At 48.9% G+C, this 72,089-nt stretch overlaps 2 protein-coding genes across 2 annotated transcripts; one reads left to right on the top strand and one right to left on the bottom strand.

Annotated features, from left to right (window-relative positions):
• Positions 1–39,547: 39,547 nt before the first annotated feature.
• Positions 39,548–42,041, bottom strand: LOC127348177 (flavin-containing monooxygenase FMO GS-OX-like 2). The gene is made up of 5 exons (XM_051374265.1): positions 41,907–42,041; positions 40,205–40,266; positions 39,985–40,120; positions 39,706–39,879; positions 39,548–39,628 (listed from the first exon to the last, which is right to left on the bottom strand). Exons 1-5 carry the CDS (start codon positions 42,039–42,041, stop codon positions 39,548–39,550), a joined length of 588 nt encoding a protein of 195 aa, XP_051230225.1.
• A 2,887-nt stretch (positions 42,042–44,928) lies between these two features.
• On the top strand, positions 44,929–46,563 carry LOC127348176 (uncharacterized). Its single transcript, XM_051374264.1, has 2 exons — positions 44,929–45,783; positions 45,841–46,563. Exons 1-2 carry the CDS (start codon positions 44,929–44,931, stop codon positions 46,561–46,563), a joined length of 1,578 nt encoding a protein of 525 aa, XP_051230224.1.
• Positions 46,564–72,089: the final 25,526 nt, after the last annotated feature.

The raw sequence follows: 72,089 nt of genomic DNA, 5'->3' as shown, positions 1-72,089 counted from the left end.
ATATGGAAGTGATCCAACCATTCACAACAAGTCTTAGGGTCAATCTTCTTAAATTCACAAATTTGTATTTTACTCTCATTTGCCTCTATGGCATATTTAGTTTCTTTTTATTTTCTTTGGAAACCACTTGGGTTTGGTTTGATAAGCCTTAGGTTAGGTGTATGAAGGTTTTCCAAACCTCTAAGCAAAGTAGAAAGGCTCAGGGTAAGGTTTTATAAATATAGCCATAGGCACATATGCCTCTTTCTTATTTATTTTCCTTTTATTATAATTTCACTAGGGTGGTGAGAAGAGGGGTGAGGTTTAGGTTTTTGTGGGGTTCACAATGGTTCACCACCCTTTAGCATAAATAAAGAAGGTAGGGTTTAAGATTTAACTATTAGGGCTATATGCCCCCATATGTCTTTTATTTTATTTTGGGTTTCTCAAAATAGATCCAAAATAATTTATGGAGAAGATTAGGGTTTAAGGTTTTTCTTATTTGATTTCTTTCTCTTTTATTTTATTTGGTTGGTGATCTTCACTTGATCACTTTAGGGTTTTAGGGTTTAGCACATAAGCATAATAACACTCATCATGGCAAAACACAAGATTTACACAAGATCTATATGTATCAATCTTATTTTAATAAAAGTTTTTGTTGGTTCCAAAATTTGGAACTAGGGAAATTCATTTTGTTTGTTTTGAAATTTTTGGGTTGTTACAATACGAGACCACTAATACATATTTATCCGCGTAACCCTTACGGTCGGGAAGTGACGCCGAGGTAACGCGACATACTTGGTGATCTAGACACAAAAAAGACCTAGGTACAAGAGAGGCGAGCGGATTCTCACCCTCGAAGCGTGATCGATGGCCGGCGAAGAAGACCAATGTCCCTCCAGAAAAACGGTCCCTCTAAGCAACGCTCCTCAAACAGCCCGATGCCGGCCCCCCGTGTCCACCCCGAAACATCGCCTGCAAATGCGGAAAAATGAATTAGTCATTCGAGTCAACACTAAATTCTGCCCAAATTTCATATTTGCTAAATCTCCCTATTTTTAATCCTAAATTCTACCCTAAATTCTGCCCCAAATCCTAAATTTACACTAACTAATTACCATGAAAATTACAAGAAAAAAGAGAGAAGAACTTACCTAGCTCCGTGAGCACGGGTGGCCGGAAGGGGGCGGCGAGGTGGCCGGCAGGGGGCAGGTGGTGGCGGCGCGGGCCGGGGTTAGGGCGAGGTCGCGCGGGCAGGGGTAGGGCGGAGGCGGCGGGTGGTGCGGCTGCGCGAGGAGAGACAGCCGGAGGCAGCTCGGACGGGGGCAGGGACGGAGGCGGCGCGGGCCGGGTTAGGGCGAGGCGGCGTGGGCCGAGGTGGCGAAGCGGAGGCGGAGGCGGCGCGGGCTGGGTGGCAGGGGCGGAGGCGGCGTGGGAGGGGGGCGGGGCGAGGCGGCGGCGCGACGGGAGCAGGGCGAGGAGGACGCGCGGGGGGCGAACGAGGTGCACGCGTTTGGATAGGCGCGTGTGGATGAGTGGCAAGGGGTTACCTGGTCGGGAGCTGGTAGATAGGGTTTTGGTGTCGTTGCCGTGAAGACAAGCTTTGTCGTGCGCCCTGTGGTGTTTGCCGTGCGAACAAAGCTTTGTCGTGTGCCTCCGCAAGGCAAAGATGGCTTTGCCGTCCACCAGCACCTTTGCCGTGCGCCACTGCACGGCAAAGAAGACTTTGCCGTGCAGCATGACCTTTGCCGTGCGCTTTGGCACGGTACAATTTTTTTCACCATTTTAATTGTCGTTAAGATTCAAATCTATTTCAAAATTATATTAAACCTATTTTTTAACATGTGTATTATTTAATAATGTAATTATCATGATATTTTAAAACTACAGGATGGAGCCTCGATCGAAGAAATCTAGGGGGTAGAGACCCACCGGGGCACGCAGACCGTCGTTTTGGGGGGGAGGGGATGACCGCCGGAGCACCGGAATGCCACCAAAACTTGCATGTGGACCTATGATATGTGTGGACGTGTCTTGGAAGGTGTGACTCACCAAATGGTTCAAGGCATAGCTCCCCTGTGTGACCTTCCTCCTTTTCGAGCGATAACAATTGGAAGATTCCAGGACTTGTAAGCTGAAGTGTCCCGCTGCGGGTATACCGGAGGCTATAATGTGCCAAAGGGTGCCAAACCTAGTTTTCTATATGGTCTAAACAAAACTAAACCTATTAAAAAGTATATTGGTGGAACCTCGCGCAGTGAAATCTAGTAGGGTCACTGTTCAAAAAATCGGCCGAGATACCGATTTATCGGCTGGTTTATCGTGAATCGGTTGGTAACCGATAAGATTTCAGCATATCGGCCAGTTTATCGCGCCGCCGATATTTCGGCCGATTTTCTACATGAGAGCCGATATTTCGCCCAATTTTCACTCTCATGGCCGATATTTTGGCTGATTGTTAGTGAAATTTCAATGAATTTTGGTATGGCAGTCGATATTTTCGTCCTATGGTTTTGTATAATTGTGCATTAGCTCAAATTTTCCATAATTATTTATTAACATGCAAGGAATCAAGGTAATACTTTTGTGCAATGCACCAATATTATTTTTTTGCATAGAATAATATAGAAAATTTAGTGTCGAAAATTAGGATTTACAAAATAATAAGCCGATAAATGGCTGACCGATAAAATCGATTAATTGGCTGATAAGAGATTAATCTTCATTTTAAGGCCAACCGATAAGTTAAGATTAATGATTTCTTGAACATTGAGTAGGGTAGAGCCCCCGGGGCACGCATACCGCCGTTTTCGGGGGGAATGACCGCCGAAGCACCGGAATGCCACCAAAACTTGCATGTGGACCTAGGATATGTGTGGAAGTGTCTTGGAAGGTGTGATTCACCAATTGATGCAAGGCAAAGCTCCCCTGTGTGACCTTCCTCTCTTTCGGGCGATAACACTTGGAACATTCCTGGACTTGTAGGTTGAAGTGTCCCGCTACGGGTATACCGGAGGCTATAATGTGCCAAAGGGTGCCAAACCGGGTTTTCCATGTGTATATGGCCTAACCAAAATTAAGCCTATGAAAAAGTATATTGGTGGAACCTCGCGCGGTGAAATCTTGGAGGGTAGACCCCCCGGGGCACGCATGCCGCCGTTTTCAGGGGGGAATGACCACCGGAGCACCGGTATGCCACCAAAACTTTCATGTGGACCTATGATATGTGTGGAAGTGTCTTGGAAGGTGTTATTCACCAAATGGTTCAAGGCATAGGTCCCCTGTGTGACCTTCCTCTCTTTCGGGCGATAACACTTGGAAGATTCCTGGACTTGTAGGTTGAAGTGTCCTGCTGCGGGTATACCGGAGGCTATAATGTGCCAAAGGGTGCCAAACCTGGTTTTCCAATTGTATATGGCCTAAACAAAACTAAACCTGTGAAAAAGTATATTGGTGGAACCTCGCGTGGTGAAATCTAGGAGGGTAGACCCCCCGGGGCACGCATACCGCCGTTTTCGAGGGGGGGGGGAATGACCACCGGAGCACTGGTATGCCACCAAAACTTGCATGTGGACCTATGATATGTGTGGAAGTGTCTTGGAAGGTGTGATTAACCAAATGGTGCAAGGCATAGCTCCCCTGTGTGACCTTCCTCTCTTTTGGGCGATAACACTTGGAAGATTCCTGGACTTGTAGGCTGAAGTGTCCCGCTGCGGGTATACCGGAGGCTATAATGTGCCAAAGGGTGCCAAACCGGGTTTTCCATGTGTATATGGCCTAAACAAAACTAAATCTATGAAAAAGTATATTGGTGGAACCTCGCGCGGTGAAATCTAGGAGGGTAGACCCCCGGGGCACGCATACCGCCATTTTCGGGGGGGGGGGGATGACCGCCGGAGCACCGGAATGCCACCAAACTTGCATGTGGACCTATGATATGTGTGGAAGTGTCTTGGAAGGTGTGATTCACCAAATGGTGCAAGGAATAGCTCCCCTGTGTGACCTTCCTCTCTTTCGGGCGATAACACTTGGATGATTCCTGGACTTGTAGGCTGAAGTGTCCCGCTGCGGGTATACTGGAGGCTATAATGTGCCAAAGGGTGCCAAACCTGGTTTTCCATGTGTCGGGGGGAAGACCCCGGGTATGGCTAAAGACTGGGAACAGTTGGCTCAGGGACAGCTGGCCCGCGGCAAAGGCCGGGTGAGGAGCAGCTGGTCGGAGCTGTGGTCGGCTGCCTTATGGGCCGACTGGAACCAGGTCTACGCCGGCTTGGTCATGGTCAGTAGAACCATGGCCATGGCCAGCTCCTACATGCCATGTCCGGCCTGGTTGCACTTTCCCCTGACCGGCTCGGAGCTGGTAAGCCTTGCAGGAGAAGGTTTCGGAAAGGTCATCCGGGTCCGAAAAGTACACCAAAGGACATCGTATCCCACAGATCGGGGGGCACTCTGGAGCAACAGTGACCCGCCTCTGGACAGGCTGTCATGGCCCGGCCTCTACCGGCGCCGCAGGCTACGGGCGGCGGAGCTACCAGCTACAGGCTGCGACTGTAGGCTGGATTCGCCAACGTCACGCCGCCCATGGCACGTCCGGTCCCCGCTAGGAGCGACAAGAAGGACGAGCCAGGGCCGACAGCCGGGCGACACGGTGCCTCGGGAAGGCGCGACGGAGCCGGAGCCGGCGGAACCGGCACCATAGGCTATAGGGACCTCTTTGTAATGTTCCAGTCACTATATAAGCCGGACTACTACCCCTTGCACGGGGGATCGATTCATTCTCACTTCACGCTTAGCATCGCTCGGGAGAGAGGCCTTCGTCTACCTCGAGCCCTCTTCCCAGCCGGATACAGCTCAAGGAGCACCATTGTACTATCACACACATCATATACACTCTAGAGTAGGAGTAGGGGTGTTACCTCCCTACGAGGGCCCCGAACCTGGGTACATCGCTCGTGTCGCTCGTGCCCATACCCGCATCCGGAAACCGCCATGGACCAAGGCCGGAACCACTCATCTTAGCCACCCCATGGCTCATGCCGTGACCATACCACGACATTTGGCGCCCACCGTGGGGCTTTCAGCGTCTGCGGCTGGTGTCTTCTTCCGGACGGGCCTCACCATCACCACCGACGAGCGGGTCGCTTTAGGCTTTGTCTGGAGATTCGGCTCCCTCGACTGCGTCAGCGACAACGCTGGCTGCTTCGCCGATAGGCCCTTCCCTGCCGGCGGTAGCATCGTCACCTTCGGTGCGCACGGTGTCTACGTCGCCACCGTCGCGCCGCCGCGCTACCCACGGCAGGTGTAGCGCTGCGCCAGCCCTCCTCCCGGAGCCGGCGCCTGCAGCAGCCTCACCAGCCCCTGCATCATGCAGGAGGTCATGGCCACCGGCGAAGAGAACATCACCAAGAACGCGCGCGGCGCGGGCCATCGCCCGTCGCTAGAGCGCGACGCCAACGTCGACGGCGGCGCATTGGCCTCCGGGCCAAAGCCCCCGCCACCACCGTCTCGGCTGGACGAGGCCAGGGCAAAGCTGAGCACTCCGCTCACGCACGGCGCAGACCCCGCCACCATCGAGGTGGACCTGGAGGCTCACTGCGTACTCCTCCTGAAGCAGGCGGAAGAGGTGGCAGCCGCCAAGCGTTAGCTGGAAATCACCCGGCGCGAGTACGACCACGCTCACGGCTTCACACCAGCCGGCAACAACCCCAGTCGAGCCAGCATGATGCGCCGCAGAGGAGGCGGCCTGGGCGCGGAGATCGACCGCGACGGCGCGGAGTCACCGGCCGCTTCCATGGAGCTGCCGGTCTACAACACCCCCGAGAAGAACATGCGTGCGACAGAGGCCGTCGCGGAGGAGCTGAGCAGCCTTGAAGGCGAAGAGCTGCGCCGCCAGACCAGGCAGATCACCGAGCTGCTCCATGTCGCTGCCGAGCAGCAAAAAAACCCAAGGTACGTCGGCAATGCCCCTAGTAGCTCTCTGGCTCATGATGCAGCCGACCGCACCAGAGAAGGTCCCCGGGACACGGCGGAGTCGTCATCGCCACACCCGAGCTGGCACGGCGGTTGCCTCGGAGGACCCCATGCCGGCACAAGCCATCGAAGCCGGCGCCCAGAGTCCCCTGCCCCAAGCAGCAGAACCAGCCGAAGCCGACCGCCACCTAGCAGGGAGCAGCCGGAATACTCCACCGACGCACCGGCATGCCGACGCCCGCACAGGCTGGCTCCGGCAGCTAGCGGCCCACGCTAGCCGGCTCATTCCCGACTGGGCCCATGTGTTGGGCCAGTCGATGCCCGAGACCGCATCGACCGGCTCGCGGAATCCCGTATCGCGGAAGAAGAGGGCCCCGCCGGCCCCAAGTGCTTCGGGCCCCGCATCCTGGACGACCGGTCATCGATGGCTTCCAGCTCCCAAGGGACACTCCCAAGTACGATGGCACCGCGAAGCCGGAGGACTGGCTGCTGGACTACACCACCGCAGTCGGCATCACCCGCGGCAACAAGCGCTGGGCCGTGCGCTACTCGCCGCTCATGCTAGTCGGCTCCGCCCGCACCTGGCTTAACAACTTGCCAGCCGGCAGCATCAACGGCTGGCTGGACTTCAAAGACGCCTTCGTCAACAACTTCACCGGCACATACCGCCGACCGGGTCGCCCCCAGCAGCTGGAGATGTGCAAGCAGGGCCCGGATGAGACGGATCGCGCATACCTGACGCGTTGGTGCGAGATGCGCAACTCCTGCGAGGGCGTGCACGAGATCCAAGCCATCAGCTTCTTCATGTCCGGCTGCCGGCCCAACACCATGCTGTGGCACAAGCTACGCCGCAGCGAGCCCAAGACCATGGCTGCCTTGATGTCCATCGCGGACAAGTACGCGCTAGCCGAGGAAGCTGGCAAGATGCCGGCTGAAGGCTCGGCGGCCGCGCCAAAGCATGACCACCACAAGCCGGCTGAGCACAAGCCGGCCGAAGGAACCTCCCACGGGAGCCGCCGCGACAACTACCGCGGCAAGAGGAACAGCGACTAGCCGGATCGCCGATATGGCACCGCGCACGTGGCAGCTGTCTCCGATCACGCGGCGGCTGGCGGAAGCCGCCGTCAGAAACAAGACCGTCCCTGGAGGCCGAAGTTTACCTTTGAGCAGATGCTCGACTCACCGTGCAAGTACCACAGCGGCGCGAAGCCGTCCAACCACACCACTCGCAACTGCAACTTCACCAAGCGGTTGAACAGCGGCGAGCCGCTGCCGCCTCCACCCCCGCCCCCACCAGCCGGCGGGCCGGGTGGCCAAGCAGGCGCAGAGAACGCCAACCCCGAGCAGCACGAGGTGAACCAAGTTCACCAGGGGCGGTACCTGGCCGAGGACGCCACGTACATCATCTTCACCACCGAGTCGGAGGATAAGATGAGCCAGTAGCGCCGCTCCCTCGAGGTGAACGCGGTCATGCCGCCGGTCCCCCAGTACCTCAACTGGTCAGAGCAGGCCATCACCTTTGATCGCCGAGACACGTCGGCTGTCTTGCCCAAGCCCGGAAGCTACGCCATGGTCGTCGACCCAACCATCGGCACCAGCCGGCGGAGCGTGCGCTTCTCACGCGTGCTCAGCGATGGCGGCAGCAGCATCAACATACTCTACCGCGACACGGCCCGCAAGCTGGTCATTTCGGAGCGCGAGCTGCGCCCTAACCCCACAGTCTTCCACGGCATCGTGCCCGGACACTCCTGCCAGCCGATTGGCCGGATCACGCTAGAAGTCATGTTCGGCAAGCCGGACCACTTTCGCACCGGGATGGTCGAGTTCGAGGTGGTGGACCTGGTCAGTCCCTACCACACGCTCCTGGGCCGACCGGCTCTAACCAAGTTCATGGCAGTGCCCCACTATGGGTACCTGAAGATGAAACTGCCGGGCCCAAAAGGGGTCATCACCATCGCTGGCGACTATCAACGCTCCATGGAGTGCGCCACGCAAAGCTCCAAGATGGCCCAGACGCTGGTCATTGCTGCTGAGAAGCAGCTCATCCACGACGCCGTCGCCATGGCCAAGGCCGCACAGACGGACATGCCGGCTCTAGGCAACCCGGCTAGGACGACTCACTTCCAGCAGGCAAACAACACGAAGAAGATCCTGCTGGACCCGGCGCAGCCGGACAAGTTCGTCACCATCGGTGCCGGCTTGAGCAGCAAATAGGAAAGTGAGCTCACCAGCTTCCTCCATGAGAATCGGGACATCTTCGCATGGTCTCCCCGAGACATGTCGGGTGTGCCGAGGGAGTTGGCTGAGCACCACCTCCACGGCAGGCCAGAGGCCAAGCCGGTGAAGCAACCCCTTCGCCACTTCGCCGAAGACAGAAGGAAGGCCATTGGTGAAGAGATCGCCCGGCTCCTTGCAGCTGGCTTCATCATGGAAGTGCTGCACCCGGACTGGTTGGCAAACCCAGTCCTGGTTCTGAAGAAGAATGGCTCCTGGCGCATGTGTATCGACTACACCAGCCTAAACAAGGCGTGCCTGAAGGACCCTTTCCCCCTGCCACGCATAGATCAAGTCATAGACTCTACAGCCGGCTGTGAACTGTTGTCTTTTCTAGATGCCTATTCAGGCTACCACCAGATTCCTTTGAATCCTGCTGATCAAATAAAGACTTCATTCATTACCCCTTACGGGGCTTATTGTTACACGACTATGCCATTCGGCTTAAAAAATGCAGGCGCCACCTACCAAAGGTGCATGCAAAGGTGCTTACAAGAGCAAATCGGCAGAAACGTTCACGCATATGTGGATGATATCGTCGTAAAGACCAAGGAGAGGCATACCCTCCTTGATGATCTGAGAGAGACCTTCACCAATCTGCGAAGATTCCGGATGAAGCTCAACCCGGCTAAGTGTACTTTCGGCGTGCCAGCCGGCCAACTCCTTGGCTACCTCGTCTCTCAGCGAGGAATCGAAGCCAACCCGGAGAAGATCAGTGCCATAGAGAAAATGGAACTGCCGCAGTGCCTCAAGGACGTCCAGAAGTTCACTGGTTGCCTGGCGTCCTTGAGCCGCTTCGTCAGCCGGCTGGGGGAGAAGGCACTGCCCCTGTATCAACTGCTCAAGAAGTCGGACAAGTTCGTCCTTGAGCCGCTTCGTCAGCCGGTGGGCTTTGGCCTCCTCACTGAGGTTGCCCTCCACGTCGGCGCGACGAGTCTCCAGCTGGTCCAGGTCGACCTCCTCATACCAGGAGAGGACGAAGGAGAGGGCTATGTCAGCACCAGTGCGGGCGGCGGAGTCCTTCCAGTCCAGCAGGCGGTCAGGTCTCTCCTGGAGCCGCTTCACTAAAACGGCAAGATCGCCGGGCGGCGTCTCGGTCGGCCACAGCATCTGGAACAAGTCCTCAGCCGCCTGCCGTAGCTCATGCCCCAGCATGGTCATCTGAGTGATCCTGGCATGCATAGCCACCAGGTGATCCTCCATGCTGATGTGGTCCGAGCTCTGCTCGCCAGCTGCCCGTCGAGCATCCCGCGCCACGCCCACCGCCGCCAGCGCACTCGCCTGAGTTTCGGGGAAGGCAGCTGCAACAAAGAAGAGAAAAAACATAAGTCTAAATGTCCGACTGAAAGCAGCTGGCAGAGCCCTGCCACCAGTCTCAGCCGGAAGCCGGCGAAAGGACAAAAAAGCAAAAAAAATCGAAGTCAAAACCAGCCTGGCGGCAGCCGGCAAGCAAGTGCCGCCTGCCACCAGCCAGAAGATGGAGATATTCGAAGTCAAAACCAGCCTGGCAGCAGCTGGCAAGCAAGTGCCGCCTGCCACCAGCCAGAAGATGGAGATATTCGAAGTCAAAACCAGCCTGGCAGCAGCCGGCAAGCAAGTGCCGCCTGCCACCACCCAGAAGATGGAGATATTCGAAGCCAAAACCAGCCTGGCGGCAGCCGGCAAGCAAGTGCCGCCTGCCACCAGCCAGAAGATGGAGATATTCGAAGTCAAAACCAGCCTGGCGGCAGCCGGCAAGCAAGTGCCGCCTGCCACCAGCCAGAAGATGGAGATAATCGAAAAAAGAAAATCAGCCTGGCACCAGCCAGCAAACAAAGGCTGCCTGCTGCCAGCCGGAAGCCGGGGATATTCGAAGTCTTTTCCAGCCGCCAGCCGGCAACAGAGCTTCTGTCCCCAGCCGTCAGCCGGAAGCCGGCAAGGGAAGTAAGAACACGCAGAAGTAAAAGATTACCTGCCATGCCACGATCCAGCGCGCTGATCTCCGCAACCCAGCGCTTGGAAGTCTCGGTGAGCACCTTGGACTGGGCAGTCATCTCACTGCGCAGCTTCTGGCACTGCTCGTCAACCTCGCCAAGGCAGCGGTTCAGGCTGTCCACCTTCACCTGCTCAATCTTCCTGACGGAATCGAGCTCGACGACGTGGTTGGCCTCCAGATGGCGCAAGCGCCCCAGCTCCCCCTCAGTCGCTTGGGCCGCCTCGCGCGTGAGCCGGAGCTCCTCCTGCAGCTGTGGGACCTAAGTGGCGGCAGCTGCAAGCCGGAAAAATTCAAGGCATCAGCCGGCTGGAGCAAGAAAAGGGAGAAATGCAAAAAGTACAGCAAAAGAGAAAAGATTACCCTTGGCAGACTCCAGCTCTTGGGCCATCCCGGCGCGGTCGGTCTTGGCCTTGTGGTAGCTGGCCACGAGCCGGTTGTACAATTCGGCCCGCTTGTCGGTGACCGTCTGAAGAAGAACAAAAGTCAGAAAGACAAAGCCCAGGCCGGCTCCAGAGCAGCCGGCCAGTGCCTCGGAGGGCTACCAGTACAACACCAACATTGCAAAAACGAGCTAACAGCTCACCTTGTTAACCTTCTCGACCCGCCGGAGGCGACCGGTAGCTTCAGCGGCGTAGCCGGTGATGTAGGCACGCATATCGGAGAAGAACATCTCCATCGAGGCAACCCCTGGCTGGCCCTCCCGGCTCGTCACCACGTGGCCGTCAGCATCATGCCACTCCTTCTCCATGGTCCCCACGGAGCCCAAGCTAGAATCGAAGGCGGAGACCACATGCGCCAATGCGGCACCTCGAGCCACGTGCAGGCTCACCAACGGCTGCGGGGACTCCTCCACCACCGGGCCGTTGGCCTTGACCAGCGCCCTGGCATCGACACTGGATGAGCGTGCCGGCTCTCCCCTGACCGGCCCCGAAGACGGAGGTGGCACGGCCTGGCCTGTCGGATCGGAGGCAACCGGAGGTTCTGGCGGCGGCGGCGTCACCCTTGGGCCTGAGCTGGCCCTAGCCCCAGGCGCGGTCCTACCCGCCCCGGTCGATGGAGCCTCGGGCCGGCGGCGCTGCAGCAGGTCGCCAATCATTGGCTGGCTGGTGCGAGGGCCGGAGCCGGAGCTTGCCACGGGCGGCGCGGAGGAAGAAGTCCCCGCTCCTGCAGAAGGCGGCGGGATGACAGGCGGCGTGTGCGCGCGGTCCTTGGCTGGAGGCTGCGGGGTTGGCTCCCTCCTCCCCCGTGGCGGCACCGGCGGCGGCGAGACAGCGCTGGAGGCGGAGCCGGCGCCCGCGCCCTTGGAGAACTTGATGGCGGCCCTACGCCAGGAAACAATAGAGAAACAAATAAGAAACTCACAAAGATGTGAACATGAAGGGAAAGAAAAGGAATCAAACAAGTTAAAAGAGAAAAACTCACCCAGCCGCCTCCGGCACCGGCTTCTGCAGCCGGCGCTGCTTCTTCAGTGCCACCTCCAGCTGCGCGGTGGTCCTCTTGCGTGCCTTGCTCGGCTGGCCGACGCCGGCCGCAGGCGGCACCGCGGCCAAAGGAATCGCGCGGATCGGCTCCACGGCTGGGACCTCCCCCTCCTTCAGCTGTGGGGGCGAGGAAGGCTCCCCCTGGTCCTCGATGGCTTGGTGGGCGGCGGGCTCCGGGTTCTGGTCGTCACCGGCTTGGAGGTCCGCCGGGTCGGCGTGGTCGCTCTCCCACACCGTGTCTGCCAGGTCGCCATCCTCGACGGTCTGCCGAGGAAAGTTCTAAAGCCGGCAGAGAAAAATAAAGCTTCAACAGCTGAAAGATCAAGCCGGGCAAAGCAGAAAAGTGCGAAACGGCCAAATCATCGGAAGGAACTTACCACCGGCAGGTCGAGCCGGTGGAAGGGCTCCATCCCCCACTCCCAGTCGACGGACAGCCGGGCGTTGGAGATGTAGTTCACCCGGCTGGCCACGCCCTCCTTGGAGAGCTCCACCTTCGACGTTCGGGTCGGATCGAACAGGCCGCTCATGTAGCAGATCTTGTGGGCCCGCCACTGCAGCGGCAACACCCGCCGGCTGGTGAAGGCGCAGAGCAGATCCGCGGCCATCAGCCCGTCGTTCGTGACGCTGGACCGCACGAAGTCCAGTAGCAGGGTGACCTCCGCCTCCGGCTCAGTTGGCCGGTGGCAGAACCCCCCGTTCTGCTTGGTGGGCGCCGCCAAGGAGAAGGGCGGTAGGTTGAGGCGGTCGGAATCCGGCTTCTCGTTCTTCACGTAGAAGAATGTGGTCTGCCACTTCTTCACCGAGTCCACCGTGGGAATCTTCGGGAAGGGCGACCTCGGGCGAGGGTAGAGCGAGGTGACCCCGCAGACGCGCAGCTGGCGCTCAGTGGTCTGGGTCTTAATGAAGAACAGCCGGCTCCAGAAGTCGATGTCTGGCCACAAGCCGGCGTAGCCCTCGCAGAAGGAGACAAAGCAGGAGAGCGTGATGAAGGCATTGGCCGGCAAGTGGTGCGGCTGGAGCCCGAAGTGATGGGTTCGTTGCATGGAAAACAAAAAATTTCTACCGTGAACATGAACAAAAACCAAGATCCAATCTAGGAAGAAGCAAGATCTAATCTACCAAGATCGAAGCAACGAGATGAGTGTGAGACTAACCCTCAAAGATTCCAAAGCTTACGAGATTAGATCTCGTTGTTGATGCAGTCGATCGTCCCGTGCTGCAATCCGGCAGCACTTTCGTACTCGGTCGTGCGTACGGTGTCGATGAAGCCCATCCTTTCCCCGTTCCAGCGGGCAGCGGAGGTGTGGTAGATCCCCTCGAAATCCCAGCAGCACGATGGCGTGGTGGTGGTGGTGGAGGAGAAAAGCTGCAGGCCTTCGCCTAAGCCGGAGCAGACTTGCGGTGGAGGGAGAGGGGCGGCTAGAGGTGCAAGGGGTGAAGGAGTGCTGCACCCCCTGCCCCCTCCCCTCTTTATATAGGGGGGGTGCGGCCAGGGTTGCCTTGGCCCCTCGTCCAAGCCTATGGCCGGCGGCCAAGAGAGGGAAATGGGGAAACTTACCCCCCAAGTTGATCCCCCCCCTTAGGGTTTTGGGAAACCCTAAGGGGTGGCCGGCCTGGGCCTTTGGGGCTTGGTGCGCCTGGCCCATTACGGCAAGGCAGCACCCCCTTGGCCCATGTTGGCCCCCCTAGGTCATGGGCCCCATGGTGGACCCCTCTGGAACCTTCTAGAACCTTCCCGATCTTCCACCGAAAAATCCTGAACTTTTCCGAAAACCAGAAATCAATTTGCCTTATATGAATCTTATTCTCCGGACCATTCCAGACCTCCTCGTGATGTCCTGGATCCCATCGAAGACTCCGAACAAACTTCGGTCTCCATCTCATATTCCGAATCTACTTATGCGACATCGAACCTTAAGCGCGTCACCCTATGGTTCGTGAACTATGCAGACATGGTCGAGACTCCTCTCCGACCAATAACCAACAGCGGGACCTGGAGATCCATAATGGCTCCTACACATTCAACGATAACTTAGTGATCAATTGAACCATTCACATACGATACCGATTCCCTTTGTCACGCGATACTTTACTTGTCTGAGGTTCGATCATCGGTATCTCCATACCTAGTTCAACCTCCGTACCGACAAGTACTCTTTACTCGTACCGTGGTATGTCATCTCTTGTGACCTAGTCACATGCTTGCAAGCTAATTAGACGATATTCCCCCGAGAGGGCCCAGAGTGTATCTATCCGTCATCGGGATGGACAAATCCCACTCTTGATCCATATGCCTCAACTCACACTTTCCGAATACTCAATCCCATCTTTATAACCACCCATTTACGCAGTGGCGTTTGATGTAATCAAAGCACCCTTCCGGTGTAAGTGATTTACATGATCTCATGGTCGAAGGACTAGGTAACTATGTATCGAAAGCTTATAGCAAGTTGAACTTAATGACTTGATCTCATGCTACGCTTATTTGGGTGTGTGTCCATTATATCATTCACCAATGACATAACCTTGTTATTAACAACATCCAATGTTCATGATCATGAAACCATGATCATCTATTAATCAACAAGCTAGTTATACAAGAGGCTTACCAGGGACTCCTTGTTGTTTACATAACACACATGTATCAATGTTTCGGTTAATACAATTATAGCATGGTATGCAAACATTTATCATAAACACAAAGATATAATAATAACCATTTTATTATTGCCTCTTGGGCATATCTCCAACAGTCTCCCACTTGCACTAGAGTCAATAATCTAGATTACATTGTAAGGTACCTAACACCCATGGCGTTCTGGTGTAGGTCATGCTTTGCCCTAGGGAGAGCTTTAGTCAACGGATCTGCCACATTCAGATCTGTGTGTACTTTGCAAATCTTTACGTCACCATCTTTGACGTACTCGCGAATCACATGAAAACGTAGCTTGATATGCTTCAACTTCTTGTGTGACCTTGGCTCTTGTGCATTGGCAATGGCACCCATGTTGTCACAATAAATCACTAATGGGTCCAATGCACTAGGAACCACACCAAGCTCAGTAATGAACCTCTTCATCCATATTGCTTCCGATGAAGCCTCTGAAGCCGCTATGTATTCAGATTCAGTTGAAGACTTCGCCACCGTGCATTGCTTGGCACTCATCCAGCTTACTGCAGCACCATTCAATATAAACACGTACCCAGACTGAGACTTAGAGTCATCAGGATCAGTGTTCCAACTAGCATCGGTGTAACTAGTTACAACGAGCTCTTGGTCACCTCCATAACAAAGAAACATATCCTTAGTCCTTTTCAAATACTTCAGGATATTCTTGACTGCTGTCCAGTGTTCCATTCCTGGATCACTCTGATATCTGCTGGTCAAACTAATAGCATGTGCGATATCCGGTCTAGTACACAGCATGGCATACATGATAGAGCCTACTGCCGAGGCATAGGGGATCTTGTTCATCCTCTCTCTTTCTTTTGCCGTAGCCGGACCTTGAGTCTTACTCAAGACCTTACCTGGCAACATAGGCAAGAACCCTTTCTTGCTTTCATCCATTCTAAACTTCTTTAGAATCTTGTCCAGGTATGTACTTTGTGAAAGCCCTATTAGGCGTCTTGATCTATCTCTATAAATCTTGATGCCTAAAATATACGCTGCTTCACCAAGGTCTTTCATTGAAAAACACTTATTCAAATAGCCTTTAACACTGCTTAGTAGTTCTATATCATTCCCAATCAATAATATGTCATCTACATATAATATCAGGAATGCTACAGAACTCCCACTCACTTTCTTGTAAATACAGGCCTCACCATGAGTCTGTATAAACCCGAAGTCTTTGATCACCTTATCAAAACTTCGGTTCCAACTCTGGGATGCTTGCTTCAGTCCATAAATGGAACGCTGAAGTTTGCATACCTTGTCAGCATTTTTAGGATCGACAAAACCTTTGGGTTGTACCATATACAACTCTTCCTCAATGTCACCATTAAGGAACGCCGTTTTGACATCCATCTGCCAAATCTCATAATCGAAAAATGCAACTATTGCTAACAAAATCCTCACAGACTTTAGCTTCGCTACAGGTGAGAAAGTCTCATCGTAGTCAACTCCTTGAATTTGTCGGAACCCCTTCGCGACAAGTCGAGCTTTATAGACAGTAATATTACCATCAGCATCTGTTTTTCTTTTGAAGATCCATTTATTCTCGATAGCCTTGTGGCTATTAGGTAATTCTACCAAAGTCCATACTTCGTTATCATACATGGATCCCATTTCGGATTTCATGGCCTCGTGCCATTTGTTGGAATCTGGGCTCATGATTGCTTCTTCATACGTCACAGGGTCTTCATCATTGTTATCCACAATCATGACATTTAGACAGGGATCATACCAATCAGGAGTGGTACGAGCCCTCGTCGATCTGCGAGGTTCAGTAGCTTCTTCGTTCGAAGTTTCATGATCATCATCATTTGCTTCCTCTCTTATCGGTGCAGGCTGCACAGGAACATCTTCCGGCACTACGCTACTCTGATCTACGAGAGAAGGTTCAATAACCTCGTCGAGTTCTACTTTCCTTCCAGTCACTTCTTTAGTGAGAAACTCCTTCTCAAGAAAGGATCCGTTCTTGGCAACAAAGATTTTGCCTTCGGATCTGTGATAGAAAGTGTACCCAATTGTTTCTTTAGGGTATCCTATGAAGACGCATTTCTCCGCTTTGGGTTCTAGCTTGTCAGGTTGTAACTTCTTTACATAAGCTTCGCAGCCCGAAACTTTAAGGAACGACAGCTTAGGTTTCTTTCCAAACCATAATTCATACGGTGTCGTTTCAACGGATTTAGATGGTGCCCTATTTAAAGTGAATGCGGCTGTCTCTAATGCGTAGCCCCAAAACGATAACGGTAAATCAGTAAGAGACATCATAGATCGAACCATATCCAAGAGAGTTCGATTACGACGTTCGGACACACCATTGCGCTGTGGTGTTCCCGGCGGTGTCAACTGTGAAAGTATTCCGCATTTCTTTAAATGCATGCCAAACTCATAACTCAGATATTCGCCTCCGCGATCAGAACGCAGAAACTTAATCTTCTTGTTACGTTGATTTTCTACTTCACTTTGGAATTCCTTAAACTTCTCGAAAGTTTCGGACTTATGTTTCATAAAGTAAATATACCCATATCTACTCAGATCATCCGTGAAGGTTAGAACATAACGATAACCACCGCGCGATGCTACACTCATTGGTCCGCACACATCGGTATGTATGATTTCCAATAAGTCTGTAGCTCGCTCCATTGTACCAGAGAATGGAGTCTTAGTCATTTTCCCATTAGACATGCTTCGCATCTATCAAGTGACTCAAAGTCAAGTGATTCAAGAAGTCCATCGGAATGGAGTTTCTTCATGCGCTTCACTCCAATATGACCAATACGACAGTGCCACATATAAGTAGAATTATCATTCAATTTAATTCGCTTAGCATCAATGTTATGAACATGTGTATCACTACTATCGAGATTTAACAAGAATAAACCATTCATCTCAGGCGCATGACCATAAAAGATATTATTCATATAAATAGAACAACCATTATTCTCTGACTTAAACGAATAACCGTCTTGCATTAAACAAGATCCAGATATAATGTTCATGCTCAACGCAGGCACCAAATAACAATTATTAAGGTTTAAAACTAATCCCGAAGGTAGATGTAGAGGGAGCGTGCCGACGGCGATCACATCGACCTTGGATCCATTTCCAACGCGCATCGTCACCTCGTCCCTCGCTAGTCTTCATTTATTCAGTAGTTCCTGTTTCGAGTTACAAATGTGAGCAACTGAACCAGTATCAAATACCCAGGCACTACTACGATTACCAGTAAGATAGACATCAATAACATGTATATCAAATATACCTTTCTTCTTGACAAGGCCACTCTTCAGATCAGCCAAGTATTTGGAGCAATTGTGCTTCCAATGCCCTTCCTCCTTGCAGTAAAAGCACACAGTATCAGGCTTAGGGCCAGCCTTGGGCTTCTTAGGAGGTGCAGCAGCTTTCATGCCGCCCTTCTTGAAGTTTCCCTTGTTGTTAGGCTTGCCCTGCTTCTTGAAACTGGTGGTCTTGTTGACCATCAACACTTCGTGCTCTTTCTGTATCTCCACCTCAGCAGATTTTAGCATGGAGAAGAGTTCAGGTAACTCTTTGTTCATGTTCTGCATGTTGTAGTTCATCACGAAGTTCTTGTAACTAGGTGCCAGTGATTGGAGGACACGATGAATCCCCAGCTGGTTAGGAATCACAATTCCCAAGTCACTGAGCTTCTTCGCATGCCCAGACATCTTGAGCACGTGCTCGCTAACGGAGCTGCCCTCTTCCATCATGCAGCCAAAGAAATGTTTCGAGGCCTCATAGCTTTCCACGGCCGCATGAGTTTTAAAGATAGCTTTGAGCTCATGGACTAGCTCATAGGGATCGTGGTGCTCAAAACGCTTTTGGAGCTCTGCCTCTAGGCTACACAGGATGGCACACTGAACTTGGGAGTACTGAGTTTTCCGAGTCTGGTAAACATTCTTTACTTCATCGGTTTCAGTTTCAGCATGTGGGGGACCTAGCGGTGCATCGAGCACATATTGCAGGTTTCCACCAGTGAGGAAAATCCTCACATGACGGAACCAGTCAGTGAAGTTGCTTCCATTGCTTTTAAGCTTTTCTTTCTCTAGGAACTAGTTAAAATTGATAGTGGGGGCCGCCATGATCTACAACATATTTGCAAAGAGTTTAGACTAAGTTTATGATAAATTGAGTTCAGTTTTAATTCTTTAATTAACTAAGTGAACTCCCACTTAAAACAACATCCCTCACATTGTCTTAGTGATTACACGAACCAAATCCACTACACCAAGTCCGATCTTCACGAGAAAAGATGTAGTTTCAAAGGCGAACACTCAAAGTGTTCATCATATCATTTATATGACTCATGCTCTACCTTTCGGTATTCCGTGTTCCGAGACATGTCTGTACATGCTAGGCTCGTCAAGGCTACCTTAGTATCCGCGTGTGCAAATCTGGCTTGCACCCGTTGTATGCACATGTAGAATCTATCACACTCGATCATCACGTGATGCTTCGAAATGACAAGTCTTAGCAACGGTGCATACTAAGGATGAACACTTTATTATCTTGATATTTTAGTGAGAGGGATTATCTTATAATGCTACCGTCGCGATCTAAGCAAAATAAGATGCATAAAAGGATTAACATCACATGCAATTCATAATGTGTGATATGATATGGCCTTTCTTCTTGTGCTTTTGATCTCCATCTCCAAAGCACGGACATGATCTCCATCATCACCAGCGTGGCGTCAAGGTCAGTGGCGCCACTTCATGGTTGTCCATCACTTATAGCTACTATAACAACTACTTGAAATAAAGCTATTACATGATGAATAGACACGCAAGTCTTTAACAAAAATTAAAGACAACCATTAGGCTCCTGCCGGTTGCCATAATACAATAATGAACATCTCATACATCAAATATAATCATCATCACATCATGGCCATATCACATCACCAAACTCTGCAAAAACAAGTTAGACGCCTCTAATTTGGTTTGCATATTTTACGTGGTTTAGGGTTTTCGAGTAAGATCCAATCTACTTACGAACATGAACCACAACAGTGATACTAATGTTGTCAATAGAAAGAGTAAATTGAATCTTAACTATGGTGAGAGAGACAGACACCCGCAAAGCCACTTATGCAATACAAGTTGCATGTCAAGCGTGGAGCAAGTCTCATGAGACGCGGTCATGTAAAGTTAGCTCGGGCCGCTTCATCCCACCATCCCGCAAGATGCAAAGTACACTAACTAAAAACAACAAGAGCATCAACGCCCACAAAACCATTATGTTCTACTCGTGCAATAGATCTATGCATAAACCTGGCTCTGATACTACTGATGGGTTCGTTGCATGGAAAGCAAAAAAATTCTACCGTGAACATGAACAAAAACCAAGATCCAATCTAGGAAGAAGCAAGATCTAATCTACCAAGATCGAAGCAACGAGATGAGTGTGAGACTAACCCTCGAAGATTCCAAGCTTACGAGATTAGATCTCGTTGTTGATGTAGTCGATCGTCCCGTGCTGCAATCCGGCAGCACTTCCGTACTCGGTCGTGCATACAGTGTCGATGAAGCCCGTCCTCTCCCCGTTCTAGCGGGAAGCGGAGGTGTGGTAGATCCCCTCGGAATCCCAGCAGCACGATGGCGTGGTGGTGGTGGTGGAGGAGAAAAGCTGCAGGGCTTCGCCTAAGCCGGAGCAGACTTGTGGTGGAGGGAGAGGGGCGGCCAGAGGTGCAAGGGGTGAAGGAGGGTTGCGCCCCTGCCCCCGCCCCTCTTTATATAGGGGGGAGTGCGGCCAGGGTTGCCTTGGCCCCTCCTCCAAGCCTATGGCCGGCGACCAAGAGAGGGAAAGGGGGAAACTTACCCCCCAAGTTGATCCCCCCTTAGGGTTTTGGGAAACCCTAAGGGGTGGCCGGCCTGGGCCTTTGGGGCTTGGTGCGCCTAGCCCATTAGGGCAAGGCAGCACCCCCTTGGCCCATGTTAGCCCCCCTAGGTCGTGGGCCCCAAGGTGGACCCCTCCGGAACCTTCTAGAACCTTCCCAGTCTTCCACCGGAAAAATCCTGAACTTTTCCGAAAACCAGAAATCAACTTCCCTTATATGAATCTTATTCTCCGGACCATTCCGGACCTCCTCGTGATGTCCTGGATCCCATCCGAGACTCCGAACAAACTTCGGTCTCCATCTCATATTCCGAATCTACTTATGCGACATCGAACCTTAAGCGCGTCACCCTACGGTACGTGAACTATGCAGACATGGTCGAGACTCCTCTCCGACCAATAACCAACAGCGGGACCTGGAGATCCATAATGGCTCCCACACATTCAACGATAACTTAGTGATCGATTGAACCATTCACATACGATACCGATTCCCTTTGTCACGCGATACTTTACTTATCCGAGGTTCGATCATCGGTATCTCCATACCTAGTTCAACCTCGTTACCGACAAGTACTCTTTACTCGTACCGTGGTATGTCATCTCTTGTGACCTAGTCACATGCTTGCAAGCTAAATAGATGACATTCCACCGAGAGGGCCCAGAGTGTATCTATCTGTCATCGGGATGGACAAATCCCACTCTTGATCCATATGCCTCAACTCACACTTTCTGAATACTCAATCCCATCTTTATAACCACCCATTTACGCAGTGGCGTTTGATGTAATCAAAGCACCCTTCCGGTGTAAGTGATTTACATGATCTCATGGTCGAAGGACTAGGTAACTATGTATCGAAAGCTTATAGCAAGTTGAACTTAATGACTTGATCTCATGCTACGCTTATTTGGGTGTGTGTCCATTATATCATTCACCAATGACATAACCTTGTTATTAACAGCATCCAATGTTCATGATCACGAAACCATGATCATCTATTAATCAACAAGCTATTTATACAAGAGGCTTACCAGGGACTCCTTGTTGTTTACATAACACACATGTATCAATGTTTCGGTTAATACAATTATAGCATGGTATGCAAACATTTATCATAAACACAAAGATATAATAATAACCATTTTATTATTGCCTCTTGGGCATATCTCCAACACGAAGAACTCCAGAAAGGCGCGGAAGAACGGGCTTGCCGGTAGCCCGAACTCACGCTCGAAATGCGCGAGGAAGACCACGCGTTCGCCAGGCTGCACGTCCGGCACGATCTCCTCGCCGGGCACACGCACCTCCACTCCTGGCGGAATGCGGTGCTTCCGACGGAGGCGCTGGAGTTCCTCCATCGTGGTGGTCGAGCCCTCCCAAGAGCCGCTCGGCTGCGCCATGGCCGCCGTGGTGGAGGAGGAAGAAGATGACGAAGAAGAAAACGGAGATGGCGGCGGAGAAGCGCGCGACGTGGACAGACGGCCTCCCGTGGCGCCGGAACGGCTGCGCGGCGGCGGCGTGTCGAAGAAGCAGCTCCGCCGCGTCCGGGTACGAAGTTTCGCCGGAGCTCACCGGTGGAACGATGTGCGGCGCGGTGGAGCGAAGGAAGAAGAAGAGAGAGAGCAGCGCGCAAGGAAAAAGAAGGGCGGACGGGCACTAGGACGCCTCGGTGCCTCCCCGCGCCCTATTTCTAATGGCCGGCGAGTGGGGGATGTGGGCGGCGACGTGGGATTAACTGTTCCCACGATCCCCACTAATACCTGGCGTTACCAGTAACTGTTCGGAGCCGGCGGATTTTCCGGGGGCCACGTCAGGCCTGGCCACAGAAGATCCCGGGCCGGCAATGACGTGACCACTCACTGGGCTGAGCCCAGAGCATCTCGTCAGAGCTGGTCAAGTCACGGCCCGTGCCCCGAGGCGGCGGTGAATTTGGAGCACTCAGGCCCGAGCCAGCCGTGTCATCACGACGCAAGCCGGCACCTACTCCATCAAGCTGGGAATATCGACAACCTTGTGCAAGAAAAACTTGCAAGACGGAACCGGCGTCCGGCTCGAGAGCAGCCGGGCGACGCGAGCCGGAAAGGGTGCAGCCGGTCTGAGGAAACTCCTAGCCGGCCCCTTCAACTGCTTTTCAGCGAGATCCACGAGATCAACGAATCACGGCCAGGAACAACCTGCCCAGGCCCTCCTCTACGCAGGGCCTCGCCAGCTTTAGAGGCTAATGTCGGAGGGAAGACCCCGGGTATGGCTAAAGACTGGGAACAGTTGGCTCAGGGCCGGCTGGCCCACGGCAAAGGCCGGCTTAGGAGCAGCTGGCCGGAGCTGTGGCCGGCTGCCTTATGGGCCGACTGGAACCAGGTCTACGCCGGCTTGGTCGTGGTCAGCAGAACCATGGCCATGGCCGGCTCCTACATGCCATGTCCGGCCTGGTTGCACTTTCCCCTGACCGGCTCGGAGCAGGTAAGCCTTGCAGGAGAAGGTTCCGAAAAGGTCATCCGGGTCCGAAAAGTCCACCAAAGGACATCGTATCCCACAGATCGGGGGGCACTGTGGAGCAACAGTGACCCACCTCTGGATAGGCCATCATGGCCCGGCCTCCACGGGCGCCGCAGGCTACGGGCGGCAGAGCTACCAGCTACAGGCTGCGACTGTAGGCTGGATTCACCTACGTCACGCCGCCCGTGGCACGTCCTGTCCCCGCCAGGAGCGACAAGAAGGACGAGCCAAGGCCGACAGCTAGGCGACACGGTGCCTCGGGAAGGCGCGACGGAGCCGGAGCCGGCGGAACCGGCACCATAGGCTATAGGGACCTCTTTGTAATGTTCCAGGCACTATATAAGCCAGACTACTACCCCTTGCACGGGGGATCGATTCATTCTCACTTCACGCTTAGCATCGCTCGGGAGAGAGACCTTCGCCTACCTCGAGCCCTCTTCCCAGCCGGATACTGCTCAAGGACCACCATTGTACTATCACACACATCATATACACTCTAGAGCAGGAGTAGGGGTGTTACCTCCCTACGAAGGCCCCGAACCTGGGTACGTCGCTCGTGTCGCTCGTGCCCATACCCGCATCCGGAAACCGCCGTGGACCAAGGCCGGAACCACTCATCTTAGCCACCCCATGGCTCATGCCGTGACCATACCATGACACCATGTGTATATGGCCAAAACAAAACTAAACCTATGAAAAAGTATATTGGTGGATCCTCGTGCGGTGAAATCTAGGAGGGTAGACCCCCCGGGGCATGCATACCGCCGTTTTCGGGGGGCACGCATACCGCCGTTTTCGGGGGGGAATGACCGCCGGAGCACCGGTATGCCACCAAAACTTGCATGTGGACCTATGATATGTGTGGAAGTGTCTTGGAAGGTGTGATTCACCAAATGGTGCAAGGCATAGCTCCCCTGTGTGACCTTCCTCTCTTTCGGGCGATAACACTTGGAAGATTCATGTACTTGTAGGCTGAAGTGTCCCGCTGCGGGTATACCGGAGGCTATAATGTGCGAAAGGGTGCCAAACCTGGTTTTCCATGTATATATGGCCTAAACAAAACTAAACCTATGAAAAAGTATATTGGTGGAACCTCGCGCGGTGAAATCTAGGAGGGTAGACCGCCCGGGGCACGCATACCGCCGTTTTCGTGGGGGGAATGACCGCCGGAGCACCGGTATGCCACCAAAACTTGCATGTGGACCTATGATATGTGTGGAAGTGTCTTGGAAGGTGTGATTCACCAAATGGTGCAAGGCATAGCTCCCCTGTGTGACCTTCCTCTCTTTCGGGCGATAACACATGGAAGATTACTGGACTTGTAGGCTAAAGTGTCCCGCTGCGGGTATACCGGAGGCTATAATGTGCCAAAGGGTGCCAAACCTTGGTTTCCATGTGTATATGGCCTAAAAAAACTAAACATATGAAAAAAGTATATTGGTGGAACCTCGCGCGGTGAAATCTAGGAGGGTAGACCCCCTGGGGCACGCATACCGCCATTTTCGGGGGGGGGGGGGGGGGATGACCGCCGGAGCATCGGTATGCCACCAAAACTTGCATGTGGACCAATGATATGTGTGAAAGTGTGGTGGAAGGTGTAATTGTGCAAGAAATAGCTCCCCGGTGTGAACTTCCTCACGTTCGGGCGATAACAGTTAGCAGATTCCCCGAACGCGGTTTGCTCCGAAACCCTGATATGTTGGAGGGGGTGGCGAGGACTTAGAGTACTTGTCGTATTGCAAAAGTATGGGTATACACATTGTATTAAGATGTAGTACTTGTCATATTTAAAGAATAAATATAAATATTAAAATAAGTACAATAGAAAGGAAAAAAGAGAAAATGCCAAAAGGCGGATGGCAAAGGCAAAAACGCAAGCTTTGCCGTGCGCCCTGACTTTGCACACGGCAAAGTGTTTGTCACGGCAATGTCTTTTTTCTTTGCCGTGCATGGATTCATTGCCGTGCGCATTTCTTTGGCTTTGCCGTGCGCTTGTTGTTTGCCGTGCGCCGTATGTACTCTTTGCCGTGCACTCAGCATTGCAGTGCGTTTTTCTCGTTCTTTGCCGTGCGGTGTTTGTTTGCCGTGCGTGTTTTTGTCGTCGGACGGCAAAGACTTCTTTGCCGTGCGCGAGACACACGGCAATGGCTGGTTGCACGGCAGCGGCCGTTTTTCCCGTAGTGTTCGTAGATTCGTCAACTCGGTGTTAACGATGCATATCTTCAGGGGCATCTCTCTGAAATAGTCTACTGCAAGCAACCGTCCTCTGTTGAGCTCACCGCTCCTTGGCGCATTTCCCTCCTCAAAAAAATCTTTCTATGACCTTAAACAGGCACCATGTTCGTGATTTAGTCGCTTCGTCACATATAACTGATGCACGCCTTTAACTAGAAAGGTTATGTGAGATCAGGTTTGATCATCAAGGAAAGCTTAAAAACAGAGTCACGGGGACCTATCAATGATGGTAGTATAGATAGTTGTGGATATTAAATCATAGATGGACCACATGACGATTTCACTCCTTGTGGTCGTGGCAATCAAACCCGATGCCAAACCAAGACCCACAACTTCTTGAGAAAAAGGTCACAAACTCAATGCCACATCAACTTTAGGATCCACGCGGTTGATGACATGAGATAAAGCACTCAACGAGCCATCTGTTGGATATATGGTTTTGTAGTATAGATTGGCCGAGCCAAAAAGAAATCATGCATATTTTTTTCTTGATGCAGTTATTCCTAATGGCTTTTAAGGGTCGTGTACCCGTAACCGCCAACTTAATTTGGCGTGTGCCTCAATGTTCAAGAGCGTCGTGAGCGTTGTTGTAGCGAAGGTCTTTTCCTTGCAAGTAGATATGTCGGCATAACCTTAAGCTCAATAGAACCCAAGATCAAATGGGATTGCTACAAAGCTCGCTCTGTTCTTCGTAGAAACATCGAGTTGATGTTAACAATGCATTTCTTCGGACATCTCTCAGAAGCAGTCTAGACAAGCAACCGTTCGGCTCTGTTGAGCCCACCGCTTCTCGCCATATTTCTCGCCCCAAAAAGTCTCTATATGGCCTTAAACGAGCACCATGTGCCTGGTTTAGTCGCTTCGTCACATATCACTACAACACACATGTAACTAGGAGTCTTATCATCAAGGAAAGCTCAAAAATAGTCACAGGGACCCATTAGTGATGGTACTATAGATAGTTGTGGATATCAAATCATAGATGGACCACATGGTGATTTCCCTCCTCGTGGCTATCACAATCAAACCCAAGGCCAAGATGATGGTACTAGTGTCCAGGGAGAGGTAACGTAGATGGATAAGTGCTAGTTTCGTATGAATGGTTGATGGCTACAAAACTACGTGTGTACCAACTTGTTGGGACTCCAAACGTTCAGAGTGATGTAGCAAACGGGTCTTCCCCACAAGGATGACCTGTGGTTTAATATCAAACACTTGGAGATTTTCTAGTTCCCTCTCGTCTTCCACTCCAAGAACCCTACAAACCAAATTTGATTTTCTTTTGTCCCCAACTCCACTATGATGGTTATCTAGCTAAAACACATATATTTGGTTTGTATTAAAATAGTAGCAGAATTAATAAAACAAAATGCAATGGTAAAGTAAAGTGTACAATAAATATCTAATATGCAAATTAGAGTGAAAACTATAAATTTAAGCAAGATAAATATTTTTATATTTTGTTATAAGTAATTGAAAATAATTTGGTAAAGTAAAGTAAAATATGTTCCTTATAACAGAAAAAATGTGGACTGGGGTTCAAGGATTCACTTGGCTACTCGCACATAAACATGGTGGCGTGAATATAGCATTATAAAAGAAGTTATCTATACGCATACTTTCTTTGTAGGTTGTGTTTGATACGCATTATTTGTATGTGCTTATTTGTATGTGCATCAAATCCTAGCATAAATCTGATGCAACACATCTCGCTAAATACCATATAGTTATTAAAGAAACAGTAAAACGGTGGTGGTAGATGCTTTAAAATAGTATCTACATTACATGTGCAAATTAATGGAGTTATTGAAGGAATTATCCCATATAGGGAACAAGAACAACCATGGCCTAGCAGGAGTACACCAAAGCCAATAAATAGTTGCCCGCAAATTAGTCAAAAATACTTGGTGAAAAACCAGTAGTAGAAAAACGGGCAAAGGATTTCACCTAACCGGTACTAAAGGCTACATTAGTACCGGTTTAACTGCCCAGGTCGCCGAGAAACTTTAATACCGGTTCGTTAAGGATCTATCGTACCGGTTCGTGTTACGAACCGGTACGAAAGGGTTTCGCGCCAAATTTGAGGCGGAGGTGGGGCCAACGCTGCACCTTTAGTACCAGTTCATATAAAGAACCGGTACTAAAGGGTCTCCTGCCTATTTCTCCATCCGAGCCACCCTGCAGCTCCATTTTTCCTTCTCCTCTCACATTTCCAAATATTTCCCTCCTCTCACACTCCAACTAATCACCATTTTTCTCCACCATTTTATCAAGATTGATGGCACCCATCTATCCAAGGGTTAGCTATATCATTTTTCTTCCGGCGTTCCTAATTTAGCTCATTTCTTTGCTAGTTTAACTCGTATCATTTTTCTAGTGCTAGCAAGGTGTTCGATGAAATGCCTAAGTTAGGGATTTCATTCTTTTTATATGCAATTTGAGCTCAGATTAAAGTACGATTTGTTGGTTTTAGTATCATCCCCGTCCTCACCGCCGTCGATCGCCAGCGTCGTCCCCTAGCCGGCACCACCTCGGTGAGCCTCTTCTTTTTTATAAAAAAACTTAGGTTTATGTGATGAACTTGAATATTAATTAATTTGGTCACTCATATATTCATGATGTTGTGTAATTAATGATTTTTGATATACTTATATAATGCAGATGAATCGACAATGGATGTACGGTGACCGATGCCATCCCGAGTTCATTACTGGCATGCATTATTTTCTCAACGTGGCTGAGGCAAACAGGCGGTCGAATGGTTTTATTTGTTGTCCATGTAGTTCCTGTAAGAATACAAAGGTTTACTCTACCTCAAAAACCCTTCACGTCCACCTGCTTGAGAACGGTTTCATGCCCGGCTATAATTGTTGGACCAAGCACGGAGAAAGAGGGGTTATAATGGAAGACAACGAAGAAGAAGAAGAGGATGATGACAACTATCCTATGTTCACTGAAGACGGTGATAGTAGAATGGGGGGAGACGAAGCTAAAGAAGAGCCCATCTTTGATGAGCCCATTTTTGATGAGCCCGATGACGATTTGGGTCGGGTCATTCTTGATGCGAAGATAAACTACGGAAGTGAAAAGGAGAGGTTGAAGTTGAAGAAAATGTTAGAGGATCACAACAAACTGTTGTACCCAAATTGCGAACATGGCCAGAAAAAGCTAGGTACCACACTGTAATTGCTGCAATGGAAGGGAGAGAATGGTACTTCTGACAAGGGATTTGAAAAGTTGCTGAAAATAATAAAGAAGATGCTTCCAGGGGAGAACGTATTGCCCTCTAGTACGTACGAAGCAAAGAAGGTTGTCTGCCCTCTAGGATTAGAGGTGCAGAAGATACATGCATGCATCAATGACTGCATCCTCTACCGCGAGGAGTACGATAATTTGAATGCATGCCCGGTATGTGGTGCATTGCGGTATAAGATCAGGTGAGATGACCCTGGCGATGTTGAGGGCGAGTCGTGCCCCAGGAAGAGGGTTCCTGCCAAGGTGATATGGTATGCTCCTATAATACCACGGTTGAAACGTTTGTTCCAAAACAAAGAGCATGCCAAATTATTGCGATGGTACAAAAAGGACCGTAAGAAAGATGTGATGCTGAGACACCCCGCTGACGGGTCACAGTGGAGAAAAATCGACAGAGAGTTCAAGTCTTTTTCAGATGATGCAAGGAACTTAAGATTTGGTCTAAGTACATATGGCTTTAATCCTTTTGGGGAGCAGAGCTCCAGTCATAGCACCTGGCCAGTGACTATATGTATCTATAACCTTCCTCCTTGGTTGTGCATGAAGCGGAAGTTCATTATGATGCTAGTGCTCATCGAAGGCCCGAGGCAACCCTGCAATGACATTGATGTGTACCTGAGGCCATTGGTTGAAGAACTTTTACAATTGTGGCATGAAGAAGGTGTACCTGTGTGGGATGAGCACGAACAAAAGGAATTTAACCTACGAGCATTGTTGTTTGTAACCATCAATGATTGGCCTGCTCTTAGTAACATTTTAGGACAGTCAAACAAGGGATACAATGCATGCACACACTGTTTAGGTGAGACTGACAGTATATATTTGGGAAACAAGAATGTGTTCTTGGGGCTTCATCGATTTCTTCCAAAACAACATCACGTAAGAAAGAGAGGAAAGCATTTCAATGGTGAGGCAGATAACCGAACAAAGCCTACCCACCCTACTGGGGATGTTATATATGATATGGTCAAGGATTTAAAAGTGATCTTTGAAAAGGGTCCTATCGGACAATCTGTTCCGCATGATGTTGACGGACACGTACCCATGTGGAAGAAGATGTCTATATTTTGGGAGCTACCCTATTGAAAAATCCTAGAGGTTCACTCTGCAATCGACGTGATGCACGTGACGAAAAATCTTTGCGTGAACCTGCTAAACTTCTTGGGCGTTTATGGGAAGACAAAAGATACACCGGATGCACGGCAGGACCAGCAATCTATCCACGAAGGAAACAACCTGAATCCAGAGAAGTATCAAGGTACTGCCAGCTGCGCTCTTAGCAAAGAAGAGAAGGAGATCTTTTTTGAAGTCCTGAGTAGCATCAAGGTCCCGTCTGGCTTCTCGTCGAATATAAAGGGAATAATAAACATGTCAGAGAAAAAGTTTCAAAACCTAAAGTCTCATGACTACCACGTGATTATGACACAATTACTTTCGGTTGCATTGAGGGGGCTTCTGCCGGAAAATGTTCGAGTACCCATTGTGAAGCTATGTGCATTCCTCAATGCAATTTCTCAGAAGGTGATCAATCCACTACCTCTACAAAATTTACAGAAGGATGGGGTGCAATGTCTAGTCAGCTTCGAGTTGGTGTTCCCACCATCCTTCTTCAATATTACGACGCATCTCCTTGTTCACCTGGTCGAAGAGATTGCCGTTCTCGGTCCTGTATTTCTACACAACATGTTCCCCTTTGAGAGATTCATGGGAGTCTTAAAGAAATACGTTCATAACCGTGCTAGGCCAGAAGGAAGCATCTCCAAGGGCTATGGAATAGAGGAGGTCATTGAGTTTTGTGTTGACTTTATTCCTGACCTTAAGCCGATCGGTGTTCCTGAATCGCGCTATGAGGGGAGACTGCGTGGAAAAGGCACGCTAGGAAAGAAAGCAACAATGTGTATGGACGGACATTCTTTCACTCAAGCACACTACACAGTTCTACATAATTCCAGCTTGGTGGCTCCGTATATAGTGGAACACAAGAATATTTTACGCTCTGAATACCCGGAGCAACGTGAAGATTGGATTGATGGAGAACACATGAATACTTTCGGCGGCTGGTTGCAAACACGTCTCATTAATGTCACTGATGAAGAACAGCTATACTTGTTGGCCAAGCAACCATCTTCGACTATATCGACTTTTCAAGGGTACGAGATAAATGGGAATACATTTTACACGATCCCTCAAGATAAAAAGAGCACCAACCAAAATAGTGGTGTCCGCTTTGATGCAGCAGAGGACAATGGGAAAAAGGTCACATATTATGGGTACATAGAGGAGATATGGGAACTTGACTATGGACCTAATTTCAAGGTCCCTTTGTTCCGGTGCAAATGGTTCAACCTGAAAGACGGGGTACAGGTAGACCCGCAGTACGGAATGACTACAGTGGATCTCAAGAATCTAGGGTACGACACCGAACCATTCGTCCTAGCCAGTGAAGTGGCTCAGGTTTTTCATGTGAAGGACATGTCTACAAAACCGAAAAAAAGAAAACAAAGGCAAGAGGACACATCATACGATGAGCCAAAGCGCCACATAGTTCTTTCAGGAAAAAAAACATCGTGGGAGTAGAGGACAAGACAGACATGTCAGAAGATTATAATAAGTTTGATGATATTCCACCCTTCAAGGTGAAAACTGACCCAAGCATCATGTTAAATAATGAAGATTGTCCATGGTTGCGTCGCAATCAGAAGAAAGGGAAACACACGAAGAAAACTCAGAAGACTAGATAGGGATCATAACTTGTGTATCTCAATATGGAAATCACTTTCCCATTTATTTTTGTGTAATGATGTTACTGTATGTAAGATATTAACAATGGAGATGGTTGGCTTGTTTTACTAGTTAAGTAGCTTTCACGGGCTTGCAGGGAAATTTTTCCGAGGCGGAGCTTCCGAAGATGTCCTAGGGCGTGAGCACCAACGGCATCTTCGAGAAGCTCCGCCACGGGAGATTTCCCAACCCTTTCGCGAACGCTCTTAGGTGTATACTAGCAGCTTCCGGGCGGGAGTCCTGCTTGCGGGAAGAGTTCGCTCGGGCGGAGCTTTCGAATATGTCTAAGACGGTCGGCCATCTAAGACATGTTCGAGAAGCTCCGCCGGAGAGGCTCTTTCCTTCCAGGTCGCCGTCGCCGGGTGTATACTAGCAGCTTCCGGGCGGGAGTCCTGCTTGCGGGAGGAGTTCCCTCGAGCGAAGTTTCCGAAGATGTCTAAGACGGCCGGCCATCTAAGACATCTTTGAGAAACTCCGTCGGAGAGGCTCTTTCCATCCTGGTCGTTGCCTCTCCTCTCTCTGCTCCCAGGCTGCTCTCTCTGCTCTCCTCGGAGGGGATATATATAGCGGCGTGCCTCAGATAATCCCCTCCCCCCCAGATAAGGCCCTCCCAGATAAGGCAAACACCAGATAAGCCTCCCCCAGATTAAGCCCCCCCCCCCCCCCATCTTTTGTCCCGGTTTGAGCCCCCACCCTTTAAGGTGACAACTGACCCAAGCATCATGTTAAATAATGAAGATTGTCCATGGTTGCATCGCAATCAGAAGAAAGGGAAACACATTTTTGTGTAATGATGTTATTGTATGTAAGATATTAACAATGGAGATGGTTGGCTTGTTTTACTAGTTAAGTAGCTTTCACGGGCTTGCAGGAAAAAATTTCCGAGGCGGAACTTCCGAAGATGCTGTAGGGCGTGTGCACCAACGACATCTTCGAGAAGTTCCGCCACGGGAGATTTCCCAACCCTTTCCCCAACATTGTTAGAGGAGATGGAGTCTTTCACAGGCTTGCAGGGAAATTTTTCCGAGGCGGGGCTTCCGAAGATGCCGTAGGGCGTGTGCACCAACGACATCTTCAAGAAGTTCCGCCACGGGAGATTTCCCAACCCTTTCCTCCATCCATGGGGATGAAACTCTCCCTACCTTCTAGGTTGGCTTGTTGAGCCGCTTGCCATGGCGTATCGATACTCCTTTTATAGGCACGACGCCGCTTCTACTTTGTTTTGTTCCTAGGATAGGGCGTCGTGCGCTACATGCTTTATCTCATCAAGCAGTGCGTCCACCCACGCGTCCTTATCCTGCCGATAGCTTTAGTCTCGGTTGCACCCACCAGCCGGGACTAAAGGTTACCCACACGTCCTTATCCCACCGACAGTTTTGTTAGATGACACAAAAACCACAGTTAGTCCCGGTTGTACCCACCAGCCGAGACGAATGGTTGCCCGCACGTCCTAATCCCACCGACAGTTTGGTACATGGCTTCTAAAACCACCTTAATCCTGGTTGCACCCACCAGCCGGGACTAAAGGTTAGATGGTCAGCTCTGGCTTCCTCTTCTTCCTCCATATGCTCACCACCAGCTCTGGGTTCCGCTTCTTCCTCCTCCTCATCATCATCGGCATCAGCCACGATGAAGCCACCAGCTTGGGCTTCCTCTTCTTCCTCCATATGCTCACCACCAGCTCTGGGTTCCTCTTCTTCCTCCTCCTCATCATCATCGGCGTCAGCCACGATGAAACCACCAGCTCTGGGTTCCTCTTCTTCCTACTCCTCATCATCATCGGCGTCAGCCACGATGAAGCCACCAGCTTAGGCTTCCTCTTCTTCCTCCATATCCCCTCCCACCCCCAGATAAGGCCCTCCCAGATAAGCCTCCCCCAGATTAAGCCCCCCCCCCCCATCTTTTGCCCCGGTTTGAGTGCGCCACTGCGTTCCCGCCTATTTCCTTCCAGCGCTTTCCACCGCTTCCCGCCTTTGTCTTCCCGCCATTTTGCACTATATATATGTAGGCTTGGCCTCCATTTCCATATCACATCTAAACTCATATCTGCAAACCTCATCACTCTCTCCCATGGCTTCCATCATATCTCTAACCCCCCGGGAGGCGGAGGCGCTTTGCGCCTCGAACTACCCCTGACCGCCGGGCTACTGTGTCCCCACCGGCTGGATGCTGAGCGTCGAAGGTGTACCGGTCCCTCCTGTCCCTCTAGGTGTGGCGCGCCAGATGGCCATCACGAACCAGTACTACTTCGAGCTCACGCCAGAGCAGTGGAGGAATCCCCAGTGGCATCCCAACAACAGCCCGACTTGGGATGGCTTCTTCATCAATCGACGTGAGAGTGCGCTTGCTAGGCACGAGGAGGATGGCCCGCCTCGTTCGAACTTCAACGAGGCCGTCCGTCGGCTGTGGTGGCGCGGCCGGACTCTCCAGAGCGTCATGGCCTACCGTGGCCCCCGCCTGCGCTACCCTCAGTCCCAGCCCACGCGTGCTCACCCGCCGAGGTTCAACTACCGCGACTCCGATGCCAGCGACGACGATGTCAGCGACTACGACGACTACAGTGGTGACATTTATAGGGCTAGGCATGAGTATGACTGAATCACTCCAACATTCGAATCTGGCCATGTATCTTAATTTTTAGTTGAGCTATGTACTTTAATTCCAGTTCAATCATAATAAATTTTTATTCCCGCTCATTATTTCCCGCCCTTTTCCTCCCGCGCGGCGTCATGGCGGAAAACTTTCCCGCGCGGACGACGTCGTGGCGGGAATCCCGTCAACACAAATTAGGGTTCACGTTATTTTTACACTGACAATATTTAAACGGAGCTACTTCATATTTAAACGGAGCGGGGAAACCTTAGTCGATGTCGGAAATAGGAAAAAAAATAAAAAAAAATAGAAAAAGAAATAGAAAAATAGAAATAGAAAACAGAAACAGAAAAAGAAAATAGAAAAAAGAAAACAGAAAAAAGAAAAAGAAAAAGAAAACAGAAAAAGAAAAAGGAAAAGAAAAATAAAACAGAAAACAGAAAACAGAAAAAGAAAACAGAAATAGAAAATAGAAAACAGAAATAGAAAAAGAAAACATAAAAAGAAACAGAAATAGAAAAAGAAAAAGAAAACAAAAAAATGACCTTTGGTACCAGTTCTAGCCCACAACCGGTACCACCTTTGGTACCGGTTGTGGGCTAGAACCGGTACCAAAGGGTTTTTTCCCCCAAATCGATGCGCGGAGACCCAAATCCCCCAAAATCGACCAGATTTCACCCGAAGACGACGCGAAGACGAGCCGCTCCGTCGCCGTCACCGTCGCCACGATGCTCCTTCGCCGTCGTCGCCGCCACGACGCTCCTTCATCGTCGCTACCGCCATGACGCTCCGTCGCCATCACCGCTCCCTCTAGGTGCGTCCTCTCTCCCTCCCCGACCATCCCCTCCCTCCCTCACCGCCGCACGAGCTCGCCTCTGCCTCGTCAACCACGGCGTCACCAGTGCACCATCGCCGGCGCCGTCACGACGCTCGACCATCCCCTCCATTCGACGGAGCGCCGCACCGCGACGAGCTCCTCCGTTCAAGGCCTGCGCCACGCTGCCTTGCTGCACGCCGCCTGCGCCGCTTGCGCCGCCTCGCTGCACGTCGCCTGCACCGCGCAGCCTCGCTGCACGCCGCCGCGCTAGCAGACGCTTACGCCAAGGCCGGCCGCCTCGCGCTGGTGCGCTCTCAGGGTGTTCGACGAAACGCCTGGCTGCTGATGCGCTGAGGCTAGGCTGCTGTGCTGATGGCCGCGGCACATCTTGCCCAGGAAGAAGCCGCCGTGGAACAGGACCCTGGCGGCGTCGATGTTGCCGGCGTGAAGCTCCATGCGATCGACGCTTTTCAGACGGAGGCGTAGTCGGCGACCCTGCTGCATCAGAGGACGCAGCGCACGAGGAGGCACAGCTGTTCGCACCACCGCAGAGCGTAGCCGCGGTCGGGGCAGGCGGAGTCCAGCATGTCGTATGCGCGGCGCCGGCGATCTACCGGGTTGGCGCCCACTCCCTTCGTTGCCATGCCAATGCCGATCGGTTAGAGAAGAGCTAGGGCGAAAGGACGTAGCAAAGGCAAAAGGAAGCACGTGAGAAAGGGGGCCCTGCTTGCTACTCGATCGATCGAATTGCAATCACGTTCATCAGATACTATTATTCAAACAATAGCAATTATGTAGGATGCGCATGTTAAATAATTCTGAGTAAGGTGCTCTAATATATGTAATCTCAGCTTGATCACATAATTTATATGGATGGATGGATGGGTCTTATAATTTTTTTTTTGCTTTCTTCACTTGAATTGTTATCCATCTAGCAATCTGTTATGATCATGACATGATGAATTTTGTAGTGACATTGAGATATGGAGGACGGCCCCTTCATCCGAGATGAGGAGCAAGAAGAAATGGTGCAAAAATTGATATATGAGAGTGCCCGTGGACCAGAACCCGATGGAGAACCCGATCGAGATGACGATGATTTTGGCTCACAATTTCTGAACGATGTCGGTGAGGGACTTGAGTCTGAAGAAAGAAGAGACGACGAAGTGTCCTTAACAAACTCCGGCGGGGTGTATATTTATATATCAAGGCTATGTTCATCAATAGATGCATTGATTTATTTGTATTGCACTTATTAACGAATCATTTTTCTTTTAGACTTCTGGATCATCGAGCAAATCTGTTAAAAAGCAACAAGGCCCGACGCAACGTCTATCGGGCGAGGGTAGGTTAGCCCTCACCGCATTTAAGGATAGTGGTGAACCGGTGGAACCCAAAGAGTACTGCCGTAAATTTATAAATCAAGCTAGAGTTCTTGTTAGGGACCATGTACCGATCAGCATTGTAGAGTGGTATAAGCCGAAGAACGCGGGGGGTGAAGCTAGTTATGTCAATGATACTCTAAAACTTTTTCTTTGGGACAGTCTACTGACACACTTCAGCCTACCGGAAAACATGACGGCAGGCCAGAAGAAGAAAGTCAAGGAATGGACTCTTAGGAAGATGGCCACACAATTCCAGACCTGGAAGAAAAATTTATGGGCCAAATATGAACATGAAGATCCAGTATTCACTGAAAGTCTAGTGAAGATAAAAGTGCACTGACCCGCATTTAAGAGGTATAAGAAATCGTCTACTGCTGTGTCCCGATCAGTCACAAATACGAAAAATGCTGAAAAGAAGATACATTTCCATCATTTGGGGTCAGGTGGCTACAAGACTGCCATTCCAAAGTGGAGAGCATTTGAAGCTATACCGATGGATGAAGGAATTGTTCCACAGACATGGGACTGGCCCGACCGGTCCAAGTTCTGGTTGTTCGCGCATGGGGCAGGATTGGACCCAAAGACAGCGCAGATCGGTGCAAAGGGAAAATGGAAGGAAAAAATTGCAGAAGTCACGATGCAGCTTGTAGCTGCAATTGAAAAAGTTAGAAAGGGAGAGTACATTCCCGATAGAGAGAATGACAAGCTGACACTCGCTATGGGGAAGCCTAAACACGTTGGACGAATACGAGCCCTCCTAGGTGTCACCATGAAGGAAGCGTGGCCAGAGTGCGCTGACAGTTATAGAAGCCGTTCGAGAAAGAAGAAGCAGGAGTTAGACCGGTTAGCGGAATTGGAACGTAAGGTGCAGCTGCTTGAGAAAAATCAGAGGGCACCTGATCAGCAGTTGTTTCTACAAGATCCTCAAGCCGATGCCGCCCCATCTCAGCGAAGAAGCAGTGTGGGTTCCTCGCATCTTGAAGGATGTGGAGCAAGCTACCCCGTGGATTATGTCACGGAGAATACAGATTGCGAGCTACATGTGCCAATGAGGAACATGTCCATTAAGGTGGCGGTCGGCTATGTTTACCCAAATGAAGATGGAGCAACGCACCATCATATGCCCATTCCAGCTGCCTATGCTCGTGTCAGGGTGGATGACGTTGTGACGGGTTATGAAACAATGGAGCTTGATTTTCCTGGAGGTGACGATGAGAAGACAATGGGTGATGTCAAGCGCGGTTTCGCCCTATGGAACAAGAAATACATCGTCCTTTCGCCAAGGCCACCGACTCCTCCTCGTAGCAGTCCACATGAGCAGCAAATTCCACATGAGCAGCAATGGCCATTGACTCCTCCTGGTAGCAGTCCACATGAGCAGCAAAGTCCACACCTACCTGAGAGGGACCCCAGCGCGAGTCCACCATCTCGATATCCTCTGCGTAAGAAAGCGCCCGTTAAGTGGAACGGTTTGCCGGCTAGGAAGAAACCTAGAAAGGAGAAACCACTACCGCCTATTGAGAAGTTACCTTGGGAAAAAATATCGACGAAAACATCAAAACCTGTAAGTCCGAGGTGGAAGCCCATTTTGCTAAGAAAGTGCCAGAGATACCTTTTGAGAAGACACTAGATCCGGTGAAAGTTGTGCGTACCGTTGAGAATCTATATGACCCTGTACCATCGCCGCCATCTGACTATAGGCGTTCTATTGAAAGGTCATATGACGAGATGGTGCTGGCGAAAACACCCGATCAATCGGTGGTCCAGGCGAAAAAAGGGAAACAAGTGCACCAGCTCGGAGAACAACCCGTTCAATCGGTCCCCCCTCTCAAGGTGTTTAACGAGAAGGCCGTTGAAAGTTCTCGACAAAACACAACCGATTACCCCATCACCGAAGTAGCATATAAATTTGTTCAAGGGAAAGATTTGGTCGAGAATGTCAGGTCGCTACCAACAAGTATGCGTAATTTGCATATGTGGTACACTAATGCCACACAGAGAGGGATCGAGGCTATCATGGTGCGGGTTAAGGATGAGCACTACTTCCAAGAATACTCTGTGAGCGTTGACTTCTGCGAACTTTTTCAGTTATACAATCTCCGGGCCCTCGACAAATCTATCACCCGTTGCTATTGTCTGTAAGTGATTTATTAATGTAATTTGAGAAGGCTTTAGCTCACCTCGTTCATTGTCTGCAATTATCCTCAATTTAATCTTGTGTGCGCTATATTATGCAGATCGAAGAAGCTCGAATGCAAAAGGGATGAAGTCACGGACATTGGATTCATTGACCCGGATACAATGCATGAAAAAACCATAGAAGATCCCATGTATAACAAGGATACACCGGAGACTTTGCTAAGGTTTTTGAAGCAACAACGTGACAAAAAGATAATACTTTGGCCTTACAACTTCAAGTGAGTGTTACTGTCTTATAACACATTCTATTTTGCTCACCAGATGTTAAAATTTTAACTGATGGCTTATATCTATGACACTTCATATTTAAACGTGGTCACGTTCCACTTTATTCTTATTGTCATTAAAATGTGCGATGGAGAAGTTGAAGTCTTTGACTCACTAACCAAAGAGCCTATACTATACAAGACGGCTTTTGATATGCTCAAAAAGTAATTTTAATTCTTGTCGGTTTTTTCGTTAATTTCCTGATATCAATAAATTGATAACTCTTTTATGCATTTTCTTTTGTCGGGCAGCGTATGGCAAACGTTCATCCAGGAAGATCCGGCCGGTGGATGGAAACCGAAGCTGATATGGCGTGCGAACAAAGTAAGTAGTACTACCTAGATCCACACACCTTTATCATACTTGATTATTGTTTGATTGAATTATATTCTTGTACAGAAATGTGCGAAACAACCATTGGGGACTAATCTATGTGGATATTACGTTTGCGAGTACATTCACAAGATTGTCAGCGAGAGAATGAATAATCAAATAAATAGAGAGGTACGTAAACAATATTCACAAATTTATTTTGTTACCATAAGTTGTGCTGAGTATCAGTCATAATTGTTTGAGGGAAAGATTTGATATATATATATATATATATATACACATAGCTCATGTATTCATTTGTATCTCATTCTTTTACAGTTGGCAAGAAAGCGGGACAAGCTCTCAATCGAGCACCGCTTCAAAGCAATTGGCGAGGAATTGGCGGGATTTTTCCTTCGGGATGTCATGCCTAATTTCGGAGAGTACCACTATGCATGAAGATCTACATGTAATATATAGTTTGCCTCGGAGAGTACCACTATGCTACATGTAATAGATAGTATGCCTCGGAGAGTACCACTATGCATGAAGATCGATCTTCATGCATGTACTACTTAATTTGCGATCTTATGCAATTACATGTGTTATATATATGCACCAAGTTCATATGCATCACCTTGATCTTCATGTACTACCTAAGCCCAAACGCGTTTCTGGCGCATCGACGCGATCCTCGTACGATGAAACGGTCCGATACCCCTAAACCCCTCCTAAACCCTAAACCCTGAATTCTCTGCCGCGGCAGAGATTTATGCACTATCTCTATCGCGGTAGCCAACCTTTGGCACCGGTTCGTGTTACCAACCGGTACCAAAGGTCTCCAGCCCCGTGGTCTCCTCCGTGCCCACGTGGAGGCCTCTTTAATACCGGTTCGTAAGGAACCAGTACCAAAGGGGGGGCTTTTGTCCCGATTCATTTGTACCGGTTCCCTAACCGGTACGTAAGGCCCTCTGGAACCGGTATTGATGGCCGTTTTTCTACTAGTGAACAAACATCTCTTTCATCCACCTTTCAATCCTCTCCAACCTACATTGATCTGCAACCCAATCCTCAGACTCATACTGCATGCCCAAATTAAATTGAAAACAAATCAAGTTGGTTATCATGGAAATGAAAATGAATGTGTGTACATACGTACCGTGCATTCTCCTAGGTCATGAGCGTATATTTTCAGGCATCCTCTAGCTTCCAACTCTGAGTAAAATGCTGCCATATCCTCCATCATTTCCTCTTGTGATGGGAGCTCAGACCTTCCTGATAAGACTCTGGCCACCCAGTTGCTTTGCAGTTGAAACACTGGAAACTGGAGAGCCTGGGAAGAGAGGGGCTCTATCCATAAGCATGAATGCAATCATAGATTAAACAACTAGTTACACATTGAGTTCACATGATTGATTAGTGAGAAAATTGAGCTGACCTGAAGGGACAATCCAATGAAGGATATGCGAGGAGCTAAATGTGGTGGGAACACATGCTTGTATGTTGGATCTACGCGATTATCATCCACAAAAATACCAACATCGTGACCTAGGAACGGGAAGTTGTACATGTATCTACACATGCATACCCTTCCACATAATTAAGTTTGTACAAGCAACAAGGTGTTCTTTTATTCAAGAAAAGGCGTTGATTCTTACCCAGTACAATACAAGATGGCGTCGGCTTTGACCCGACTACCGTCTGATTTTTTTGGTAACTCCTATAATCTTGCTAAATTCAGAGTAGTTGTAACTTTTCTGCCTTTCAATGTTAGATCCATTTGTTTGAGTATCAAAATGATTTTTTCTTGAAACTGTTGATATATTAGAATGATTAGAACATTATGTTCTCTCTGGTTCATAAATATATAATTTTATTGATGAGGAAAATAGCAGCAAGCATGATATCTTTTTACCACTAATGTCACCCCATAGAAAAGAAAGGGAAGAAACTTTTTTGTTGAAGTTTTTTCATAGGGAATGGAAGAACACCACACCAACAGCAATCCAAGAATGGTGAATATCATAAGCTTGGGGATGCCCAAGGCACCCCACTGGACATATATCAAAACTCTCGATTTGCACACTTCTAAACTTTATTTTTTGAGAAGCATAGAATTCTCGCAAAAACTTGGAGCGTCCTTTGTTAGTTTTATGTCTAGTTTTGCTTTGAAATAAATATTACCATCATGACAAATGCCTTGAATGATTATGAAAGAGATACTGAAGTAAATTATCCTATTCTTAAAAATCTTAATGAAAATAATTTGCATGGTTATGTGGGAATTGATAAAAGAAAGTATGATACATTTGCTATATGTATGTGTGCACTTTAACCATAGCAAATACTTGTGCATAGTTTCATCAATATTTGGGGAAGTGATATTAGATGTTTACTATCTTTGTGTTCTCCTCGCTATATTTGATGCAAATGATATTTTATTAAGAAAAAATATTTATACTTGATTGAGAGATATTAGCTTGGAACAAAAGTCTATGCATCCCATTATGCTTGTTATTGTGGACCTTACACATGTTCAATGATAAATAATTATTATATCAAAGAATTAATGGGCTAAAACTAAGAAGTGTGCGAGGAATAAATATATTCCTATGTGTCTTTAAAATATGAAGGTTCATGTTTGTATAATGGTCCAGTCTTTTAAATGGTGAACCTCATCGTTGAAGCATATGTAAGTTAGTTGATAGTATCTGTAACATCCCAAATTTTAAAATTTTCAAACACCATGCATTGCACTCATAAGCATCATGTCATCATTGCACTTTAGGGAAAATTTTCAAATTCATTTCAAATCCCAAACCCCAAAATGGCACTAATAGCCACTTAGGCATGTACGCCAAATTTTGGTTTTATAAAAGTTTTATTTTGTTTTAAAAGTGGTTCCAAAATGAAGCCCTTTTTGAAAGGAATCCACATATATTTTATTTGTATTTTTTTGATTATTTTTGGTACCCCAAAAGGCTTTGCAAATAAAGAAAAGAGAAAATAAAAATAAAAAGGAAAAGGAATAAAAAAAACGGCCCGACTGGGCCGGTCCAGCGGACCAATCGGCCCAGCTGGAGAACCAGCCAGCGGGCCCCACCCGTCAGGCCATCCCCAACCTCCCGCCCTCTCTCCCCGCATGCACCCCGTGCCCACGTCTCCTGTCGCCCCACCTTGCCCCACTTCCCCCTCAGCCGAGCCCCTCCCTTTAAAGCCCTGCCCTCCTCCTCCATTTCCCCCTCACCCCGCACCCGAACGCCGCCGCCAGGCTGCGCAAATTCGTCACCGGAGCCGCTCGCCGCGTGACGCCTCCAGCCACCGGCAGGGACCTCCCTAGGCCATGCCGCTAGTAGGGACCTCCCTAGGCCATGCCGCCGACGCCCCCAGATCCGCCGCCGCGCGCCGCACCCCGTCCACGTCTTGGCCGCCGCCGGGGAACGCCAGAACGCCGCTGCCGAGCACCACCGAGCCGCCCCGGGCGAGCTTCTCCATCACCGGCGCCACCTCATCATCGCCACGTCCGCGCCACGTCCGCGCCCAGTCAGCGCCACGTAAGCCCCTTTTTTCTTTTTGTTTTCTTTCCCATTTCTGTAAATAGATCCCGGCCACACGTTTTATTGTAGATCCAACGGCTTATGAGTGTGATCCACGACACAGAGGTACCAACCAATAAAATTGCGCCACGTGTCCAGTACCAACCCTAGATTTCGTTTAAATCGAATTTCTGCAGTCCGCGCTTTGCGAAATTCATATCCAGAGATCCATAGGTCCAAAATTTACAAACTTTATATCTCTGGAATCCTTGCATCATAAGGAACACTGTGGAACAATCAAATGTGAACTTACAGAAGTTTAAAAATCATTCAAATTTAAATGCCCAACTTGAGTTCCCAGGCTATAAAATAAAATTCATAATCCCAAATTGAGTAAATCATTTTGCATTAGTTTTATAAAATCATCTAATATGCAGAGATGTCTCTGGAAAAATATTTCATGGTTTAGAAAATATTATTGCGCCTATTTATCAAATGTCTTTATCTTAATCATATAGAATATGCATGCCTTATTTAAATCTCATAGACATCAAATATTTTATAATTTTGTTCTTGACCAGAGAAGGCAACTTGATTTTTTAATAATAACAGAATACAAAACTTCTTTGCATCCAAAGCATCATGCATGTAGAATACAACTCGGGAACAACTAAGTGGTGTGATCTTGATTAAGATACATATTGCATTCATGTTTCTGTTTGGGCATGTCAATGTATGGCACCTTGCTTATGGTTATGGTGCATTGTTATATGATTGTAGATTATGATTGTGCCGACTGGAACATGTGTGCTTGTGAAGATTGTACTAACTCTCCACCTTATCCAGGCAAGTGACACACCAATCACAAACGTCCCAGTTTTTATCTATGCACAGCAGAAATTTTCGTAGTATACATGTGTAGGGTCTTATGCTTGCTATGCAATCCCAGTAGTCTAGCTACCCCTACTTGACTTCTTTGTCACCATTAAATTTAGTTATTGCTCAGCTATGCTATGAAATGATTTTATTAGTGAGTTATGGAAAACAACTAAGTTTAATGAACTACCTGGGTGGAATTGGTATTGCTTGGTTTATGTTGAGTGGTTGCAACGGGGTCATGTCTATGAACCGCCGTGTGCATCGCACTTGTGTACGGCCACCCAGGAACAAAGAGATTGTAGACAACCTTGCTCATTAGCTACCGTACAGCCACATGCTAATATGGGCTCTGGCTTGACAGAGTATGTTGTGAGAACCCGGGCCCTACGTGACAGATGATGTAGGGGAATGTAGGTTGGTACGGGTCCGTAGAGAAAGGTCTGGGGGGTTACTTCGGAAAAGTCTCGTCCTAGTCAACATCTGTCCATTTGAGCAAAATGTGCATCATGGAAGAAGAGCAGACTAGGTCATGTGGGTAAATTTTTACAACCTCTGCAGAGTGTTAAAACTAAGTACTTAGCCGTGTCCCCGGTTACGGACAATTTGAGCGAACTGACAAGGATCCTGTTCGAAAGTCTCCTCAATCCCAATTTCTTAAATAAAACTTGATGGGTGAACAGGGAATATGACAATTGGTGCAAGTGACTATCGGCTAGTAGGTCTCGTGCTATGTCTATGGTTTGAGTCTACAGGGGTAGATCGCCCAAACCAAGTTGATCATATGAAATAGGATGGCTCACTGATGTCTATCGGTGGTGTCTAGGTTCATTGATGTCTATCAATGGTACCGCTTAAATTAGAATGAAAGAAAATGATTTGTCAAATGATAGGATAAAATTGGCTTTATGCAAATATGTCTGAGCTCTACCAGCCAAATGATCACGTATGTGTTAGGTTGCCACTTGTGCCCATCATAGTGTCATCTTGCCAATACAATTCCAAATGTATTGACCTTCGGGCTGTAACGTTTTATGTTGCAGGTTACTCCTCTAGCTGAAAATTTATAGTAAGGTTCACGAGTCTTTGCCCAACATGTCTGCCTGTGGCTTCATGAAGGAAGAGGGCTCCATGCTTGAAGATTTCCTTGCTGTTTTAAACTCTGAATTTGTGCTAGCCTGAGAGCTATGCAACTTGTATCGAACCATTTTATTTCCGCTGGATCTTACGTTGTAATGAAGACCTTTGCTACTTGGTATTTCATCTTAAACTGTGTGTGCTAGCAGTTCGATCCGGGACTAGCACTATTGCACATGGACTCTCACTTTTTCAGGTGAGGTCACTACAGATGGTATGAGAGCACTGTGTTGCCCTTAGGTTCGTGAACCTAGGTTTGGATTAGAAAATAGGAAGACCCTAGGAATGAAAAATCCATCTTATCTTGTTTTTGTTAAAAAGATATGTGGTTTGCGAACTTCTAGTATTCTCACCTACTCCATCTTCAAAAATGTTTCTCTTTTGTTTAGATGGCTTACCTCCTGAAAACCCATTTAGAAAAGACAACTATACCTGAAGTAGGAGAGAAACTTGAAGCACTCAAGACAAATAGAGTGACCACCATTTACGTTTTTCTTAGCTTTCGAGTTGAGTTTGCCGACCACATGAGGTAGGCAAGCTAGTGTGTTTTATTCCCCATTTTCGAGACGTTTGCGATTCACGTATTTCAAAACTAAATGTTTGTTATATGAATGCTTGTGTGTTTAAGGTTGTTTTATGCATGTGTTGTGTGAGGGTAGGAATTTTATTCCCTTAGACTCTATTTCTAAACTATAATCTTACCTATATAAAACCAAACAGAATGCCGCCCCGTCGTGAACCCGAAGTTCCAGCGTACGTTCAGCAAAGGATGGAGGCGCAAGCTCAGCTGATGCAAGCAGTGACTCAAAACCATAACTCAGGTGAACAATAACATGCCGAACAATAACAACCACAATCCACCACCCCCGCCACCACCACCTCACGTGGATATGCTAACCAGGTTTCTGAGGCTTCGCCCTGAGAAGTTTTCAAGGGCAGCAGAACCTATGGTGGCCAATGATTGGCTACGTTCTGTGAACAAGGACTTGGTGACCATAGGATGCACTGACGCTGAGAAGGTCAGATTTGCTGCTCATCTACTGGAAGGACCTGCAGCTAGCTGGTGGGAGAATTTCCAAATCACTCATCCAATAGAAGAGGTGACTTGGGCAATCTTCGAGGATGGTTTTCGTACCGCTCACATTTCCTCTGGAGTGATGGACCTGAAGAGGACTGAATTCCTAAACCTCAGACAAGGTCATCGCAGTGTGTCTGAATACATAGAAGAGTTCAGCAAGTTGGTGCGCTATGCGCCAGATGATAGCAACACAGATGCCAAGAGGAAGGAAAGGTTTCTTAAGGGACTGAATGATGAGCTGATGGTTCAACTGTCAGTGGTTTATGTGCCTACTTACCAGTCACTGTGTGACAAAGCTATAACCCTGGAGAACACAGTGAAGCAAGTGGAGAAAAGGAAGAGGAAACACAGCTACGACAAACATGGTTCAGGACCACCACATAAGATGCGCTCTTATGGTGAAGGGAGTGGAGGTTCTAGATATCACAAGTATGGGAACAATGATGGAGGAAGTAAGCATCAGCACCACAATGGAAATGGCCACCATCACAATGGCCATAAGAGCTATCATCACCCCAACTCTGGAAAGGGAAATCGCAGCCACAATGGAATCAACAATGGCCATAATCACAACAATGGCCACCGTTCTGGGAAGAGGGATATCAGTCAAGTTGAATGCTTCAAGTGCAGGAAGACATGAAATTATGCTAATGAATGTCCTGAGAAGGATGCTGAGGAAGTAAAGAAGGCCGAAGAGACAAGGAAGCCGAACCCGTTCCGAAAAGGATATGTTAACCATGTCAATGTGGAGGAATTATATGATGAACCTGATGCGGTGATCGGTACGTTCCTGCTTAACAATTTTTCAGCACTTGTCCTATTTGATACTGGTGCATCGCATTCATTCATTTCAAGAGCATTTGTGGATAAGAATAAACTACCCACTGAAACAATAGGAAGTCCTCTTAGAGTAAGCTCCCCAGGGGGAGAGATGTTAGTAAGTGCTGGATGCAAACAACTGACCCTAGACATTGGGAAGTATAAGTTCCCAGTCGACTTGATAATATTGGAATCCCAAGGTTTAGATGTAATCCTCGGCATGGATTGGATGACCGCTTATAGAGGCATAATAGATTGTACAAAGAAAACTGTTGCACTCACAACCCCAGAAAAGAAACGAATTCATTTCAAATCAACCTTTGAGCTTAAAGGTAGTAATGTCAACTCTCTTAAGGGGGTTAGCCTAGAGGATATACCCATTGTGAGGGAATATCCGGATGTCTTCCTGGAAGAGTTGCCAAGACTACCACCTGATACAGATGTTGAGTTTCTCATTGAACTTATGCCCGGTACTGGACCCATAGCCAAGAGACCATACAAGATGGATGTTGATGAGCTAAAGGAGCTCAAGAAGCAGATTAAGGAGCAATTTGAGAAAGGATTTATTTGACCTAGTTCGTCATCTTAGGGAGCACCTGTACTATTTGTTGAGAAGAAAGACTCTAGCAAAAGATTAGTGATGGACTATCGTTCGCTGAATGAGATGACGATTAAAAACAAGTACCCTTTGCCCAACATCAATGACTTGTTCGACCAATTGAAGGGAGCAAAGGTATTCTCCAAGATAGATCTTCGATTGGGTTACTTCCAATTGAAGATCCGGGAGGAGGATATACCCAAGACCGCATTCACAACTAGATACGGTCTGTATGAGTATATAGTTATGCCCTTTGGAATAACCAATGCTCCGACATATTTTATGACCATGATGAACAAGGTGTTCATGGAATATTTGGATAAGTTCGTGGTGGTGTTCATCGATGATATATTGATATATTCAAAGGATGATGCCGAGCACAAAAAACATTTGCACTTAATCACGCAAAAGCTCAGAGAGCACAAGTTGTATGCCAAGTTCAGCAAGTGCGAGTTCTGGTTAGACAGAGTTGGATTCCTTGGACACATAGTTTCAGCAGAAGGAGTCGCAGTAGACCCAAGCAAGGTTGCAGCTGTGACCGAATGGGAGTCACCCAAGAATGCAGGAGAGATTCGGAGTTTCTTAGGACTCGCTGGATACTACCGGAGATTTATTGAGAATTTCTCCAAAATTGCAAAGCCCACGACAGAACTGTTGAAGAAGGATAAGAAATTCATATGGACTGACGAGTGTGAAAATAGTTTTCAAGAGCTGAAGCAATGCCTAGTAAATGCACCGGTTCTATGTTTGCCGGATATCAATAAGGATTTCCAAGTGTACTGCGATGCTTCTCGCCAAGGACTTGGAGGTGTTCTAATGCAAGATGGAAAAGTTGTGTGTTATGCTTTGCAACATCTCAAACGTCATGAGAGAAACTATCCAACTCATGATTTGGAGCTAGCATCTGTCGTGCATACTCTCAAGGTATGGAGACACTATCTGATGGGAAAGCATTGTGATGTGTTCACAGACCATAAGAGCCTGAAGTATATATTCACCCAGAAGGAACTGAACATGAGGCAAAGGAGATGGTTAGAACTAATAAAGGATTATGATATGAATTTGCAATACCACCCAGGAAAGGCTAATGTTGTAGTCGACGCGCTAAGCCGTAAGACCTATGTAAACGGTCTCACTGCAGGAGAACTACCTGAGGAGTTGTGTGAATATTTCAAAGATCTCCGACTGGAGATTGTGCCAGAAGGTTAGTTGGCATCGCTTGAAGTTTAGCCAACGCTAATGGATAATATTAGAGAAGCTCAGAAGTTAGACAAGGAAATAGAGGTAATCAAGGTCAATATGGGTGAAGGCAAAGCAAAGGGATTCCATGAGGATGAGCAAGGAACCATATGGTTCGAGAAGCGAATTTGTGTGCCCCAAGACCCAGAACTTAGGAAGTTGATTCTTCAAGAAGCACACGATTCACCATACTCCATGCATCCGGGTAACACTAAGATGTACATGGACGTAAAGAAAATGTTCTGGTGGACTAACTTGAAGAGAGACATTGCCGAGTATATTGCATTGTGTGATGTTTGTAGCAGAGTCAAGGCAGAACATCAAAAACCAGCAGGATTGTTGCAACCCTTACCAGTACCACAGTGGAAGTGGGATAATATTGACATGGACTTTATCGCCGGATTGCCAAGGACTAGACCAGGATATGATTCTATTTGGGTCATAGTGGACCGTCTGACTAAAGTGGCTCACTTTATACCAGTGAAGTACACCTATACGAGTGCCAAGCTAGCCAAGATATACATGAGCAGAATCATTTGTTTGCATGGAGTGCCCAAGAGCATTGTTTCAGATAGAGGTACTCAGTTCACTTCTCACTTTTGGCGTCAAATACATGAGTCTTTGGGAACTAGACTTGAGTTCAGCACAGCGCTTCACCCACAAACTGATGGACAGACTGAAAGGTTACCCAAATTTTGGAAGATATGTTAAGAGCTTGTGCATTGGACTATGGATCTAGCTGGGATGAAAATTTGCCATACGCAGAATTTTCATACAACAATAGCCACCAAACAAGTATTGGAATGGCTCCATTTGAGGCGCTATATGGAAGAAAGTGCACCACCCCACTGTTATGGAGTGGAGTAGGAGAAAGGAGCCTATTTGGCCCAGACTTGATCAAGGATGCTGAAGAGAAGGTCAGATTGATCAGGGATAGACTGAAGATAGCTCAATCTAGATAGAAGAGCTACACTAACTCAAAGCGTAGGGAAGTGACCTATGAGATAGGTGTCGTCGTGGTGAACAGACAGATGCCATAGGATGGCTTAAGTTGGGGCCAAATGTGCGCTAGAGGATTCGGGGGAGGGTTTCCGGAAGGATAGCCGGATGCTTTCCTAAAGAACTTAGCCTTGGCTAGAGGAAGAAGAAGAAGAACACAAGAACTATTTCCCCCTCAGATCTTTCTATTACTTGATCACCAGCGGTTACAGGTTTGTGGACACAAGATAACACGTCGTCTGTCACGTATCCTCCCGTCCCCTTCACAAAGGGGGTGCCCCCTCTCCTTATATAGGGGAGAGGGTGGCTTACAGGGGAAGGAACCCTAGGAAACCCCTAATGGCATCTTTGACTAGACAAACTACTTTATAAAGCTACTTTGGCCTTCTGGTACCGGCATCTTCTTTATACATGGGCTGGTGACCTCTGCCGGTACCTTTACGTCATCACTTGCTTTGGCACCAGGGCTCCGTTTAAAGCTGAAGTGCTGAGCTCACCCTTGTCGTATAGCTCTTGGGGAATCTTTGACTGCCCGCTGCCGTGCTTCCAAAGAAAACATACCGGACCCCCGGTATCTTACCGTGGGTTCCGGTACCTTTGCCTTAGTGCTGAAACCCTCTGGGCTGCAGCACTCCGGCACACCTCCTCTTGGGATACCGGCATGATGCACTTTGCATCAAACCAACTCTTGTTATCCGGAATAACCTTTAAACCGGTACTTTGATGGCTCAAACCATCCGGTTTGGCATGCCTTTGGCATACCGGGGGTCATCCCCACAACATTAGTCCCCGAAGCTGGTATAGTCCGGTGGATCCCATCCAACGGACCATGCCAGGTTTCCATATACCAAGGTACCGGTTTAAACCTTCCGGCAACCAGCTCAATCCTTCCGGCATCCTTGCCGAACTTACGTTGATACCAAACCTTCCGGTATGTTTGCCATTAAGACCTTCCTCGGCTAAGTCGAGAATATGTCGGGCACAGCGCCTGTCAGTGACATGCGCACTGTGCCTGGCACGACAGTGTCAGGGGTCACTTCCCTTCGACTTCGGCGCCAGCACTTATGGCGCCACACCGGATCCTTGCTGCCGTTCCGGATCCGTGCGGCCTCCCTGTGGCTTTCTGTTTTCCGCGCGTGTATCATCGCGCCACGTGATGGCCCACGAGGTGAACCGTCGTGGCCCAGCGGTTGTCGGCCCACGACCTCTTCTCTCTATATAAGGGGGCGGTGGTTCCACTTCGTCTCCTTCCCCGCACTCGCAACTCCCAGAGCACCTCGAGCCCTTGCCCGTTGCGCTCCTCTCGCCGCCAGTCACCAAGGCCCTTCTCTCCGTCGAGACTCGCGAAGAAACTCCGCTAGGCTTTGCCCCGCAAAGATTCATCGCTGCTTCGCCGTCACTGCGCTGCGCACCCCTCGGCGACCTCTTCTCCGCCGTTCATCTTCACTGCTGGTGACTCCGCCGCACCTCCGGCGACCATCGTCCTCAGCGTCCTCCGTCTCAGGTTAGCCTCAACGCCTCTAGGATTTCTTCTTTTTGCCTTCTAGTTCTTGGGCCGACGGGGGATTTACTTTCCCTTTTCTTTTGGTTTTTCTCTTACTCGTAGATCTTCGCGCAAGGCTAGATCGTGGGAGAACTGTTTTTAGATAGTCTTGGCATCTTTTCACCGGTATGTCTTCCGGAGCGTATCTTTCCGACTCAGCCGGCAGCGGGGCTTCCGACAGGCTCGAAGCAGAGCTTGACCGGATGAATATCTCTTCCTCTGCTCCCGAGGCCGGAACCGGAAGGGGTCAGGAGGCCAGCAGCTCCAGCCAAGCTTCCGGTGCAAACCTTGAGGCGATCACCCGCGGAGCCTGGAAAGGTTCCGACGTGAAGCAGCCGGAAATTGAGTGGCTGTACCGTTCCCGAAGGATACCGGCAGAAGTATCTTGCCGGGTCCCGCATGGCGAGGTGGAACCCGCGCCTGACCCCGGCGAATACGTAGTTTTCTCTGCGCATTTCGAGCGTGGTTTCGGCCTTCCGGCCTCTGATTTCTTCCGGGAGTTCCTCGATTTCTATCAACTCCAACCTCATCACCTTCCTGGCAATGCCATCTTTTATCTTTCTTGCTTTGTTTCTTTCATGGAGGCCTTCGTAGGTCTCCGTCCTACCAAAGAAGCTTTCGCTCGCTTCTTCAGCCTTCGGATCAACTCGGTCCAAGGCAAAAACATTCCCAAGCCTAAGCCGCCGGTTCAGTGCGGCTCTTGCATTATCGGCTCGCGCCAGGGGAGCCCCTTTTTCAAGTTCTCCGGTCTGGAGTCATGCCGGGCGTGGCAAGAAACCTTTTTCTACGTGAAGAACAAGGGCGCCGCGGATTTCATCAACCTGCCGGCTTACCTCCCGGGGACGCCATCCAAGGTCAACTGGAGGTTCAATCCGGGACATAACCATGTCGAAACTAACCGGATTGTTCGATTCCTGGAGAAGCTCAAGCAGGATACGGACATCAGTTCGGATGATGTCATCCGCGCGTTCATCTCGCGCCGGGTGCTCCCTCTCCAGCGTCGGGCTCACAAGATGAGCCAGATGTGTGGCCCCCTTGATCCGACCAAGATCACCGGCATCCGCCTAAGCAAGGAGGAAGTAGTCCTCAAGGCTAGGCAAATTTGCCAAACTGACATGCCGATGGACTGGGAGTGGGGCCACCTTCCCCTCAGCTCCATGAATCCCCCAACTGCAGAAGAAAGAACCGTGCAATCCGGATTGTTTTTCCGGTAACTTTTAACATGTTGCTAACCATCTTTCTTCTCTTTCTTCAGGCCTGCGCGCGCTTCCCTCGCATCACTGCAGAGGCACTACAAGGCCCTATCCGCAAGCGCGCACTGGACAAGGAAGACCCGGATCCCTACGTGGTTGGGAAGAAACACAAGATGGGCAGGACCCATACCTCGCGCCCCGGTAACTTTTCAGCCGCAGTCTCCGGTTCCGCTAATGAGATCATTGTTCTCGAGGCATTCTATTCTTTCGCTACCTTATACATTGCCTTCCTGCAGATCTCCCCTCTGCCAGCGCCAACCCACCGACTGTGGAGCATGCCACCCCGCTGGAGGCAGAAGTTGGCTCTGAGTTCCTGGAGAAACTTTCCTCCAGGGGCCAGAAGAAGAAAGCGCCGGCACCCGAAGCCGGTACGAGTGACACTCCTCCCGCCAAGCGCCTCCGGCAGGAAGTTCTTGCCGGGAAACAGGTCACCGTCAAGGACCGCCGAAAACGGGAAATACCGGTTGCTTCCGGGTAAGTTTCCGTTGCCACCTCCCTTTTGTCTCACGATTCTTTTTCCGGAAGCTCTTTCCTGAATCTCCTTCTTTTTTCTTTATCTTCTCAGCCCTGCGCTCAAGATTTCCAAGAGCGCCACAGGCATGAGGCCGGAAGGCTCTGGGGACGCCGCCAGGGCCTCACCTCCTCCTCAACCAAGTCCGGTACCACCTGGTGCCGGCAAATCTCCTGCCTCCCCTCGGGGAGGTAACACAAGTGCGGGGCGCGCGGCCCCGGAAGCTACTCATCACCGCGCGGAGGAGGATTTTCTTTCCCCTCCAGAAACTCAAGACGCCGGCGCCAGCAACATCGGCGCCGGCACTGAAGATGCCGGGCGGGCGGAACCTCTGGTTCCTCCCGTCCCGAAGAAGAAGAAGGCAACTGCTTCCTCCCCCTCTAAGTCCGTGCCGGACCCTTCCGCGCTGGCAAGCTCTTCCCCAGCAAAGGATGCACCAGATGCTCCTGCGCCGCTCCGAGGCACCTCAATGCCTCCACCGGCTGCCCCTACCGGCAAGCCTGCCGCCGCCAAAGCCACACCTCCGGAGGGCGCTAAGCCCTCCGCGCAAGATCCTGCGGCGGTGGCCACCGCTGCCAGCTCTCCTTCCTCCGGCTCACGGTCTCTGGTACTGCACGCCAGCCGCGCCGCCGTTGTGGCCGGAGAAATGGTCTCAGCTCAGCTGGGCCGGATCACCGAGCTTACCCGCGGAGGAGCCAACCTGGGCCATCTCGCCGATTACGCTGAGAAGTGGAATCGAGCAGATCTGTCCCCGGCGACGCTCGGCCTGGGGAAAGATAAGCTGCCGGTGGTTGATCCTGCCGGCCCCCGGAGTACCGGGCAGCACTTTGGCCGGCTGCGGCGCGCGGTCAAGGAATTTGACACCGCGTGGCACGACGCCAACAACAACGTGGTGGTAAGTTGCACAAACCTCATAACTCTTTAAATCTATGCCGGTTCTTTCTCTTTCAAGATTATATATCCTCCCAGTCCCCGAGTTTCGGGTTGAGAGCGCAGCTCTCAGCGCGAAACTTTGTTAGAAACACAAGAAACCGGCATAGCCAGTCCCCGGGTTTCGGGTGAAGAGCGCAATCCTTAGCGCGAAATGATCTTTCAATACCGGCATCCTCTTACCGGAACCTTCTAACTTGGACAGGGCACCTTGGACACCCGGAAGCAACTCTTCGAGGAGCTTCTGTGGGAGCACCGGGAGCTTTCTGAGGCCCACAGCAAATGCCAAGGTTAGTTTTTTTTTTTTTTTTAACGCCTCCGGCCTCTTTTTACCGGTTGCTTCTTCCTTTAGTACTTACAAATTCTTTGCACGCCAGCTGTTCTGGAGTCCACCATCAAGGACCTCTCCGACCAGCTCGCCACGCTCAAAGGTACCATTTCCTTTCCGGTTGGTTTCCGTCTTTCTAATGTACCGGTTATCTCTCTGTTAACATTTTTCTCCCGGACTGCAGCTGAAAAGGAGCGGCTTGCCGAGGAGCACCAACAAGCTCTGGACGCTCAGGCGAAAATCTCCGCTGAGCTGAAGGATGCGCTTATGGCGGCTGAACTCCGCCATACGCAAGAGCTCAAGGACGCCCAAGCTGCTGCTGAAACCAAATTGGACGACACCTTGAAGGAGTACGCCCACAACAGCGAGGTGCTGCGGACAGAGCTGGAGGAGCAGAGCAAGGCACGGAAAGCGGCAGAAGACCGGATCGCCACTCTCACCACGGATCAGGGTGAATACGACCGGTTGGTCGTTCAGGCCGACACGCAGGCCCTCCGTAAGTCTCTCTTCTTCTCTTTGCTTAAAAGCTTGCATTTTCCGGCAGCATGTCCTTATACCGGTTCCTTTTTTCTTCATCTTTCCTTGCAGAGCTCTTCCCGGATTCCCAGCCTTTTGCGCAAAGGAAGGTAGCGGAGCGCCGGGTTGAGCAGGCTCTCAGCAATCCGGATGCGCCCTGGGATCCTTATGATCATCTTGTGGCGTTGGCCGCCCGGATCTCCCATATGAGGGCTGTGGACCGGCATCTTGTCGAGCTGCCTGAGAGGGCCCTACAAATGTTCAAGGTGCTGTGGCCTGGGGAAGCTATTCCGGCGAACTTGACGCTCCTCTCGCATCGTTTGAAGGATGCCGGAAAAAGGTTCCGGGAGTGGAAGTGCTCGGCGGCCCGTGCCGAAGCGGATGCGGCGCTACGCATCGCCTACTCTTGGTACGAAGATCTGGATCTGGACGCTTTCCACAGCCTCCGTGGCGACGCGCCCACAGACAATGATCCGGTCTTGTCCGCCAAGCGCCAGGATCGCGCCTATCGGATCGCGGAATTCGCCCCCACGCACACCTTCATCCCTCCTCCTCCCGGCGTCAGAGACGAAATCTCTAACGACGAGGAAGAAGTCGAGGACGAGGAGGATGGAGAAACCGCACAAGGCGATGCCCCTCCGGAAGCTCCTGAAGCCGGCGCTCAACCTCCGGTTGCTTGAACATCCTGCTATATGTATCCCCTGTTGTCTCAAAACAATACTGATTAAATTCTACCCCGGTATGCCGGGGTCTATGATGTAAGATAATACTTTGCCTCTCTCATGGCTATCCTACAACATTTCATGCCGGTAAACTATACCGGTAACTTATAAAGTTTAAGTTTGTATGCTACCTTAGCACTTTACTCATCGTTCGCTTTTATCTTGCACTGTGAAGATTCCGGAATTGTTTCGGCATTCAATCCGATGCACACTTGGTTCTTTTACTTTGGCTCTGCCTACCTCTTTTGGGCGTTCGGCGTATGAGTTCCAAAGTTCTTTTGCCAAGCAAGCACTTTCTTGAACTCAGAAATAACTCGAAATTTTGCACAAAAAACCGGTACAACCGGGGTTAGTTAAATTTTCCGGATTGTTCGTTCCCACTCCCTCTTTTCGTGGTTCGCGTGTTTAATTCCTACCGGTTTATCTTGCTTGCCATGAAGCCAGGTTGCGGACAGCAGCAGAGTCGAAGACTCCGGTAAGTTTAACACGTTACTAAACCGAAAAGAAAAAACGTTCACTAAGCAACCGGTAAACTGAAAAAAAAACACATTACATGCAATTTCGGTAGAGGCAGTCCCCGAGATTCATTCGAGGTGCCGGCATCTTTTATTCATAGCATATAAGGTACAAAAAGGAACTTCTTACAGTACATCCTCAGGAATAGAAAGGGCGAAGTAAAGCTATGTTCCATGGGCGCTTGGTCTCCTCTCCTGACCTGTCCGCCTTTCCTTTCTTCGATTCCTGTGCATCGATCAAGTAGTAGGCATCATTGTGCAGAGCCTTGCTCACAATGAATGGCCCTTCCCACGGAGGTGAGAGTTTGTGCCGCCCTTCAGTGCGCTGCACTAGGCGTAGGACCAGGTCCCCTTCCCGGAACACTCTCGGGTTTACCTTCCGGCTATGATAGCGTCTGAGGTTTTGTTGATATATGGCCGATCTTGCCAAAGCCAGCTCTCTTTGTTCTTCGAGCAAATCAACATCATTTTCTCGGGCCTCTTTTACCTCTTCTTCGGTAAAGAGCTGAACTCGTGGTGAGTCATGGATGATGTCGGTTGGTATTACCGCTTCTGCTCCATATACCATAAAAAATGGTGTGTATCCGGTAGACCGGTTCGGTGTGGTTCTTATACTCCACAACACTGATGGTAGTTCATCAAGCCAACAACCCGGCGTTTTTTCGAGTGGTTCAATGAGCCTCGGTTTGATACCGGAAAGCACAAGCGCATTTGTTCTTTCCACTTGGCCATTGCCCTGCGGGTGTGCCACGGAACACAAATCCAACCGGATGTTATGATCCTTACAGAATCGCTTGAACTTCCTTGGGCAAAGTTTGTCCCATTGTCAGTTATGATGCTATGCGGGTATCCATACCGGAGGATAACATCTTTCAAGAATTTCACCGCCGTGTGCCCATCACACTTTGCGATAGGTTTCACCTCAAGCCATTTGGTGAACTTATCCACCATCACTAGGATGTGGGTAAAGCTGCTCCTCGCAGTTTTGAATGGACCAACCATGTCAAGGCACCAAACAGCGAACGGCCAAGTTATCGGTATAGTTTTCAGACCGGATGCCGGAGTGTGGTTTTGCTTGGCGTACCTCTGGCACCCGTTGCATTTGCGTACCAAACCTTCAGCATCTTCCAAAGCCGTGGGCCAATAGAACACATGCCGGAACACTTTTGCCACCAGTGCCCGGGATGAAGCGTGGTGTCCGCACTCCCCTTGGTGAATTTCCAGGAGCATCTCTTTTCCTTCTTCCGGCTCGACACATCTTTGGAGGACACCGGTAACGCTTCTCTTGTATACTTCACCGTTGATTATGGTGTAGGCCTTGGACCTCCTCTGGATCCTCCTTGATTCAGTTTCGTCAACCGGCAAGGTGCCGTTGATCAGGAATTCCTTAATAGGTTCAACCCAAGTTGGTGCTTCTCGAACCAAAAACACCGGTACGTCTATGTCCATGCTATCCACCGGCATACTTTCTTCCGGTTTGGATTCCGCAGTCCCCGGGTTTACCGGAACAGTCCCCGAGTTTGCTTTGTCAATGTCCATCGGCACAATGTGTGATTCCGGTACGAAAATTGACTCAGATTCCGGACTTGGTTTGATCGACGGTGTCCTCAGGTGAGCCAAAGCTATTCCGGGAGGAATTTCCTGCCGGGAGGAGCCCAATTTTGAGAGTGCATCCACGGCTTCATTCTCTGCCCGCGGCACATGGCGAAATTCGCATCCCTCAAAGAATCCGGCAATCTTTTGCACGTGAAACCGGTATGAGGCTTCCGGCTGGCAAGTTGTTCAACCAGATTCGTGCCGGTCCTACCAGGAGTGATGGTATGATTCTCACTGCCCAGCGTCGGTTTCCTCCGCCAGCTGTGGTTCCTCCGCCACCAGCCACGTATACCGCTGTGACATAGTCTGCGAGCCAATCTTCCGGCTTAGTGGTGCCATCGTATGTTTTTGTGTCACGGGGCAACTGGAAGTTGCGAACCGGTGGTTCTTCTCTCATAATACGTGGACCAAAGCATTTTGGACCCGGAGGACCTTCTGCCTCCATCAACTCAGACAGGTACACTCTGTCCAGCCTGTGCCTCGCATCCCGGTCTGGCAGGCATCTTTCTCCGACACGCTCTCCCAGCGGGTTCTGGTAAACTCGTTCCACTTCGGAATCAGCTTCATCGTAGTGTTGCGGTACCGCGGCCCTTGCCTGCCGGTACCTTTGTGGAGGCCTTTCCTCCTCAGCGTAAGCTGCTCTCACGACTCGATAATTTTGCCCGGTTTCACCTTTACCGGCATTAGCGTTTCCGGCATAGCCATTTCCGGCATTGCCACGTGCTGCCCCTTGGCTTTTTCTTCCGGCTTCATGTTGCCCGGCCTTTTGCTTTCCGACAAGGACCGGATCATACACAGTCATTTGCTGCGCGTTCTCCTCTTTTTCTTTTCTTCTGTCCGGATGAGGGGACGAAGCTTGCCCATGCGATTTGCTTCCGGCGTTTCTTGCCGAACGCACGGACTGAGATGCCGCTTTGTTGTTGCGTGCCATCTCTGCATTCTGTGCCTCAATCGCATCAAACAACTCCTTCACCCTAGCTCGCTGTTTTTTAGAGCTTCACCGGTTAGCGATTCACATGCCTCTACTGCAGCCCTAGCAGCTTTCAAAGTTTTATCCGGACTGCTATACTTAGGTTTTTCTATCATGCTTAGCGATACCGACATGCTTTTTCCGGAAAGAACCTCCCGGCGCAGATCCTGATCTAAGTTACGAGCTCTAAGCCGGTTTCCTGCAGCTCTAACCGGATTCGCGCTAACAGAAGCAAAGCCATGGGCAGCGTTGTACTCACGTAGGGTTAGGTTGAGCTCCTGCTGGGCCTTGGCGATGTTCGCAGCGCCGGTTAGCAGCGTTTGTCGCTGCGCCTCCAGCTCAGCACGTGCCGCGGCAGGGTCGATGTTCTGCGCGATGGGCGTGGCCAACACGCTCATGGCCGCTTGGAGAGGAGTCTCCGGTGGCGCTGCAGATGTTCCCGCAACTCCCTGGTCACGCTCGGTCGGCGGCTTGGCCGTGCGCGTGGACTTGGCCTGTCCCGCGGTCTCCGCGGCTGCCTCCTTGCCGGCGCCAGCCGTGCCAACCACCAGCACCTCCACGCTGCCGGCGGCGTGGCTTCCACGAACTGCAGATCTTGGCAGGTCCGGAGCCACCAGCACCGGCGAGAGGCACTGGCGCTCGGGGACGGTGCCGAAGTAGATGCGGTGGCTGCCGAACTCCATGATGCGGCCGTTCTTGGTGGGGAACTTACCTCCGTTGGCGAAGCAGCCCGCGTTGTCGGTGACGAAGTCCAGTGAGCCGATGCGCTGGACAAGCCCAGACACAACGCGCTCGCCGGAGATGGTGAGGATGCCCGCCCGAATGTGAACTCCAGCAAGCGCCGCTGCTGGCCCCACGGTGGGCGCCAACTGTCATCGTGGTGAACAGACAGATGCCATAGGATGGCTTAAGTTGGGGCCGAATGTGCGCTAGAGGATTCGGGGGAGGGTTTCTGGAAGGATAGCCAGATGCTTTCCTAAAGAACTTAGCCTTGGCTAGAGGAAGAAGAAGAAGAACACAAGAACTATTTCCCCCTCAGATCTTTCTATTACTTGATCACCAGCGGTTACAGGTTTGTGGACACAAGATAACACGTCGTCTGTCACGTATCCTCCCGTCCCCTTCACAAAGGGGGTGCCCCCTCTCCTTATATAGGGGAGAGGGTGGCTTACAGGGGAAGGAACCCTAGGAAACCCCTAATGGCATCTTTGACTAGACAAACTACTTTATAAAGCTACTTTTGCCTTCTGGTACGGCATCTTCTTTATACATGGGCTGGTGACCTCTGCCGGTACCTTTTACGTCATCACTTGCTTTGGCGCCAGGGCTCCGTTTAAAGCTGAAGTGCTGAGCTCACCCTTGTCGTATAGCTCTTGGGGAATCTTTGACTGCCCGCTGCCGTGCTTCCAAAGAAAACATACCGGACCCCCGGTATCTTACCGTGGGTTCCGGTACCTTTGCCTTAGTGCTGAAACCCTCTGGGCTGCAGCACTCCGGCACACCTCCTCTTGGGATACCGGCATGATGCACTTTGCATCAAACCAACTCTTGTTATCCGGAATAACCTTTAAACCGGTACTTTGATGGCTCAAACCATCCGGTTTGGCATGCCTTTGGCATACCGGGGGTCATCCCCACAACAATAGGTGATAGAGCATACCTTAGAGTCTCACCACTACGTGGTGTGAAGAGATTTGGAGTCAAGGGAAAGTTAGCACCCCAATTTGTAGGACCATTCAAGATCTGGCTCGCAAAGGTGAAGTAGCATATGAGTTGGAACTGCCTGAATCTCTATTTGCAGTTCATAATGTGTTCCATGTAAGTCAACTGAAGAAGTGCCACCCAGACATGGCAGAGACCCCGTTGAGGGATACAGTACCACTTGAGGAAGTACAGTTGGAGAGTGATCTCACATACGAAGAAAAGCCAATCAAGATACTGGAGACAGCAGAAAGAGCTACTCGTACTAAGATGATCCGATTCTGCAAAGTTCAGTGGAATCACCACACCGAGAAAGAAGCTACTTGGGAGCGAGAAGATGATCTTCGAGAAGACCATCCACACCTATTTGCTAGCCTTTCCGAATCTCGAGGAGGAGATTCATCTTAAGGGGCTAGGTTTGTAACATCCCAAATTTAAAAAAATTCAAACACCATGCATTGCACTCATAAGCATCATCTCATCATTGCACTTTAGGGAAAATTTTCAAATTCATCTCAAAGCCCAAACCCCAAAATGGCACTAATAGCCACTTAGGCATGTACGCCAAATTTTGGTTTTATAGAAGTTTTATTTTGTTTTAAAAGTGGTTCCAAAATGAAGCCCTTTTCGAAAGGAATCCACATATATTTTATTTGTATTTTTCTTATTATTTTTGGTACCCCAAAAGGCTTTGCAAATAAAGAAAACAGAAAATAAAAAGGAAAAGGAAAAGGAATAAAAAAACGACCCGACTGGGCCGGTCCAACGGACCAATAGGCCCAGCCGGAGAACCAGCCACCGGGCCCCACCCGTCAGGCCATACCCAACCTCCCGCCCTCTCTCCCCGCACGCACCCCGCGCCCACGTCTCCCGTCTCCCCACCTCACCCAACTTCCCCCACCTGGCCCACTTCGCTCTCGGCCGAGCCCCTCCCTTTAAAGCCCCGCCCTCCTCCTCCATTTCCCCCTCACCCCGCACCTGAATGCCGCCGCTAGGCTGCACAAATTCGTCGCCGGAGCCACTCACCGCGCGCCGCCCCTCGCCGCCGGCAGGGACCTCCCTAGGCCAAGCCACCGACGCCCCCAGATCCGTCGCCGCGCGCCGCACCCCGTCCGCGTCTTGGCCGCCGCCGAGGAACGCCAGAACACCGCTGCCGAGAATCACCGAGCCGCCCCGGGCGAGCTTCTCCATCACCGGCGCCACCTCATCATCGCCACGTCCGCGCCACATCCGCGCCCAGTCAGCGCCACGTAAGCACCTTTTTTTCTTTTGTTTTCTTTCCCATTTCTGTAAATAGATCCCGGCCGCATGTTTTATTGTAGATCCAACGGCTTATGAGTGTGATCCGCGACACAGAGGTACCAACCAATAGAATTGCGCCACGTGTCCAGTACCAGCCCTAGATTTCGTTTAAATTAAATTTCTGCTGTCCGCGCTTTGCGAAATTCATATCTAGAGATCCGTAGGTCCAAAATTTACAAACTTTATATCTCTGGAATCCTTGCATCATAAGGAACACTGTGGAACAATCAAATGTGAACTTACAGAAGTTTAAAAATCATTCAAATTTAAATGCCCAACTTGAGTACCCGGGCTATGAAATAAAATTCATGATCCCAAATTGAGTAAATCATTTTGCATTAGTTTTGTAAAATCATCTAACATGCAGAGATGTCTCTGGAAAAATATTTTATGGTTTATAAAATATTATTGCACTTATTTATCAAATGTCTTTATCTTAATCATATAGAATATGCATGCCTTATTTAAATCTCATAGACATCAAATATTTTATAATTTGGTTCTTGACCAGAGAAGGCAACTTGATTTTTTATAATAATAACAGAATACAAAACTTCTTTGCATCCAAAGCATCATGCATGTAGAAGACAACTCGGGAACAACTAAGTGGTGTGATCTTGATTAAGATACATACTGCATTCATGTTTCTGTTTGCGCATGTCAATGTATGGCACCATGCTTATGGTGCATTGTTATATGATTGTAGATTGTGATTGTGCCGACTACAACGTGTGTGCTTGTGAAGATTGTACCAACTCTCCACCTTATCCAGGCAAGTGACACACCAATCACAAACGTCCCAGTTTTTATCTATGCACAGTAGAAATTTTTGTAGTATACATGTGTAGGGTCTTATGCTTGCTATGCAATCCCAGTAGTCTAGCTACCCCTACTTGACTTCTTTGTTGCCATTAAATTTAGTTGTTGCTCAGCTATGCTATGAAATGATTTTATTAGTGAGTTATGGAAAACAACTAAGTTTAATGAACTACCTGGGTGGAATTAGTATTGATTGGTTTATGTTGAGTGGTTGCAACGGGGTCATGTCTATTAGCTACCGTATAGCCACATGCTAATATGGGATCTGGCTTGACAGAGTATGTTGTGAGAACCCGGGCCCTACGTGACAGATGATGTAGGGGAATGTAGCTTGGTACGGGTCCGTAGAGAAAGGTCTAGGGGATTACTTCGGAAAAGTCTCGTCCTAGTCAACATATGTCCATTTGAGCAAAATGTGCATCATGGAAGAAGAGTAGACTAGGTCATGTGAGTAAATTTGTATAACCTCTGCAGAGTGTTAAAACTAAGTACTTAGCCGTGTCTCCAGTTACGGACAATTTGAGCGAACTGACAAGGATCCTGTTCGAAAGTCTCCTCAATCCCAATTTCTTAAATAAAACTTGATGGGTGAACAGGGAATATGACAATTGGTGCAAGTGACTATCGGCTAGTAGGTCCCGTGCCATGTCTATGATTTGAGTCTACAGGGGTAGATCGCCCAAACCAAGTTGATCATATGAAATAAGAAGGCTCACTGATGTCTATCGGTGGTGTCTAGGTTCATTGATGTCTATCAATGGTACCACTTAAATTAGTATGAAAGAAAATGATTTGTCAAATGATAGGATAAAATTGGCTTTATGCAAATATGCCTGAGCTCTACTAGCCAAATGATCACGTATGTATTAGGTTGCCACTTGTGTCCACCATAGTGTCATCTTGCCAATACAATTCCAAATGTATTGACCTTCGGGCTGTAACGTTTTATGTTGCAGGTTACTCCTCTAGCTGAAGATTTATAGTTAGGTTCACGAGTCTTTGCCCAACATGTCTGCCTATGGCTTCATGAAGGAAGAGGGCTCCATGCTTGAAGATTTCCTTGCTGCTTTAACTCTGAATTTGTACTAGCCTGAGAGCTATGCAACTTGTATCGAACTATTTTATTTCCGCTGGATCTTACGTTGTAATGAAGACCTTTGCTACTTGGTATTTCATCTTAAACTGTGTGTGCTAGCAGTTCGATCCGGGACTAGCACTATTGCACAGGGATTCTCACTTTTTCAGGCGAGGTCACTACAGTATCTTTGGTTGACCAACCAACCTCTTGCTAGCCTTTGAACAAATGAGCCACCACTTAGAAAGAAAAGAAAAAAAATAAAGAGAAAATAAAGAAAAAAAAGAGAAAAGAAAGAAAAGAAAACGAAGAAAAAAAGAGAGAGGAAAAAGAGAAGAAGAGTTAGAACTCAATGAGTCAGTGCCCAAAGGCAAATCAAAGGGGAAGTACCCCATCCACTCATATAAGGTGAAAAGCTAAGAAGCGAACACATAACCCATTTCCATTCCATTATATGGTCAGCTAAAGATACTAGCTACTTACTCATGTATGAGTCTTCTATGAGAGTTTGAATGTTAAAGGACTGGAAGGATACGGCATCCTCCCATTATTTGGTTTGCAATGCAAGCATGATGAATTACTAGTCAACATTTGAAGGAATCAAAGGTCAAAAAATCTTACTTGTGATTCAATCAAATGTGATGTGAGAACTCTATTTGTCGCTACTATCAATTAATTTTGTCCAAATAGTGTTGCCATATATTATCTCTTTTACACCATGTACAGGACCGGCCCACAAGGGGGGCAATGGGGTGACCGCCCTGGGCCCTCTGGAGGCAGGGGCCCCGGCCCAGGCAGTAGCATTGCAGACCTCCACCCATCATTCTTCCTCTCGAAAAAATTCCACGCATTGTTTTCCACTTCTCGTCTGAACTCCCGTCGACTCGTCTCCTCCCTGGCTCCCCCAAATTCTCTAATCAAAGCAGTGCTGTCGTCCTTCCAATTCCAAGCCGCATCCCATTAACGGAGACAACCGATGCAATTTTGTTCCCCAATCACCTTTTTTCCATCCTCGGCATCCGTTGCAGTACTGCAGGAGAGGCGTGAGATGGTCTCCCTCCCTCCCCTAATCACACCTCAATTGACTCGCTCTTAACATGTTAAAGCATGTTTCCCTGGATCTAACCGCTCCACATCTCCAATTATTCTATTCTTAGATCTGTTATTGAGTTCTTCAACTTTTCAAGGTTTCACTGGATCTGATTTGAGCATGAGGAGTCAGCAATCAGCGCACAAGGAGAAGGAGGGACAACTGAGTATTGACTGTTTTCTGCATATTGTTTTGATCATTTGGTGACATGCCATCCAAAAAATTCGTATCTGGCAATGAGAAAAAGAGGAGAAAAAAGAGAGAGATCAACCTGTAAAATCCTAAAAAGATTCAATAGACAAGAAAATTAAGAAGTGGTAGTTTTTTTTAGGAACTCCCAACAATTAGCTCTAGTAAATACAATGGGTTGCTTTGCAAATACAATGCATTCTAAATTTTCTTTTTTGCCAACACGGGCCCTTTATGGTCGTCTCGCCCGAGGGCCCCGAATATATATGGACCGGCCCGGACCATGTATAGATAGCAGCATACCAACATAGTGGATCTTTATTAGCACTTTGTTATTTCATTAATTAAGCTATGTTTCAGATATTTTCCATGTTAAATATTATGCATGCATAAGAGCAAAGTTCTTGTCAAAATATTTTAGAAGCATTGCAATAAACTCCAAAGTCTAGCGTTATCACCTTTATGAGGACGAGCATATGTTAAGCCTGGGGATGTTGATGCATGTAAAATGAATACATGAACTTTGCACTTTATTGCAACATATTACCACTTATTTGGATGTTATGCAATGTTATTTCCATATTTTATGATGTTTTAGGGAATTTTCTAAACAATCCTCTCTCATCTGGTTCTAATTCTGTTTGGTAGAAAATGCCTCTTTTTAGTGTTTTTGATTTTACAGGAACTACGGGACTCGAAAAAGGGCAAGGTCAGGGGTCACGCTTCGGAATCCTTGAGACGAACAAGATGGGTTGAAGCAGTACACCAGGAGGTCAACGGGCTAGGAAAGAAGCCTGGTGGCGCGCCTCCCTCTCCGAGCATGCTACCTGTGCTCTTTCCCATCTCGAGCGTCCGTTTCCCGTGATCTTTTCGCCCATCGACTTGTTTTGACCTAAAACCCACTATATATATGATCCCAGGGGTTTTGTCGATGCTACGGCTGAGGAGATCAAAAAAACATAAATAGGGAGTCAGCAGGCCACCGTCGGCGGAGATCGGAGGGGGGAAACGCTGCCGGAATCGCCTCCAGTGGACTCCACCCCCTCCGGTGTGGGCATCAACAGCATCTTCATCATCTTCATCACCATTTACAATAGCACCATCTTCATCTACCCCTTGTAATCTCTTGGCAAACATGATGTGTGAGGCAATCTATCGTTTTCACATGATGTATTGTACCTCTATGTCTTTGTCTAAGTAGTGACTTGTTCCTGGCAATTGTGAGATACTTTGTGATGGTTGCATATAAGTATTTGTTATCTTCCATGATGATCTTTTGTACTGATATATGAGTGCACACATATGTTGGGGGATGCATAAGGTTGTCACCGTTGCATGATGATAGGAGGGACAGCTGGAGCTTGACAGAAACCATGTCTCAATTTTTAAATATGCATGCAGTATTAATTCATGGTTAATCAACGGGGGGTATAACTATGGGGACCTTTAAACTTACAGTGGTGGTTGGAATTTTTATCTTAATAATTCCCTTGTTTGTTCTTAACTAGCCTTGGGATCAATCACTAGTGGTGTGTTTGCACACGTCTATGGCTGCACCAATCTATGGCTCCTCTCTAGAAGAAACACCAAAAAGACTATCTTTATGCTTCACTAATTATGACAACCCCACAAATGAAGTAGCAATTTGCTAGAACACTTACTCCCTTGAGTTACTCCACTTACTTCACTTGATCTCATTTTACTTTACTGCACTTTATTTGTCTTGCATTTTACTCATTGAATTTTATTTTGAGCACTTATAGTTTATAGTGAAAACCTCTTCACACATACACAAACACCATAGATCCTAGCTTTGCATAGAAGGCCATATAAGTGGGTTATAGGGCTTTAGAGAATAGATAGTTTATCTTCATCTACTTGTGGGTTTGACACTCAAATACTTATCGAATTGTACTGTGGTGATCCCCTGCACTTGGGGGTTATCAGTTGGTTTTCAGCGAGACTTGTTGGTGCAACCATAGGTTCAACCTCTTATTGACTGGTTGTTGTCCACTTTTTGTTTGATATTCCCAATGTGTTTTCTGTATATCTTTTATCCCCCTTAATGTACATCTAGACTTTAGGTTTTACGTTTTGTATAGTTGTTTTGGCTTATAGAAGCTACATCGTAGGGGATTTCCCTACAGTAAAGGTGTCAAAAAATTAGATTAGTGCCATTTTGCATCATATTTTTGTATGTGATTCGTAGTACAATAAACTATGCCCCAAAAATGTCCATGACTAGATCATTTGGCTTGAAAGCCCAAATTAAATGTTCGTATATTATAGTCCAATTTTTAAAAGATATTTTCTTAATTTTATAATTAAAGTTAGATGTTTTTCCTTGCAATTAATGCTCATAAAAGACTTCATGCGAAAGCATTGCATTTTAGAAAATCATTTTCTTTCATTTTTTTTCAAATTAGGGTCAAAACACCTTGCATGGATATTCATGGAAAGGGGTTGAATGTTTCAACAAAGTTTGTGTGTTCTTCTATGTAATAGCTACTAACGTATCTTAAAAATAACTTTTGGGGTGTTTGTGGGGAAAGTTGCAACACACTTGAGAATCAAATTTAAATTGTTTTTTGGTGAACTGGCTTTAATTCATTTAAATTTACCAAAGTAGCTATAAAGTTTAGTAATTCATAGAAGTTTTGAATTCTTCTTTCAATACGGTCTAGGTTTTTGAAAATTAGGGTGGTCCATTTTTCACCGTATGTTTTCCACTTGATTGACAAAAACACCATTTAACCAAATAGAAGTTGGAAAATGATTTTTTGAAACAAAAAAGATGGAAACTCCATTTCGGTCTTTGTTTTCGCATTACAACAAATTATGCCACATATTGGCCATGAATAGTTCATTTGCTTGAAAACCTGAATGTTCTTATACGATAGTTCATTTTCTGAAATATTTTTAAAATTGACATATTGTAAGTTTTGTATTTTTCCACGCAACTAGTAAGCATAAAAGGACTCCATGCGGAAAGATTTCAGTTTTTAATATTTTTTATTTTCTTTCATTTTCTATAAATATAGTGAAAATGGCGAGCATGACTATTCATAGAAATGGATTGAATATTTCAAAACTCGTAGTCTTATTTCTATATAATTACTACTTGTGTCAGAAAAATTATTTTTGTCATTTTTAGGAGCAAGTTGCAACACATATGTAGTTCAAATTTAAACTATTTTTAGAAAGAGCTAATTACACTTTTAGTCCAACAACTTGTGCACCATGTGATAGTTTAGTGCTACATCTTGTAAAGTGTGGAACTGTAGTCCTAGAACTTGTAGCACATGTGAGGTTTTGGTCCTCAATCAATGAAAAATAGACATGTGGCGTTGTAGTTTTTGCAAAAAACCCCCAATATTTTTAATTTGCACGTGTGGCCTTTGATGCCATCTTACATGCGGGACCCATCTGTCAGGGCTACGAAATAAATAAAACTTAAAGCGCATGGTGAAGGTTCGAACTCATAACTTGCTGCGAGTGCTAGTTATTAGTTGCCATCCGAGCACATAGAGCTTTACGTACTAATTACGGACGTTATATTTTCTTATACAAATAATATATGCCAATTGACCACACATATTTTCCTGTTCCGATTTGGGGAAGGCTTGTTTTTATACAAACTAATAAGTAGTATGAAACAGTAGAAAAATACAATCTTTAGAAAACTATTATTTACTACATGTATATATTAGAACTCAATTCCTTAACAGTTAAAGACAAAACGCTCTATTATATAAAACAGTATATATGTTGAATTGTATTTGCAATCTACTGTATATTTCTCTAATGAAATATATAACAATTTCACAAAGTTTACATGTTCATGTTTCTCCTGTATTTTACTTACTACACGAGTTGCAGTAAAAATGGAATACACAACTAAAAACACCGAGAATACATTTAGACAATATATCAAAGATGGTGATGATTTCTCGGTTAATTTAGAAATAAGTTATACCAGTTAGTTATCAATGTTTCTAGCAAAGTTCACAAGTAACATATTCTCATGTATTTTACGTACAAATATAATTGTTTTCCAAAAATGGTCCTTAGTGTTTACTTAAAAATAGTTATTTCTTAGTCATCTCAGGAACAAGAGAACTTGTAAAACAAATACTCCGAGGCCAGGGAAAATATATCTATTTATGTAATGTAGGATTGCAATAACAAATCATGCACCATGAAGTTTTAAAAAACGTGTTCAAGATATAGCTAAATGGGGGTGTACAATACTTAATTTTTTAAGGACAACTCCCAGGCCAGGGAAAAAATGCTCTCATGCTAGGGAAAATATATCTATTTACGGCGTTTGCAATAAAAAATCGTGCACTATGAAGTTTAAAAAAACAAATGCTTCACCGTGTAAATTGTATACTGTTGGGGGGATGACCCCCGGTATGCCAAAGGCATGCCAAACCGGATGGTTTGAGCCATCAAAGTACCGGTTTAAAGGTTATTCCGGATAACAAGAGTTGGTTTTATGCAAAGTGCATCGTGCCGGTATCCCAAGAGGAGGTATGCCGGAGTGCTGTAGCCCAGAGGGTTTCAGCACTAAGGCAAAGGTTCCGGAACCCATGGTAAGATACCGGGGGTCCGGTATGTTTTCTTTGGTAGCACGGCAACGGGCAGTCAAAGATTCCCCAAGAGCTATACGACAAAGATGAGCGAAGCACTTCAGCTTTAAACGAAGCCCTGGCGCCAAAGCAAGTGATGACGTAAAAGGTACCGGCAGAGGTCACCAGCCCATGTATAAAGAAGATACCGGTACCAGAAGGCCAAAGTGGCTTTATAAAGTAGTTTGTCTAGTCAAAGATGCCATTAGGGTTTTCTAGGGTTTCTTCCCCTATAAGCCACCCTCTCCCCTATATAAGGAGAGGGGGCACCCCCTTGCGCGGGTATGCAACATTAGAGGTTGGACATTGTGTGCTGTAGGCTATCTTGTATCCACAAACCTGTAACCTCTTGTGGTCAAGGAATAGAAAGATCTGAGGGGGAAATAGTTCTTGTGTTCTTCTTCTTCTACCTCTGGCCAAGGCCAAGTTCTTCAGGAAAGCATCCGGCTATCCTTCCGGAAACCCTCCCCCGAATCCTCTAGCGCACATTCGGCCCCAACTTAAGCCATCCTATGGCATCTGTCTGTTCACCACGACGACAGTTGGCGCCCACCGTGGGGCCAGCAGCGGCGCTGGCTGGAATTCATATTCGGGCGGGCATCCTCACCATCTCCGGCGAGCGTGTTGTGTCTGGGCTCGTCCAGCGCATCGGCTCACTGGACTTCATCACTGACAACGCGGGCTGCTTCGCCAACAGAGGTAAGTTCCCCAAGAACGGCCGCATCATGGAGTTCGGCAGCCACCGCGTCTACCTCGGCACCGTCCCCGAGCGCCAGTACCTCTCGCCGGTGCTGGTGGCTCCGGACCCGCCAAGATCTGCAGCTCGCGGAGGCCGTGCCGCCGGCAGCGTGGAGGTGCTGGTGGTTGGCATGGCTGGCGCCGGCAAGGAGGCAGCCGCAGAGACCGCGGGACAGGCCAAGTCCACGCGCATGGCCAAGCCGCCGACCGAGCGTGACCAGGGGGTTGCGGGTACATCTGCAGCGCCACCGGAGACTCCTCTCCAAGCGGCCATGAGCGTGTTGGCCACGCCCATCGCGCAGAACATCGACCCTGCCGCGGCACGAGCTGAGCTGGAGGCGCAGTGACAAACGCTGCTAACCGGCGCTGCCAACATCGCCAAGGCCCAGCAGGAGCTCAACCTAACCCTACGTGAGTACAACGCTGCCCATGGCTTTGCTTCTGTTAGCGCGAATCCGGTTAGAGCTGCAGGAAACCGGCTTAGAGCTCGTAACCTAGATCAGGATCTGCGCCGGGAAATCTTTTCCGGAAAGAGCGCGTCGGTATCTCTGAGCATGATAGAAAAACCTAAGTACAGCAGTCCGGATAAAACTTTGAAAGCTGCTAGGGCTGCAGTAGAGGCATGTGAATCGCTAACCGGTGATGCTCTAGAAAAACAGCGAGCTAGGGTAAAGGAGTTGTTTGATGCGGTTGAGGCACAAAATGCAGAGATGGCACGCAATAATAAAGCGGCATCTCAGTCCGTGCGTTCGGCAAGAAATGCCGGAAGCAAATCGCATGGGCAAGCTTCGTCCCCTCATCCGGACAGAAGAAAAGAAAAAGAGGTGAACACGTAGCAAATGACTGTGTATGATCCGGTCCTTGCCAGAAAGCAAAAAGCCGGGCAACACGATGCCGGAAGAAAAAGCCAAGGGGCAGCACGTGGCTACGCCGGAAATGGCTACGCCAGAAACGCTCATGCCGGTAAAGGTGAAACTGGGCAAAATTATCGAGTCGCGAGAGCAGCTTATGCTGAGGAGGAAAGGCCTCCACAAAGGTACCGGCAGGCAAGGGCCGCGGTACCGGAACACTACGATGAAGCTGATTCCGAAATGGAACGAGTTTACCGGAACCCGCTGGGAGAGCGTGTCGGAGAAAGATGCTTGCCAGACCGAGATGCGAGGCACAGGCTGGACAGAGTATACTTGTCTGAGTTGATCGAGGCAGAAGGTCCTCCGGGCCCAAAATGCTTTGGCCCACGGATTATGAGAGAAGAACCACCGGTTCGCAACTTCCAGTTGCCCCGTGACACGAAAACATACGATGGCACCACTAAGCCGGAAGATTGGCTCGCAGACTACGTCACAGCGGTATATGTGGCAGGTGGCGGAGGAACCGCAGCTGGCGGAGGAAACCGACGCTGGGCAGTGAGAATCATACCATCACTCCTGGTAGGACCGGCACGAATCTGGCTGAACAACTTGCCAGCCGGAAGCATCAATGGTTGGATTGATTTCGAGGAGGCTTTCGTGAGCAACTTCAGCAGCACATACCGGAGGCCAAACAGGCCACAGCAGCTCGCTTTGTGCATGCAGCGCTCGAACGAAACGGACCGGGATTACCTAACCCGGTGGAACTCCACAAGGAACTCTTGTGAAGGAGTGATCGAGGCACAGGCCATTGCTTGGTTCTGCCATGGGTGCAGAAGAGGTTCCCCACTGTGGCAAAAGCTGCAGAGGAACATGCCAACAACTTTGGCTGAAATGATACGTGTGGCTGATAGCTACGCATTGGGAGACCCAATGCAACCGGCGGTTCAGGCTGAGCCGGCACAAACGAATCAGCCACGCCAAGATCCGTACCGGGAAAACCGGCACAACAAAAGAAGGGAAGAATTTCCGGATCGAAGGTATGGTCCGCAGCAAGTAGCCGCGGTGCAGGATCATTCCGGCGCCAGCGGAAGCCAAAGGCAAAAAACCAGATCGCAGCCATGGGCGGGTCCTAAGAAACAATAGGCTGAAAAGAAACAATGGGGGGAGAAAAAGCATTGGCAGGATCAGCCAAAGTGCACCATGGAATCGGCAATGGAACAACCATGCCGGTGGCACACCCCGAACCCCGCCAAGCCGGCAAATCATTTGACAAAGGATTGTTCCTAGACCAAGTACCTAATGGCAAAGGGCGCGGTAAAAGATGCCGGAGCGCAAGGTTGCACTGCCTTGATGCCGCCACCGCAAGACCTTTTGCGGCAACCACCGCCGCTTACCGGTGCAAACGCTCTACCGGTACAGCCTCAGCTAAACCGGCAGCCGCGGCAAGAAGTTCATCAGGTGGCACAAGGTATTAACCAAGCTCCACCACCGGCACCTTTAGGCCGGAATGTCTACCAGGACCCGGACATGTGTTGTGTCGTGTTCGTCACTGAGCCCACAGATAAGCAAAGCATGCGCCGCCGATCCATGGAGGTGAATGCAGTGATGCCGGCAGTTCCAAAATACATGCTGTGGTCGCATCAGGAAATTACCTGGTCGTTCGAGGATCACCCAAAGATAATGCCAAATCCGGGTGGTTACGCTCTGGTTGTGGATCCAATCATGCATGGGCCAACAACGCGGGTCAAGTTCAGCAATGTGCTGATAGACAACGGAAGCAGCATAAACATCATGTACCGGCACACCATGTGCACGCTTGGCATAACTGAAAACATGCTGGAGCCGACTCGCACGATGTTTCACGGAATCGTTCCGGGCTTATCTTGTTCGCCCATGGGAAAAGTCCGGGTGGATGTGTCATTCGGAGGACGTGACAATTGCCGGGTTGAAAACATTCTGTTCGAGGTGGTGGATCTGGATA

Source organism: Lolium perenne, chromosome 4, assembly GCF_019359855.2.
Source record: "Lolium perenne isolate Kyuss_39 chromosome 4, Kyuss_2.0, whole genome shotgun sequence".
In the NCBI taxonomy this organism is placed as follows: Eukaryota; Viridiplantae; Streptophyta; class Magnoliopsida; order Poales; family Poaceae; genus Lolium; species Lolium perenne.
The sequence above is the reverse complement of the archived record's forward strand: the minus strand, read 5'-3'. Positions and strand labels throughout refer to the sequence as shown.

Excerpts from the sequence above, each read along its gene's own strand:
- LOC127348177 (XM_051374265.1), bottom strand. The coding sequence starts at position 42,041 with ATGGAGAAGCTCGCCCGGGGCGGCTCGGTGGTGCTCGGCAGCGGCGTT. Across the intron at positions 40,267-41,906 it reads CGGCGGCATGGCCTAGGGAG|GAGTTACCAAAAAAATCAGA; the intron begins GTCCCTACTAGC and ends GCAAGATTATAG. Across the intron at positions 39,880-39,984 it reads TCATTGGATTGTCCCTTCAG|GCTCTCCAGTTTCCAGTGTT; the intron begins GTCAGCTCAATT and ends CTCTCTTCCCAG.
- LOC127348176 (XM_051374264.1), top strand. The coding sequence starts at position 44,929 with ATGCCGAACAATAACAACCACAATCCACCACCCCCGCCACCACCACCT. Across the intron at positions 45,784-45,840 it reads GGAAGAGGGATATCAGTCAA|GATGCTGAGGAAGTAAAGAA; the intron begins GTTGAATGCTTC and ends TGTCCTGAGAAG.